This window comes from Parasteatoda tepidariorum, chromosome 6, assembly GCF_982258835.1.
Source record: "Parasteatoda tepidariorum strain Cologne lab strain chromosome 6, Ptep-v5.0, whole genome shotgun sequence".
Classification (NCBI taxonomy): domain Eukaryota; kingdom Metazoa; phylum Arthropoda; class Arachnida; order Araneae; family Theridiidae; genus Parasteatoda; species Parasteatoda tepidariorum.
In genome coordinates, this window is record NC_141760.1 from 34867840 (window position 1) to 34939928 (window position 72089).

At 28.6% G+C, this 72089-nt stretch overlaps 1 protein-coding gene and 1 non-coding gene across 2 annotated transcripts; one reads left to right on the plus strand and one right to left on the minus strand.

The window, feature by feature from the left end:
• The first annotated feature begins 20699 nt into the window (after window positions 1–20699).
• LOC107440671 (tRNA-splicing ligase complex subunit FAM98B) lies at window positions 20700–49264 on the plus strand. The gene is made up of 12 exons (XM_087165632.1): window positions 20700–20885; window positions 20976–21049; window positions 24086–24234; window positions 26141–26197; window positions 27665–27742; window positions 27840–27919; window positions 30157–30264; window positions 30878–31060; window positions 34069–34168; window positions 35634–35716; window positions 41706–41805; window positions 48658–49264. Exons 2-12 carry the CDS (start codon window positions 21012–21014, stop codon window positions 48756–48758), a joined length of 1077 nt encoding a protein of 358 aa, XP_087021758.1. The 5' UTR covers window positions 20700–20885; window positions 20976–21011; the 3' UTR covers window positions 48759–49264.
• Window positions 49265–53714: 4450 nt separating this feature from the next.
• TRNAI-AAU (transfer RNA isoleucine (anticodon AAU)) lies at window positions 53715–53788 on the minus strand. The gene has a single exon. It is a non-coding gene; the product is annotated as a tRNA-Ile (tRNA).
• Between the last annotated feature and the right edge of the window lie 18301 nt (window positions 53789–72089).

Genomic DNA, 72089 nt, shown 5'->3' on the forward strand with positions numbered 1-72089 from the left:
TCACATAAATCACCATAAATCAAGCATAAATCGCCATGTCTGATAATTACAGTCCTCCATGTCGAGTCTCAAAGTCCTCCATGTTCCCATAACAAATCAATACCTCTGGGGGTACTGATCCAGGAGTTTCCTTGTCTTCTGGATTGGTTTAAAATTACAAGGCTGCGGAGTTGAACGTAAGTAGTCGTAAACCCATGAAATTGGGTCGGCTGTTCAACGACGGTTATAAAATATAGTAAAACTTTAATATGTGTTGTCAAATAATATAGACATTTATGTGCTTGCTTAAAATACCATCAACCATTTTCACAGAAACCACGACGTGGAAGACTCCATGTAAATAAAAATGTTTGCAAATGAACTACGCCACAATTTTTTTTCAATCATGCTCCCTAAAAAATTCATTTCAACATTTTTCTTATAAACATTTGTTCTTGTGTCCATTAAACATGCACAGGTTACCAAATGAAACGATTTGGTGTCAATTTGGCGAAATTTGCGCGAATCAGGGGTTTCCTGACACTTAAGGAAGATCAAAGATTCCCACAGATGTGGGAGACGTATGACGTCAGCTCCAGCTGATCATTAATAAGAAAATTGCATACAAAGTTTCACCAAATAAGTTAGAGTGTTAATTAACGTGAAGTTAATTAAAAGCAGCGCCGTATCAAACATCGAATTTGTTGAAATATAATTAATTTTCCTCTACGTCTTTTATTTAACTTAGATTTATTATTTGCTAATGTATTTTATTGTGTAACCATGATATATTTCCGCGTTGTGTACCTGGCAACTTCGATGCATAATTTGTTTGTTTTTGTTCCACCTGTGTCTGTCTTACCGGCTTCGTGCCTGACTGTTAAGTAAGAAAAATATAGTTAAAGAATTGAAATCTTGGTAAAAGAATTTTTGTGGAAGGATATGAAATGTGTCACTTAAGAAAATTGATACTTGACGGGCTTGGCTTACTCGAAATAGAATGTCAGAACAGCTGTCAACGTATAGAAATGCCACGTCTCAACAACCAATCAGATCAGGATTGAGATACTCACACTACATAATTGGTACGTTTCCCATAGCCATTATATCGTCATATTTTTCTATTTTAGATAAATTATATTATTTTGACATTGGTCAATATTCTCGTTGCTAACATTGGTCAATATTCTCGTTGCCCAAATAATATTTAACTGCGATCTAAATAAAACGTATTATCAGTAATTGATGACTTGTGTAAAAATTTTATATATTGACCCAAACAAGAATCGATATTTTTTAATAAATCACACTACAACATTTGTACGTTTCCCATATCCATTATATCGTCATATTTTTCTATTTTAGATAACTTATATTATTTTGACATTGGTCAATATTCTCGTTGCTAACATTGGTCAATATTCTCGTTGCCCAAATAATATTTAGCTGTGATCTAAATAAAACGTATTATCAGTAATTGATGACTTGTGTAAAAAATTTATATATTGACCCAAACAAGAATCGAAATTTTTTAATAAAATGTGGTAGATCAAATTAATCAAAAAGTATAAGAGAACGGGTAATGAAAAAAGGACAAAGAAAAAACTTGAGAATCCTTACGCCAAGTAGAAAATATTAATTGGATTCTTTTAAACTCTCATTCCTTCACTAATATCTTTTCCAGGAAACTTTGAAACAGTTATTATTATTTTCTTTTCCTTTTTTTCGAAAATCAATTTTATTGTCACAAATTGTACGAAAAAGTTTTTTTTCAAAAGAAATGCATAAGGTTTACAACTACAAAGACAGATTAAAAAAAGACAAGTAATACAATACTTTTTTCTTATTTCTTGACATTATTTATTGTCCCTACCCTAGGTAAGTTAAACGCACATTTTTGGGAAATTGGTAAAATTAATACGCATTTGGTAAAAAGATTTGGTATATTTTACTTAATATTAACGGAATGAATTTTACCAACAACTCCTCGGTAAGGTTGCTTTCGTATGTTTTAAAGAAGATCGGCGAAAGAATATTTACTATTTAGACTTAATAAAAATGATAAATGATTATGTGCATTTTAAGCATTATTGACGAAGCAAATTTACCATTTAAATTTCGGTAAATTTTCGCTCGAATTTATTTGCGCAAATTTTCTGCTTTTCGGATAACCACTTTTTTCTATAATTTGACGTATCAATTTGCGTACATTTTCACGTACTGTTGGCCTAAATAATATGTAAAAAAAATTGCGTATTCATTCTTACCTAGTAAAAAGTAGTGGGTAAAATATTCTTAAAATAAGCAAACTTGTTTACGTAAATTTCCCATTTTTTGCATAACCGTTTTTTGCTATAATTTGATGCTTCAGCTCTTTTGTAAATTTTACGAATGCGTGTTTTACGTATTTTATTACGCAATTAAATTACGTATGTAAATTAAATGGTAAGGCTCTTCTCTCCGTGACTAAATTGGTTGCAAATCATAACAACTGTTTCAATTCAAAACAAATTACAATTTTTTTTTAATCAGTAACATATTTTGGTTGTTAAGAATGTTCAGCTCTACGTACTAAGCAAGTAAATATTTGAGTTAACAGTCTTCAACATTTTTAAAAAGGAAACATGTTTCGAAAATGTATCACAAGCTTTTCAATGGTAGAACATTTTTTGAAAAAGCCGGAAATTGTGATGCCTCAGGATTTAATGAAATTTTTACTTCTGAGAACCTGAAAGGGGACATAAACCTGATGTCAAAGGTTTCTTATTTTTGTAGAGACTCATCGTTAACTAAAATACAACTGATTTAATTTTTTTTCACTCCAATTTGTCTTCCAGTTACCAGAAAGTACCATCTTGAAGTGAAAATTTCAAGATTGATGGGAAAAGAGCCGTAAATAGCCTCAGGCACCCGGATAAATTTTGATGATGGCGTCAGGGGTGAAATTGTGGCGGAAAAGAGGAAAGGCTGGTAGTGAAACCATTTCTGTTATAGTAGTTAGTTTCCGGGAGAAGTTTACTTACTCCTTTTTTCGAACTGTTCAACAATATCTCCTTTATCTTGGAAAACTTACTCACTTTATTTAACAAAAGTTGGGCAGCGCAGAAGACCCATATCCCATTGATCGTGAAATTACAGAAAAATTAAAAAATATAAACAGTTTGTATACAAAGTCTCTGGGGTGACTAATATTGTAGAGAAAGCACCTTGCTTGTTTAACTGAAAAGAAAGTGAAAATAATTCTAAGCAACTTGCTATAGTAAAGATGGCTGTGTATTTATTGTCCACATGAGGTTGCAGGTTCGGATTTCAAGGCTATGGTAAAGATGACTGTGAATTTATTGTCAACATGAGGTAGCAGGTTCAGATTTTAAGTCAGGTATTGTAGTTCAGGTCGTAATCTATTGATGTTTTGAACTATTGATGTTAGAGTTGGAGATTTTTAATTATGTTGATAGTTTCGGTATGAGGCGTCAGAAGTGAAGTCTGTAGCTATCGGTCTAAAGTTTTTTTTTTTAAAAGTTTTCAAATTTAAATATTTTATTGAAGTTAGCTGTATTGCAGTTGATTGCTTCGTCATAAAAATCTGCATTTTATCTTGGAAAAGAAGCAGTTTCTATATATATATATATATATATATATATATATATATGATACAATTATAAAAGAAATCTTGATAGTTACAGACATTTTATTTTCATCGATAAAATGCTAGAATGAAATGTCTTTCGTACCAGTTTTTGCTCTTTTTCGTTTTGCTATATAAGGACTCTCAACCGTTGGTGTCGTTTAGACGGTTAAATAAATTGGATTTCAAATGGTAAATTGTGTTTCATACAATTTTCAGGTATGCCTCTGGGTGATATCAGTTTAGACAAATCATACCACGTTAATTTAAGAGCATTAATTGATATTCCCATGAATATTCAAAATGATTTTAACTTCTCTGAAGAAGAAATTAAGCTTGCTATTGCTAGTATGAACCCGAGGAAGACTCCAGGCAAAGATGGGATTTCTAGTAGAATTATGTCTGAAGTCTTAAGGCACTATCCTAAATTTATTTCAGCAATTTATAATGAATGCTTATCTAGAGGAGAGTTTCCGCACCAGTGGAAACATTCTTGCCTTCGATACTTCACAAAGCCTGGTAAGGAAACATCCTTCTACCCATCAAAATTTAGACCAATTAGTTTGCTTCCTGTCAGTGGAAAAATGCTCGAAAAATTTTTTATTGAAAGAATTATGCACTTTTTGTACTCAAATGATAAATTAAGCTCAAATCAGTTTGGATTCACACCGGGAAAGTCAACTACTGATGCTGTTTTGAATGTTACCAATTTTGTAAAAGATTTACGGAAAAATTTCCAGGTTTTAGCTGTTTCTTTGGATGTAAAAGGGGCATTTGATGCTGCTTGGTGGCCGGCGATATTGAATCAATTGAGAGATTTTAAATGTCCCAATAATCTTTACTTGGTTGCTAGAAGCTATTTTTCCGAACATTCTACTTGTTTACGTTCTTCGACGAATAGCATCAGAAGAAAAGTCACAATGGGCTGCCCGCAGGGGTCTTGCTGTGCCCCTGGCTTTTCGACTACCTTCTATTACTCCTCATTGAAGCTGGATTTCCCACTAAATGTTCACATTGTTGTTCATCCGTTTCATGATTTGGAAATTCTCTACGAGGAGCATCAGTATTACTATTAATTGGGTCAGGGGCCATTCTGGAGTTATCGGAAATGATAAGACTGATGAGCTTGCAAAAGCTGCGGCCGAATCAGATCTCACCATTAGATTCAGTAAATTGGCTAAATCTTTCATCAAAAATGATATTCTTCGAAAGACCGGGGATTTGAGGCAAGGTGAGTGGGACTCCACACAAAACGGCTATGTAACAAAGAAGTTTTTTCCATCAGTGCAAGAAAGAATGACCCAAAAATTCATTCCTAATTTTAAATTCACACAAATCTTATCCGGACCTGTTCGTTGTAAAGAATACCTACATAGATTCAAGCACGTAGAATCTCCACTCTGCAGCTGTGACCAAAATAAAATTCGAAATATTGAACATTTCTTATTCTTCTGCCCTGAATTAGACTCTCATTGTAGTGAACTTCTCAAACATGTAATCACTAGTGGATTATAATGGCCACCAAGCTATCATACTCTGATCAATACTGACTGTCTACCAAATTTTCAAAAGTTTGTTCATAATATTCCTTTTCTTTCTTTTTGATTTTGCTTGTCTGCTTTTATATTTTATATTTGTACTTCATTTTGCATTTTTGATCTAAATTTGTTATTCTTATTCTTCAATACATGTATTATAACTCTTGTTATGGAGCATGCTGGAAATAAATATTTTAAAAATTTAAAAAATACACACACATACATGACAGACAGAGAGACACGCTAGAATAATGCAGATGTTAAGAAAATTTGGAAAACTATTTTTTTTAAAGTAATAAAAACAATAAATATAAATTTTCTAATTCATTTCATTGATGTATTCTATATTTATCAGATAAAAAAAATTCTCTTGAAATATGTAGTATACTTTATTATGTTTGAACATTTTTCAGAAAATAGCTTTGAAGCTAAGCATGATGTAGGAATTTCGGTTTAAATTGATTTTTCAAATTTTTCAAAACGAAATTAGTGTCATTCTTTGCTTTTATATAAGTCATAAATCTAATAAAGTGACCAGAAGTTGAATAAACGAAGGCTATAAAATTGCTTTTCTGGAGATACAAACTTTTTTTCCCTTGATATAAATTTTTTAAAAGGAAAAACTAGTTTCTTTTCTGTTTTCATTTGGTCACTTAGATTCAATTCTTCCTCTTCAAATTATCGATTGACCGCGCATAAAACGATTTTGTCTAGAATGTTTCTCTTAGTTTTTTTTTTCTTTTGCTGGATAAAACCCTGTTATTCCCAAGAAAATAATTTTCCCGATTTCAACAATTCTAGATATAAATAAACGTTTATTTAGAATTAACAAAATTAGGATTATAAATTAAATACCAAAAAATACATCAATGTTATTAAATATAACAAAACTTGAATTAAAGCAGAAGTAACCAGAGGTTAAAATATGTTCAGATAACTTCCAAATTGGTAAAAATATGTGCAGTTATACCATTATTTCAGAAACAACTATCAAAATACGTGGCCCAGTTATAGCATTATTTCAGAAACGAATGTTAAAATATATGCAGTTTTATTATTATTGGAGAAATAAGTACCACAATATGTACAGTTATGCTATTATTTCAAAAATAAATACCACAATACGTGAAGTTATACCATTATTTAAGAAACGTGGCCCAGTTATAGCATTATTTCAGAAACGAATGTTAAAATATATGCAGTTTTATTATTATTGGAGAAATAAGTACCACAATATGTACAGTTATGCTATTATTTCAAAAATAAATACCACAATACGTGAAGTTATATAATTATTTAAGAAACAAAGATCAAAATTGGTGCAGTTATACCATTATTTTAGAAATAAATTTCAAAATATGAACATTTATGCCAACATTTCAGAAACAAATGTCAAAATCAATGTTCTATTACCTCATTACTTAAAAATAAAAATTATTAAAATCTGATTTTTCTTGTATTTTAAAGCTAAAAGACTATTCTGTATGTTCCCTTGATGAAAACATTCGTTGAGAGAATATTGTTTTGTCATAAGTTAATTTCGAACTTAATTGTCAGTTACCTGTTTTTGTTTTCCTAAAAAATCTGAGTTCAATTAAAAAATATTTTTTATGGTTCACATATACCCAAATGAAATACTTTTGTTTTCAATTATTAATTTATATTGATTTTAATTTTAGAATTAAGTTTGTTATTTTGGAGAAAGCACTTCCAGAAAGCGCCGTTCCATGCTCACTAAGCTCTTCAACACTCACGATTTCTAAAAATGTGCAGTTATACCATTTTTTCAGAAACAAATGTCAAAATATGCGCAGTTATATCATTATTTTAGAAACAAATGTCAAAATATGTGCAGTTATACCATTTTGTCAGAAACAAATGTCTAAATATGCGCAGTTATACCATTTTTTCAGAAACAAATGTCAAAATGTGAGCAATTATACCATTATTGCAGAAACAAATGTCAAAATATGAGCAATTGTATCATTTTTTCAGAAACAAATACCAAATATGTACAGTTAAAATCTATATTTTCTGATTCAAATGTACCCGTATGAAATATATTTTTTATTCAATTTTTAAATACATATAAATTTTAGCTTCACAATTAAGTTTGGTATTCTGGTGAGAGCACTACTAGAAAGCTCCATCCCGTGCTCGCTAAGCTCTTTAATATCCACAATTTCCTTTCAATCATTTCTGTTTCTAGATGATATGAAGTATGCTGCATCAACATCAAAAATTAATTGATTAAAAGAACCTCAAATGAAAAGGGGTCTAATGAAAATTCAAAAGTTGAATCCAATTTACCTTAAACCAAGAAGTAAAAAGTCTTAAGTTTAAAGCTGACAAAACATTTAATTTTCAGATATCTCTACATTTTAAAAATAATGCTGCCTACAGTTATAAAACTCAGTCTCGATTATCCGAGTTAATGTGAACCACGACTAACTCGGATAACCGAAAAAACTCAGTTAAAGCGAAGAGTATAAAAAAGGAAAGAAAAAGAGTAGGCATGAATGTAATAAATTTAACAAATACAAAATGTATACGAGTACACCACATACAATTCATATTATAATTAAAAAGCTTACTTAAAAACGCTTTAAAAGCATACTTTACAAGCGTTAAGAAGTTTTTACTTAAAAAAGTACTTAATCGTATTTTGTTTTACATTATATTGGCGCTTTTCAGCAGCAATGTTTTGCCATTTTTTTAGGAATAACAGGAAGGCTGGTGTCGCCTCTTCTTGTTGTTCTTCATAAATAGCACTTTCGATAGCTTTTAATCCATCTGTAGCAGAGATTTTTCTATGTTGATTATCAACGCCACAGTCTTCATCATCTTCGCTATATTCATTTTCATTATTGACGATTATTAACGATCGGATCAAGTTGTTGGATTTCGTTTTCTTGAGTGATTGAAAATAAAAAATAAACTGGAACAAAAAAAAATCCTTGAAATATTTGATAGCTCGGTTAAAGCGAAACTTGGATAATAGGGGCTCGGATAATTAGGACTCTACTGTATTATTAAGGTTGTTAAAATGACGTGGTGGTAAAAGGATCCAGCTTCATCGAAAGATAAGTGAAAAATATCATCAGTTTCTTATTATTACTTTTTATTGTATAATTACTGTATAACCCCATAACTGAAAAACTTTTGTGGTTAAAATAATAAAGCAGCTTAAAGAAAGTAATATTTTAAAAAAAAATTATATTCGTTTTGTCTCGACAATGATTATTTAGTACAACTTGGTATTGAATAAAAAATAAGACGTTAAATTATTGTTAAAAGAAAATAAGTATATACAATCGCTTTTAATGAAATGGGATAAAAATTAAAGAATTGATTTAATTTAATTCAAACGGGATCAGTAATGATTAAAAAATAACTATAAATTTATGAAGAAAGGGAAATTTAAAAGTAATGTAATACCCATAATTGCATCACAATCGTCTAGACATCAAATAATAAATATGCTTGAATTTTTTTTCTGTTCGGGGTAAAAGATTAGTGTTAATTAATTTATTTGCCAAAGGTATCTATATTTTTATTTTATCTTTTCCTTATTTTAGTTATCAAACTTATGGATCAAGCATTTAATTAATGTAAGAAATGTATATTAATAATTAAAATATTTTCGACAAAAAGTCTGTTTTATTTTAAAAATAATTGTAGATATTTGTTTTATACCCAATTAATTAAAGACTTTAAAAAATAAATGTAATTAAATAAACTCAAGATTAATATTATTCCGAATGGTTTATATTTAAGTTTTATAATACACTTAAAAAAATTGTCCACAATCGATCAATTTTTAATATTAATAAATTTTTTAATACTCATTTTTACTGAATTCTCTATTTTCTAACAATCAAGAGGGAGCCATAGGGAGGTGAGTACGTGAGAGAGGTTTAATTACTCAGAGCAATTATGCTAACAACAGCAAGGTCAACGTGGAGCCTATCTCAACAGTGAGCTCATAAGACAGGAGGAAGCCATGGTGACTCAGGAAATAGAGCTTTCGCTTCCCAATAAAGTGCCGTTGGTTTGAATCCAAGCGATGGCAGGTCAATATAAATTCTGCACCCAGCTCGCACTGATCACAGTGTTGGCGTAAAATATCCTCGAATCATGGGTTCTCTCTGTTGGGCTAACTGTGGGAGGTCTTCATCCCCGTGGTAGCGCAAATACATGTTAGTTCTGCCCAAAAAGTCCTCTGAATATGCTAGTTTTTCCAAATGCTTGATCCATGCCATGATGGCTTAGGGGATAGAGCGTTCACCTTCCAATAAAGTGAACCAGGTTCGAATCACAGTGATGGTATGGTTGGTCGACACGAATTCCGTCTCGCATGATTGCACAGAACACAGTGCTGACGTAAAATATCCTCAGTGGTTGACGGATCATAGGTTAGAGTCCCCTTGCCGGCAGGTGACTCGTGGTAGGTTTCTATGGTTTTCCTCAACGCAAATGAGGGTTAGTTCCATCAAAAAATCCTTTACGAAAGCAAATTTCTCCCAATGCTTGATCCAGGAGTTCCCTTGTTTTCTGAAATGAGTTCAAAATTGCAAGGCTACGGAGTTGAACATTGGTAGTCGTCAACTCAGAGTTGGGTCGACTGCTCAACTCGGATTGTAAAATAAAATAAAAACAGAACGTCAATGAGGACGAGTGAAATGATAAGTCATCGTTGAGCCCAGAAATGGAAAGTTCTTAAATGCAAATTAACTGGATGCCAAAGACGACTAGTACAATATGAATTAGTTTTCTATACGAACGAAACATAATTGCAGGATTTCCGCAGCAAGAAAAAAAAATGATTAAAATAAGAAATTCCCTCAATGAATCTTCATTTATTTACCTGGACCCAACCTTCTAAATTCTTATAAAACTGTTTAGGATTTCCTGGAGTAATTTATTTCGTTTTTGCTCGGAAATAAACGTCGAAAAACTGTTATTGATCAAAATGATTTATTTTCACATCGTGTATCATGTAATAAATCAGGATAACTGACTCGAAATTTTTCCCTTAAAGTGGCATCTAATAGAAGAATATATATCCGGTAATTTTTTTTTAACTAGGCAGCTTAACGATGCTTTGATGCCATAATGACAACTTTTTACTCGTGTTGTAGAACAGCTTTATTGCTTGGTAAAAAGAAAAAAAAACTAACTTTTGTCAGTATAAAAACTAATTTTATATGCAGCATACCGCCATTTTTCCGATGTTATTTTATGATTATTAGTCACCGAATAGTACAGTGGTTTGGAAGGATTTTACGAAGTGGCAGTAAAAGGAAAATTGAAATAAGAAGAATTTTTGTAAAAATTAATTTACTCCGCCAAGACGTAAAAATACATCGATTTGTCTGTCACATACATCTATCTCATATGTTTTTTAACACTAGGTCCACGAACGTTTCTATATACCTATCTCTACGAACACGCGTCAGTTTGGCACGTGAACGATACAGAGATGCTAACTTGCTCCGGAAAGTAAATATATATTTTAAAGTGGTAGTTTATCAATTGGGTATAATATAAAAAAAACACAACTACTTCCACTTAGTAGGAATAACATTTACCATGACGCAATGCTAAATTCTATGCCACTATCCACATAAATCAATTATTAATCAAAAATCGAATATCAATTACTTTTCTTTATAATGCAATAAAATCTGGCGAGCAGCTATTTAAACGATCAAACACTTCGTTTGTTTATTTGTGGCTTGAAGTTAGGCTCGCAGAAAATGCCGTTCATGGGTTAAATTTAGTAGGAATAACACAACCTATGACGTAGGCTATAGTATACCCAATTGCGATTCTTGGTTTAATAAATTCAATTTAGTAGATTTTTATCCACCACTATTTCTAAGTAATTCGTAGGCTTGTATAATTCAACACTTTATATTTTCAAAATTTACTTAGTTGTTATTTACCGTTTTTTTAAATTATTTTGGCGTGTCCGGAGCAGTTGGCCTCTCTGCACTTCGAAAGCAATTTAATTATATACTATAAGAAAAAAAATGAAAATATGTATATATTTATGAAATATTCTATCATTTTATTTTTCAATACCCGTACTAAGCAACTGAAACCTTCAAAATCTGTCACTCTGACATCAATTGACATTCTGCGTTTGTTCTTTCTATTATTGGTTATCGGCAACAGTTGTTTATCGCTTGTTTCCTTTGATATAACGATATCGGATAACGGATCGAAGTATTGTTGGTACAATCCTTTTACTATTGATGGATGTTTGCATGTTTACTCAAAATTTTGTCTAAATTACGATCGCGACAAATTGACGCATATCCGTAGAGATGGGTACACCATAAAGAGAATTTCAGTATTTCAACGCTTTTGAAGGAAATAAACTTCAATATATATTTACCTCGATCAATAGATAAAAGTCATTACAAGAGATAAAATAAAATTTCAAACGGGTTTTGTAATTTTCCTTATAAAATTCGAAATGCTTCAAAATGACGCTTCCCGTAAACCTAGTGTTAAATCAATGAATTGTTATAGTGGAAAAACATCAGATGTGTAATTAAATGCCACTATTATCGCCTATCTCTGATAAGCCTTTTATAGTGTTGCAGAGTAGGACTAAATTCCGCAAGCTTTAATCTTTATTTCTCTATTATTTTATGAATACTTTTGCTGAAAGTAGAGCTGTAACTATCCTTAAATTTTTAAAAACGGTTACAGTTTATAGATTAAAACAAGGACGTTGCTACCACTAAGAAAGTGTTTCCTTTAGGGTCGTTTTTGGTTGAAAAACAATACCTCAAATGTTATGTTGTTATTATAATAATGTCATTATATTATTAATGTTGTTAATGTTACGTAAGATTATATTCTATATTTCAAATTTGTTAGTGCTTACATTTGTTTAATTTGCGTTTTTAAAATACTCGGAATGCAAAACTAGTCTAAATTTCAGCGTGTGTTACAACTTAGTGATAAGTCTTAATCTTTTTGAAAATTAATATCTTCCCGAAATACAGCATGCCTATTATAACGCGTTTATAACTCAATTTTACAGAAGATAGAAAAGTGAAAAAAGTGGTAGTGAAGTTTTAATTGAAGTCTTAATATTTTTGAAAAAAATAACATATTTCCAAAATACAGCATACCTATTATAACGAATTAACCCCTTGGAGACGGGTGATTTATTAAAGCATTCGTACAAAATCAGAATCAAGTTGTAATTAAATAATAAACGGTAACTTAAATGTAGCCGTTGCTATTTTGGAAGACTTATTTTGCTTTTACTTTAATTATTGTTAGTTTAATCATATATGAAATCAATGTTATTTCAAAGTATAACTAAATTATTTATTTTTGAACTAAGTATTGGTGAATTAAATAAATCAAACAATTATAACCCCGCCCACAAATAAACTGCTAAAGAAATGCTTTAATTACCAGTTTTATCTTTTTACTCTGATTGATACAGTTTTATGCTGTCACGTATTTGTGACAGTCGGCGCGAAAGGGTTAATTATTGTTAGTTTAATCATATATGAAATCAATGTTATTTCAAAGTATAACTAAATTATTTTTTTTGAACTAAGTATTGGTGAATTAAATAAATCAAACAATTATAACCCCGCCCACAAATAAACTGCTAAAGATTTACTTTGATTGCCAGTTTTATCTTTTCACCCTGGTTGATACGGTTTTATGCTGTCACGTATTTGTGACAGTCGGCGCGAAAGGGTTAATAACTCAATTTTACAGAAGATACAAAAATGTAAAAAGTGGTATCGACGTTTTAATTGAAGTCTTAATCATTTGGAAAAATTAATATATTCCTGAAATACAGCATGCTTATCACAATGCGTTAACAACTCAATTTCAGAGAAGATACAAAAACGCAAAAAGTGGTAGCGACGTTTTAATTGAAATTTTAATCATTTTGAAAAAATTAATATATTCCTGAAATTCAACATGCTTATCACAATGCGTTAATAACTCAATTTCACAGAAGATACAAAAACGTAAAAAGTGGTAGCGACGTTTATTTGAAGTCTTAATCTTTTTAAAAAATTAATATATTTCCAAAAGTGAGAAGAGTTTATTCATTCAAATATAAAAGCGTGTTAATAATTGAAGTAAATATTAAATACATATGTGCCTATAAATTGCTGTAGAAAGTTCAAAAAATAATTGTCTACTATATTAAAAAAAATTTTTTTCCGGAAAAGCTATGGTTGAAAGGTGTTAAAGTACAAGGAACTAACCAATATGGTTATCGACATTTTTATTCCTTCATCACTAATTCATATAATTGTGAATGTGAAACCTCTAACGACGTCTTCATCTCGTTCGGGAAGCGATAAATTACAGACCATTATTATTATAGGGTGTGACATGAAGCTGAATCATATTTCACATTCGTATAGAAGAAATAACTAATTCACTCCCACTGATAATAAATCTATACTTTTCTCGTTTTAATGAGGTTTTTTTATTAAATTTTGTCTGATTTAACTTCATAGCCCACTGCCTCACTATTTGAGAACACAACATTGTCCAAATAAGATAATAATTTTTAATATGATTTTGTTTTCTTTTCATGTTCGTAATGAAGCAAAGCATTCGTGTTTGTCTTGAAGAAATTGCCTAAAACACTTAATTTAGCATGAAATATTGAAAATGGGAATTTTTTTTAAAATTTTTTGTCTGAAGTAGAAAGTAAAAAAAATAGACCAAAGTATTTTAAACGTGTCGCCGCTATTTTTGATTGCTATGCCGTGTATATCAATATAAAAATGTAGTTTGTTGGTTTCGTATGCCTGTTTAGGCAAAGGGGTTGCGATTGTTCTTGTTTTCCAGTGGCGCCATCTATGGCCAAGAATTCCACTTCTGCCACATCCATTCGTATCACCCGTTTATAGGGCGGACCCATTCATACATCCATTCATTCATATATAGATCAGATTGCAATTTTGTCCTGAATCAGAGAACGATCGATCTCCAATCCAGTGCCCCCAGAGGTATGATTTGTTATGGGAACATGGAGGACTTTGCGACTCGACAGATTTAACGGGCATCAGTCACCACTGAATGTAGTCATTTTAGGATTAAAGCCATTACATGCTTTTTTTCTCTTAAAATATAGTAACACTATTTATAGTATAGAGTGACACTATTCATAGAAAACTTGAAATATACTTAAATACTGCATTATTGCATGATGCAACAGTATTCTACAATACTGTACAACTGCACTGTACATACAATACAATTTTGTGCAAAATACTTCAGTATCCTATAAACGAGATTCGGACATTCAACATTCATCCTGACATTCAAACGAAACAGAAAAGCTGGGATTGCTCTGATGCGCTGTTTGAAGAATAAATAAAACTGCTCTGAAACTTTAAAAGTAAAGATTGTGTTATTTTAAATTTCAAAATTTTAAATTTTATTAGCTTTAATGAAAATAAATTAGGTTTTTTAAATAACAAATATTGTTGAGCGAAGTAAATTTGATCAATTTAAATTAATATTAAATTTTATTGTTCGAACAAGGATTCAATGAAAAAAATATTTTCGACCACTTTTAATTCAAATCATGTGGTTAAAAGACTCAGCTATTTCTAAACCAATGGAGCAAATAAAAAATCTGTCCTGGTGTTCACAAGGCTTCTAAGAAAAGAATTGAAAGGGACTTATGTTAATTGTTTTTAAAAAATCTTAATAAAATTTGAAAACTTAATCCTTAAACTAAGCCGATTAATTTGTAAGCAGATGAAAAACTGTGTTAAGCTCTTTTAATTTTATTTTTTTATGTTTAATTCTTGCAATATGGGAAATATAAAACTTTAAAAATATAATTTAATTATTAAAATTTTATACTTACTTTGTTCAACTTTGATATTTTTACCATAAGATTTAGATTGCGCGTCATTTAATGAATTAAATTAAATGCTTAGCTACTAACTTATACGGTCATCAAGGCAAATTTCTCTTATTGAGAAGAACCGTGTTTAATTAAATTAATTATAATTAAGTTTTTAATTAATACATGAAAAAAAAATTTGCCGAGTTTTAATGAATTAACGCTTTTAAGTAAAAGATATAGATTTTTAAAATTAAATAAAAAATTACATACTTACGTCTATTAGTTATGCTTCTAAATGTATATATACTTTTAAATGTATTTATGTTCGTATAGTCCGCCAAAAAATTAACGTTCAACCCTGAATGACTTTTGATCTAAAGATCGGATCTTCACGTTCTAACACTCATTCTTAATAGTTTAAATGGGTGACCTTAACTATACCAATTAATTAGAGCAAAAGATATTTTAAGCCATAAAATCAGACACAAAAACGTGTCTCTTAATAAACAAACTTTTTTTTCAACGGATTCAGATTTCTGACCAGCAAAAAAGTCGTATGTTTAAAGTTCGATTTCTCAAGTAGTATTCTATCGATTTGGGTTGGGTTCAAAATTACGAAGCTACGGAGTTGAACATTGGTAGACGTGAACTCGGGTCGGCAGTTCAACGACGGTTATAAAATAAAATATAACTTCAAAATTATTAATTCTATGGTCTCGAACAGTCAATAAATAGTAATAATAATTGTAATATAACAGAAAGAAATATCCTGTTCTAGACCACAATATTGTAGTTCCTAGTTCGCTTACCCGTTTTTACAGCTCTCCCACAAAACCCAATAAGTAAAATTCAGCTCCACGACTTTTATACCACTTAGATAAAGGTAGGTACTTAATTTGTCGTCGCAGTGACGTAGACCACGCATGAATTTAGCTCATATAGCGAATATAAAATAATTAAATATTTAAATACTTGTGATAAACTATTTTTGATCAAATAGATATAAACTAGAAATTATCACTGATGTTATCTTTAAAATATGTGAAAAATTGAATCATTAAATTTAAAACAATGGCTAACGCTTAACCAATCAAAAACTTCCTTTTCGTTTTTCGCTCATCCCGCTCGTTCGGTTTGTCGTAGAATGTTGAAAAATCGACAGTGACCTTCCTCATGCTTTGAACTATCTGTATGCTAAGTTTCATAGCTTTCGGTCGGGTGGTTTAGGAGTCTACAAAGGACACACACGTGCACAGACATTCATTTTTATGTATATATAGACAAGCTGAATACCCATTCTTCGCACGGTGTGAATAAAAAATAGTAAAGAATCAGGACTGAGAAATACTACAGAATCACACTCATAACTGAAAGGCATTTACCGACGCAATTAAAGAGCTAGATGGAAGAACCAGGTAAGTGAAATTCTTAGGGGAATTAATGCACTGCTTTTGTCTTCTTTTAAATCTTAAGATAACTAATCACATATATTTTTAGTATGCTAGCCTGATTTTTATTTCAAATTAGACAATAAGGTTTAATTTGTTAGGTAACTTGGTTTTATTTAAAATTAGAAACAATAAAGCAAAGAATAATTCATCCCGCCTTCAACTAAATTGGCAATAAAATAGTTCGGATACATCTTTTTCTTCATTCTGAAAATGTCTCTTACCTGTTTCTTCCACTAAATTTTTCAATTAATATGGCTAAAATAATTTTAAAATTTCTTTTTATTTAATATTATTTGTTACCCTTTCCGATGGCTTTACGTTATTGAAGTAAGTAAAACTCGTTTATCGTAATTCACCCCATTAGAATAGGTAAAGTTGTCTTGGCGTGTTAAATTTCTGGAATTCGTAAAAAAAAATTTCATTAAATCCTACTCATTAAAAAAAAAAAACCGTAAAATTTTGTTCGCCCTAATAGAAATATACTTTTAAAGACGGAAATCAACACGATTGCTTCCACATCGGGCTGAGAATAGTTACAATTAAGCTCCTTCACTCAAAAAATAATTAAAGAAAGGAAGAAGAACTGCTATTTCAGGAATTATTTCAGGAATTGCTTTTACTCCGTCGAAACAAAATGTAAGTGACCACTACGGTAGATAAGCAATTTAAAATCGTTAATTTGTATTTGCATAGCTGCCAACTTGTACGGTGTTGAGAAATAATTTTCTTAGTGGTAGCAACATTAGCGTTTGGGCGTATTAAATCTTGTTTCATAAATTTTATTTGAACTACCACGACAAACCATGGTGGCAGGGCATCATTTATGTACGGTCCCAAAAATGTTCCACGTCCTTGTATTGTCTTACGCACAACTACTGACATTGTATAAAATATTTTAATGACAAACAACGTAGGAAAATTCTCGCAAGGAGCCCTAATGAAAGAAGCTGATAGTAAACCAACTATTTCATTTTTAGCTTACTTTCGGGTAGAGTAAAACATTCATGAGTCATATAAAAAAAATATTAAAGTGTTTCCTCCTATGAAAAAGAAGATTTCACTTAATTTGGGTGCAAGGATTTCATTTGGGTTCGCATAGTTCAGTCATTTTTGGTCATTGCTTCATTTCTTTGTCCTAATAAACTCTACAAAACTAACCAATCAATTCTAAAATTAGTTTTGTTTGGAAAGTTACAGATTTTTTTTAAAAAATGGTCTTCACAAATTATCTCAATACATAAGTTTATAAAGAACATATGATATAAAGAACATATGATAAGTTTATAAAGAACATCTTAACGAATCGCATCATAAATTGAAATGCATTATCACCTTCATACAACCACTCCCGGCGTAGCAGGGAAAGAAGGAGACACTTGATAATAACTCGTGTTACTTGTAAAAAATCCTAGTATCATTCCTGGCATTTACTTTGATTAGTAAACTGAGAAGAATATGCTATAAAAACTTGCTAATTTTAATCTCCTTTAGTAAGATTTTGAATTTTATCAGTCACCATTTTCTGCCTTTTTAGTCACCAGTGTCACCCTGTAAAGGCCTTCACTACTGTAAAACTAAAACAAATGGGTATTTTATGTAATATGTTTGATAGTATTAGACGTGATGAGCGAAGTCACATTATAAGTTTGCTTGAGAGATAAATATTTAACTAATTCTATCACTGCTAAAAAAAACAGGGGCAGACTGGTCATAGATCTAAAATTACAATCGCTTCTTGGGCCCCATCTCCTATAGTAGCCCCTCCTTAATGATAGAGCCCTAGGACCCAGTGTAAATTTAAAAGAAATAAAGAGCACTGAAAAACTTTTACATAGTTTGAAAACATATTTTATTGTAATTTATTCCATTTTTAGTATTATTCATAAAATATTTTTTTGAACTACGTTAGTTGAATAAATAATAGTGAAGCCATGATAATATGTCTCAGCCAGTGCAAACAACATCTCTGATTAATTAAAGTGCAGTGTCTGCACTAAAAAATTGGGGTCCCATTCACAAATTGTTTGAGACCAGAGGGTATCCTTAAAAATGAAGAGAAAAATACTTCAACAGAAAACAACACTTGAATATTTAGGCAATATTTCTTCAGCATTTAGAAGACAAATAATTTAATAGTACTTTTTTTTCAAGTTAATTAATTATAACAATTTTTTTTTCTTTTTTAAGACCAAACTTGTCGTAATAACAAAGCTATTTTATAAATGGCGAAAAATGCCTTTATATAAACAACAATGTTTTAATTGTAAATTTTTAAGATTTCTTGATTATTTAATTCAGTGGTGCCCAATCTTTTTGTTCTTTCGAATCCCCTCCCCCAAGGAAAAATCTATGAACTACTTTTGCAATCTGTTGTAACAGCAAGGAAAAACGTAGTTTGATAGAACAATTGTTTTGTTTTACTTGGAAATGATAGTCATCTATGCACAGACGTTCATAAAATTAAAATGATAGGTTGAGGAAAATGAATGTAAATTAATTCAACACCATAAATGGTTCTCAATCAAGCAAGCGTTTAATTAAAAAAATAAATAAATAAGAAACAAAAAAAACACATATTAGGCTGTCTGATGGAACAAAGAAATTCAAAGTTTAGCTCAAAGTCAAGCAACTTCAATCTTAAATTGTGTTTTTCTTGTAATTTTCAGCTAAGTTGATATTGAGTTCTCTGATGTTGTGCAAAGACGTAACAAAAATTGCAATATATTTTTCTGACAATGCAGTATATTTGTAATTTCAAGAGCTTTTCGCGTGATTTCTTTATTGTTAAATAAAGACTGCTTATTCATTGTTCCGAAAAATTTATTTATCTCCTTCCAGATTTTATTAATTCGCACTAGAGATAATGACGTCATGAGATTAAATAGTATTGAAACTTTTAAAAAACATAGAGAGCATAATTAGAGACAAAAAAAAGACAAATCTCTTTTCTTTTTGAACTTTTGCAATAACACAAGTCCCGCTTACATGCTTCTCATTTATTTTTTCTTGCTAATTCTTCATATATATATATATATATATATATATATATATATATATATATGTGTGTGTGTGTGTGTGTGTGTGTGTGTGTGTGTGTGTGTGTGTGTGTGTGTGTGTGTGTGTGTGTGTGTGTGTGTGTGTGTGTGTGTGTGTGTGCGTGTGTATGTATTTTTTTTTTTCCTTGGTCATTTAGAGCTTTTTTTTTTTCGAATCTGGATGATTTTTCATTTCGTTATATCTAGCAAGGTGTTTTTAAATAAAATCACTATAATTATAGATTTTATAAGCAAAATGTCCTTTGTTTTTGAGGATATCAATTTGTAAGAAACAACAATGATTAATGAGAAGCAGTTAAAGTTGTTGATACGAGGTGAGAGAAGGGGTCAGTGCTTCCTATATAAAACTTTTTAGTATAAAAAATATTTATATTTTTACAAAAATTTGAATTAAAAATATGTATTTAAACATAAACTAAATAAATAACTTTATAACTAAATAAATTTAAAGTATAAAAAATATAGATAAGTAAATTTTAAGTTAAAAAAAAAGCCTGACAAAATTAGGTATTTAGTGCATGAATTATAAGTTTAAAATATATTATAAAAAAAAGAACTGAATAAATGCCCCACCGTGACACAAGATTTCGAACCCCTGAACTCTAGGTGAGTTATCACGATTTGATATAACTTGGTTTTCCTTTTATTAACTGAAACAGAAATTCTTTTGGCTTAGTAAAATAAAGGTAAATTTTTGGAGAGATATATATTTAGTTCAAATTATTATTTACTTATTTTTTAAATGAAGAAACTAAGCAGATCCTTGTCTCTAATTATACATGTTAAAAATGCTGTGAAAACAAAACCTCTTCTTTTTATTAACACCACAATGAATGACCGAACTATTTTGGCAAGATTGATTTCCTTTGTATTTTATTTTTTTGATTCATTTGTTGCTCTTCCCTCGCAGGTCATCGGGCTACCAAAGCAGAGAAGCTGTCCCCTCTGCAAAGGGTCAAAATTGCGTTGTCATATCTTCGGATCATCCTCGGGGATGATCCGTCGCATTTACCATTGTGCAGCTCCAGTGCAACGCAAATAAAGTACCTACCTCGTTTGTAGCGCTACCGGTGTCTTTCTTAAAAGTATATATTAAATAAATTGAAAACAAATTCGACTTTACATGTACAAAAATAATAGATGGAAAACGTTCCCATTGCATAGTGCTTTAAATGTTTTAAACTGTTTCAAACTTTTGCGTTTCAGTCATGCAGCTCTAAATAAATGAAGTTTCCAATCTTCATGATCGAAAACGAGAAATACCAAATAAACCGTTTCAACTGGAAACTTGGAAAAAAACTGTTTTCTTTTTTCTGATGATGATGCAATGAAATATTTATTTACATTTTCTATATGCATTTGAAAGTGAAAATACTGCTTTTTATTTAAAATTTTGTATGTTTTTAGTTTTTTTTAAGAAAAAATTCGTAATAATTTTACCCACAATTTTTCCAGGAATTAAGGTGATATTTTGTTAAGAAGATAATAAAAATGGAGTTTGATATCTTAGATTCTTTAGATGATCTTCGGTAGATATTATATTCTATTTTGTTGTATTTGTTTGGTTATTATAATTTTGACAATTAAAATGTTTTATTATCTATGATAATAGCTGGCTTGAACTGGTAACGATACCGAAATTTAATCTGTAAACTTAATGACTGTGTTTGATTTTTAAAAGAAGATTTCCGTGTCGTGATCTGCCCTAAACAAACTCCAAGTCCATGTTTCCCGTGGGAAGCGACCCATGACTAACTAAAAAAAGTATTAACTTCACAGCAGGGTACCAACTGGATAAATATAACTTTAGTCCTTTAACGATTGGTTAATTTTCAAGAAAACGGTCATAAAAGTGCCTATTTTTTTTATACACGCATTTGATTAGTGCTGACATCTAGTTAAAAATGAATTAACTATCTACAATTATCTTTCAAATATCCTGGTACTGCCATCTGGTGTGTAGAATGAGAAATAAAATGTTTTCCTGGCAAAAGAAATTAATTAGATTTATTCTTATTGGCGCGTTGCTATTGAACACTCCAGCCCGGGAATATCACGGGAGCGAAAAATAGAGGGTGAAACCTCACCCAGTCATTTTCACACGCTCTTACCCTTGGCAAGCCTCTACATGTTTTCTTTAACACCAAACTTTTGCAAGTTTAAAATCCATTTGGCAACTTGGCTATTGTAGTTGGCGTGACAGATCATAATACTAAAATATCCTCTTTAAGAGCTTTACAGTTTGTTTATATATCAAAAATACTTATACTTAGGAGATATTTCTATATCGATACCTGTTCACATCAACTGAAATTGCGAATATACCAAACTGTTTTTTATTTAAGGAAAAAAAAATAATGTTGTGGTTTGAAATTGTGGTGAAAGTTTGTTGTGGTTGACTTCAAGTTGGCTGCCTTCTGTGATGTATTTCTCACATGTTGCCAAATCTTTCAGATTATTTTGGTGCAGGTACCAATGCGAGGGTATCAATGCCTAATATTTCAAGAAAATAAAAAAGTTCCGTTGGTGATTAAAAATATTTTTTAAAACCAAGGGTCAATCTATTCCGAATAAGGTTTTTGTATTACCTGTATAGGAAATCTGTCGGGAATTCTGATGTTTTCATGATATCAAAAAAGAAAGCAATATTTGTGATTTTGAGGTTCGACTATATTTCTGAAGTATTTTATTCTTTTGTTTTAATTATTTTCTTTAAGTTGATTAATTCGAAACATTATTTAATTTTTTGTCAAGAGCCATTAATATATGCATTTATTATGTAGAAAAATTTAAGAGAAGTTTTAAATCTTTGAACATTTCTCATGAAAAACTTTTCAAATTCAACACAAGCTTATGGAATACCTAAAGTATCCTAATTTATTTTCACCAAAATATTATTGACAATGGTGCTTAATTAGTTGTGGTAATGTGGTCCTTATTTAAAATAATATGAAAGTGGGTCTTTATTTAAAATAATGTAAATCAATTAGAACATTTTAAATATTTCAAAATTACAAAATTCTGCATTAAATAAGACAAATTTTGCACTTTAAAAGCTGTTGAATGTTTTTGGCTGTTATTGCTATTGATTTTTCCATAGTTCTTAAATCCAATATTTTTATACGATATTTATTACAACAACCTAATCTCGAAAGGAAACTCGCATTTGAGGAGTCCGATTCGCATGATTTAATCGTCGATCTTTTTTTTCAGCAATTACTACTATGGATTTCATGATTTTCAAATTTTTTTTTATTGTGCTGATTATTTACAAAATGCAAAGAAAAAAATAATTGGTGCTTTTTTACAAGCAACAAAATGTGAGAATATCACCCATAATATTAGAATAAAAAATTATTATTTGTTTAATTTAAAAAATTATAAATATTTTTTTTTATAAACACAGCACTTTTGTTATTTTAAATTAATAACATATATGATGGTTATTATTAAAAGTATCTTGCACAAAGATATTAGTTCTTGAGAATTGTGTTGCAGGTAGCTCGAAAAAATAGGTAAATCTGGCCAGAGGATAAATCTGATTCTACACTTATTTCTTTTTTTTTTACTAAAGAGTTACATGTACTAGAAAACACCAAAAAAAAAAAATTGCATCTACTCTACAGTTTTTGGTACATTTGACTTTCTCTATTTCTTAAGTCTAATTGTTATTTTAGTCTTAAAATGTCATTCTTTAATTTTTTTTTCCTGCAAATGATTAAGTAATAGTTCAGTAAATTTTTGTATCAGTTTTATTACTTGTGCTAAAATCAGTTGATAAATAAAGTATTTTGATGTTTGAGAATCAGGAAATGATTTAATTAGTTGTATACTTAGTTTCTTATTGGGTTATACTTTGGTTAACAATTCTTTATGTTTTCAGCTTAATGCAGCATAGTCTGTGCAAGATTCCATTGATTTCTTATACAGTCTTCCAAGGTTGTGCCAAATTTCACAATTCATAATTAAAAGAAGCACTCATGCTACTGATAGTTGTTGGCTGAATTAGTTATATATGTTCAGTGGTCTGTCCAGACCGAATTTACTACCGTTTAGCGGTACCTTCACAAATTCAACTTTAGGAAAAACGGTAGTTTCGCAAATTTAATTTTAGGAAAAACGGTAGTTTCACAAAATACTTTTTCTTAAAATTTTATTTTTGTATTCCTTAAGAAAGGATAAATCCATATTTTTGTGTTGGATTTTAAAATATAATTTTTAATTTTTCACAAATTATGTCTAAATTTTCACAAAATAGGTACCTCTCAGAAAAACCTAAACAGACCCCTGATGTTAAGACTCAACAGTTTTTTTAAGACCAACCACATAGTGGATAAGACTGATTAGTAATGCATATCAGACTATGCATTAAGCTAGCTGGTACTCATCATTTTGAAATTGTGTGATTTTCAAGCTGCAACCTGAGATACAATCTTCAGTTCTTCACAATAATAATTTTGGGCCTTGACCTCTGTGGTCTGATATTCAAAGTGCATGTATCAAAATCTGTAATGCTTTTTTCTTACCATTTTTATGGTAATTATATTGCTTTTATATATATGTAGGTATTCTAAAAAAGATTTGAAAGACTCCAAATTAAGTACAATCATAGAAGCAGGACCAAAATCAGTTGAGTTCACTCAGCTTGTGGAATGGTTTTCAAAAGAATTACAGACTCTTTTAGGTTTGGAATCCTGTGTCAATTCTATAACAGGTAATTTGCATCTTAATATTAATTATTTGGAAAACATGTTCTTTAATTCAAATTTTATGCAACAACACTTAAAATAATTGAATAAATTCTAACATTGTAAAAATCTGTTGCTAAAAAACTAAAGCTTTTAAAAATCAATGAAAAAAATTTTTTTTTTTTTTTTTTTTTAATTATTTTTTATTTTCTCTCTCTTTAAACTATTTCTTGTTTCAGATTTTTAAGTACATAGGCAGTTCTGAAAATTTGTAAGCTTTTTAAAATATATATGTACATATAGTTAAAATTATATTAAATTATACTTATCAAGCCAATATTTAAATAGAGAAACATAGACTTTGCTACCATTTTATATCTAAAAATAAAATCTTCCGAAAAAATCGGAAGAGTTGGCAACTATGTATATATGTGTATATAATCTGAGTAGAAGAGTAAGCTGCTGATGTGGTTGTAATATAGAGCACTACTGCTGTGCTAAAAAGTGTCTGCTATCAGCTTAATTAGGTGCACCTACTGCAGTGTGTTAAAAAGTTTTTTTCTTGAAACAAAAAAAAAAAAATTATTGGATATTATTGTAGAAAATTATAACATCTTAAGTACCTAGCTTCAGCTCGTAAAGTGCTTGTTAAAAGAATAGGTATAGGTGCTTAATAGGCAATCTCAGAATCGATAAATTTTTTGCATTCTTTATAACCCCGTCAATGGGCTACATCTCTCAGGATGATCCGAAGACATACCATCACAATTTAGATCCTCTGCAGAGGGGGTGGCACCCCTGCTTTGATAGCTCGATGACCTGTTAGTGAAGTCAAGTACTTTTCGGTAGAACCGTTTAAGGAGGACCAATGCTGAACACCGTCGATCCCAACGCAGGCTGATCAAAGTGTTCACCCATCCTTTTACTGACGGCAGTCAGTAATGCTCGACTTTGGTATTCTACTGGGAATCGGTCCACTGCGGGATTACCTCTGTAAGAGAGCTATTATTTTGAGAACGTTGTGTCATTTGACACAAATGAGATACTTGTTCTCACATATTTCTTTGTGTTTTATAGTTTAAAAATAGTAAATACAAGCTAAAAGTCAAGTTTTTTTGGGGGACAATATGTGATATTTGAAGTTTTGGTTTTGCATTTTAACCAATATTCTTTGTTTTCTTCAGGATTAGGTTAAAACATTAGTGGAAACATTTTAGAAATTACATAAAAACAGATTAGAGATGACATTAATTTCACATTGTTCTCCTGGATATGATACATTTACACTCAAATAAAGATGCTATGAGGCATTCTTTGAAAGCTGCATTAATAAATGCTTTGTGTGTGCTACTCTCAAAGACGTCACATGTCAAATGATAATGAACGTGAGGCAAAATGTGAATTCAAATAATATTTTAAAATCTTTAAAAAGTGTGGAATTTTGAATTCTTTGGTGGGATGCAGTAGACGAGGATGAAGTAGAATCCGTGTGATGACGCTGCTTGTCTTATTGATACCAACACAGATGATGTTTTGCAATCTTTATAAAAGTTTTCATTGTTTTATATTTTTTAAAACTATTCTTGAATGAATTATCTCAAATTCCCTTATTCATAATTTTTTCTAGGTGTAATTTAAAGTATTGTTTCAAAGAAACAAAAAAAAAAATTTACGCGAAGAAAATATGATGCAAGAAAATTAAAAAATAATAAAATAAATTGAATATAATATATTAAAAAAAATTTTTTTTAAAAGAGTAAATTGTTGCTCTTATCTATATAATTTTTTGTAATGCATCAATATTTTACGATCAGCAAATGTCCGTGTCTTGTACTGATTTTTGTAAAATTTTGGGGGTTAATTTATACACTTTTGATGTGAGGTATTTAATGTATATAACAACTAATAATTTATTTGCTTCAATTTTTTCAGATTTAGAAGATTGCAATTCATTTCTTTTGGAAGTTAGTTCATTCTTAAAAGAATTACGTAAGTGTAATTTTTATTTATTCTTCAGAAATTCTACTTAATCCTTTTTCTAATGAACTACTTTATATCTCTTTTTAATACTGCAAAACATTTGTCGAAGAGATTCAAATGCATTACATGTACTATTATTTCTATTCTTCATAGTACTTACATTTTTAAAATATTTTTTTATTGAAGCTGCTGACTTTGACAAGTTGTTTTTTTTAATGTTTGTAAAATTCCTAAAGTTGTAATCACCATACCAGTTAATAAATCGCCATATTTATATGATTCTTTTATCATTGAATTTTTTTATTCACAATGAGTTTATTTTTGTTAAGTCAACATAAGTGTAGTGAAGTTCTTGATCAAAAGTTTTGAAAAAAAAAAAAGAGAGAGAAATGAAAATCTTAAATAATAAATCAATATAGGAAACATTTTGCATTTTAATAATGTGATAATGCATAAGGAGCATGTTTTTATCACTCTAAATCTTTGCTCCAAAATAATTTTGTTAATCGAAATGTGATGCATGAAAGTATTATTATTTGAAATTAGAAACTAATTTAAAAAAAAAAAAACGGCCACATTTTCTAATAAACAGGGCTGATTGTGCTCCGGAAAATCCGGATTTCCGGACTTTTCGCTAACAGTGATTTAGAAGTTTCCCGAGATCGAAGGTTCAGACGTTTAAAAAAATCATTGAACACAGAAGTTTCCGGAAATCAAATTTTCAAAGGTGGAACTTAAAAACAGAGTTTATTTTATTTGTTTGTAAAGGAGAGCCAGAGATATACTTTATAAGCTTATATTCATGATTAATATTAATTTTTTATCAGTAAATAGTTGTTATAATCATAAACTCAAGAAAGAAATGCATATTTGTAAATCTTTATCTCAATCCAGATTATTATAGATGTGTGTAAAATTTTAAAAGTATTTTAAGTAAACTAAGAAATATCGAGAAAAAGGAAAAAAACCTTGTTTAAATTTCTTTCTAATTTTTAAATTTAAAATTTTTTTTTTTTAACCTAGGAAATTTTCCCCAATTTTGACTTGAGCTCACAATCACCCCTGAATAAAGTAAGACATAAGATGACACTGAGTTACAACAACAGAATATTTTACAGAACATTTGAAACAGAATAGTTAGAAAGGATATTAAAGCTAATTCTTTAAAATTTCGGCATTTAATTTGCTTATAACGTTGGAAAATGAATGATGTATGCAGAACCTTCATTATTTTTTTGCTATATTATGCGAAATTTCCAAACTTTTCATACCATTTCAAATTATATATTTTAAATTGATAAGAACTTTTCATATTTTTTTCTTACTGACTGGTTTGTTTTTTCTCTGTCATTCTAGTAAGTATATATTTTTTTAAATAGCTAAAAAGCTTGAATAGGAAGCTGATGACTCTTAATTCCATGACTTTGTGTTTACATTTTATTATTTAGGGCTTATTATACATCTTTTGTTTTTTAGAATGTCCTTATAAATCATTAATAAGTGGTAATATCACTGACCGACTACAAGATTCTGATAGCAGAAAAGTTTTATTAGGTATTCAATTTTTTTGACATCATTTAGTTGCCAGTCAAAGTAATTAATATGTATGAAGAATTTCTTAATTTTAATCACCCTATTGTATTGTTTACAGATTTCTTGTGCACTGAGCTACAAGCTGCTCATGTTATTCAAAGGAAAACAAAAAGTAATGAGACAGTTGAAAATGAAGTGGTAAAGTTGTTTTAATTATATGATATTTTAAAGTTTTATTCTATATCATTAAAATAGTTGTTTTGATATAATTTTAAATTTAATAGATTTTTTTTAATACAGTGTTTCTGTAAAATCTGGAATTTATTGATAAAACTTTATTGTTGAAAGTTAGTGTAATGAGTAATTTGTTTTTTATTGCAATAAGCAATTTACATTTAAGAAATTTCTTTCTGAAGATACGTAGAAATTTATTTGTTTCTTCCTAGAAGCTTATTCAAACTATTACGCATGAAAAAAAAAATTTTTTTTTCATCTATAAATTCTAAAGTAACTTAAAGGAACACAGTGTTTCTTTTTTATCCTGACTTGATTGTTAACAATATATTTTGAGTTCAAACTACTATGTTTGTATTGCTTATTCATTTTTTGCAATATATTGCAGTTGTTCTAACTTACGTTTGACATTTAAAAAAAAAAAAAGCCAAAAAAAAGCTTTTATTGAAAACTTAGAACTTAGCTATATAATATAGCTTTGGACATTTTTCATAATAATAATATTAATAATAATTAATATTAATAATAAATTATAATTAAAACTTAAGTAAATTAACTTTTCTCTATTTTTTTCAAGCTTTAATTGTTTTATTTTTTATCTTACTTTAAATTAAAGTATTTACCTCTTACCCTAACCCAGAGTTCATAGTTGTCCTGATATTGCCAATTTCTCTGATAAAAATATTTTGCCTTGAATTTTTAGCTTTTTGTCCTGATATTCCTAATTTTTTTGCATGTTTATAAAATCTCATCCTTTTTATAAATACAGATGCAGATTTTAGAACAATTAGATTAAAGTTTCAATCTACCATATTTTAATTTATAATGTTTGTAAAAATCACAAAGTTCGAAAGTTTAAAATTTAGGAAATGTATGCTAATTATAAACATGCATCAGGCATCAAGCCTTGCCTGCTGGGTTCATTTTTAAAAGCTTTTTAGAAATTCAGTCACTTCATGAATAAAATAAAACCCAATAATAATATCAAAATTTTATGGTGATAAATTCAAGGATGACATGCTTATTTATTATTTTCAGCAATTGCCAGAACGAATTTTGAAAGGTAGAGTTACATACTTTCACAATTATTGATTCTTTTCTTTCATTTGATTTTTAAAATAATTGATTCCAATCAGCAAAATTGTGATCATATCATGGAATTTTTAAATGAATTGAGGGAATCATTCACTAAATTAATTTTGTGCAAAAAGGATCGACAGCATATTCGCTGTGTTTCGTCTCAAAATCATTGAAATCCTACTTTGAAATTATCTAAGTACTATAGATTAGTAGATTAGTTTAGTACTTGATTACAAATTTATTTAAGAGATTGGTTTACTAACTGGTATTATTTATTTTTTAATGCAATAAAAATTTTACATATATTGGTCTCTAACTATTATGAGTTGTCCAATTCTCAATTAATGGAATTAAACTGGAAACTGTTAAATCTTGATGTTCTAAGAAAAAGGTATATTTTATCATTCTTTGGTGATAAAATTTTGCTTTATTTTTAAAGTATAGCAAATTATATTATTTTTGTTGTTTTCTTTTCTCAAATGTAGCCTAGTACAGTAGGGAACCGATTATCCGGAACGATCGGGACCATCGCTATTCCGGATAACTGATTTTTCCGGTTTTCTGAATCGCTACAAAAAGCCGTTTTTTTTATTGTTAAACCCAACTACAAAAAAATAAATATTTGGAAATAATCTTAAGAAGAAAAAATGATAAAGTAATACACTAATAATTATTTCCAAAATGATGGTAAGGTAAACATCTTTCAAAAAAGAAAGAAAAATCCTAAAATCTTAAGAGGAAAGAAAAAAAAAATTTTTAAAAATTGCGGAAAAATTTATCGAATTTTGTTCCGGTTTTCTGATTTCCGGATAACGGGTTCTGTACTGTACATGAATTCTAATCCAAAAAATGTCCTGATTTTTTTTCTTCTTTCCTAAATAAAGTTTTTCATTATATTGTTAACTTCTAATCATGTTTAAAAACATGTAAAAGATTTGCATAAACTATGTGTAATTATTTACCCCCTTCACAAATTCAAATCTTGTTTAAAACTGAACTTGTAATTAGAAGCTTGAAGGGGAAGGAAAAAAAACCCTTTTAATCTTACTGTTGTTTATCATTGTAACATGTTACTGAAATTAAAACATTTCTGCTTCATCTTTTGCATTGTTTTTTTTAAGGAAGAGAATGATATCATTTCATCTGTGAATGATGTCCTAGAAGTTTTAGACATCAAAGTTGACTGTGTTGAGGAACCATTAACATTGTTATCACAAATAGAAGAAAAGGTAAAGCATTTATGTGTGTGTCCTGTTGAATAGAATTTTCATGTTTTTCATTGCAAAATATTTTAATTTGATTATATGTCATTTGCAAATTTACAAAAGAAATAATATTTCAGATTGATGTTATTGTTTATTTATAAAACAATTTTTATTTTTATTTTGAGAGTTTTTTTTAAAAATAATTTTTCACTATTTTTAAGGAATTTTAAATCCTTTATACCCACCCAAGTTCTAATTATGAAGTATAAAATTTTCTAGAACTGTCACAATAAGAGAAAGTGCATTTTCTTAACAATGTTCACTATCCACCTGCTTATCTTTTTGTTTCACAACTTTCTAGTATAGAGCCCCACATTATATTTAAGGCTCTGCACCTTCATTGTGAAACAAAAGGGTTCAATCCCCGGTAAAGTCCAGCCTGCCTGAGAAATGGTGACAATGCAAAATGCTGACATTGATTTTGAAATTGTAGAGTCTTAACCTTTATAATCCCATTAGTAAACTACTACCTATTGCTTTACGTTACTTTCTAGAATTTAATTTAAAAAAAACTTTTTAACTATTTTGATAGTTAATTTACTTTATTAATGTATTTTGTTTCTATTTTATTTCTAAGATTTCTTCACAACTTGATGTAGTATTACCTCCAGCTTTAGCAGAACCTCTAACTGAGGATAATTGGTCAAACCTCACACAGCTTTATCAAGATATGTTTATAGAGTACAGTATCCGTCGTGAAATGATGTTAACTCGTTTAGATGTTACTCTTCAGTCATTTAAATGGGGTGATAGATGCAAGGTATACTTTTGACTGTCAGTCATTTGTAATTAAATTATTTATATTTAAAATGTAAAGGAAGTATTTCAATTTTATTATCAAAGTATTTGAGGGAAGTAAAATTCAAATTTTATTTCTTCCTATTTTATTTTTTTAGATATTACCTTTTTTTAAATTTTTTATTTTTTACTTTGGATCGTATTTTATCTGTTTATTACATTTACATTGAGATAATTGTGTATATTTTTAAAATTATAGAAGAATTCCCTCTGTGTTAAACTTTTGTGGCTTACTGCATTAATATTTTTTATGTAAAAAAAATTTCTGCATCCTGATATTCCCTACTTGCTTAGATTTTGTAATCTCTTTTGTATATTTGAATACTATGTAACTATGATCAACTATTTCAAAGTTGCAAGCATTCTGTTTGCTAGTCAAGAGTATGTATGTTGATTGTGTGTATAATCCGATTATTGTGCGTCATGTAGCATTTATAATTGAAACCATTCGATAATGTTTTTAAAGTTTTGCGATCTGTGTAATCATAGATAAATAAATAAACTTTTAATTTTTTTTATTTGAAATTCAAGAATGAAATATGTTTTGAAAAATACTGTTTTTTTCTTCTTCTTCGTATTAAAAAAAAAGAGAGAGAGAAAAAAAAAACAGTTTTGATAATGATTTTTAAATGTTACTAACTTTTCTGTTTCTAAAACTATTAAATTAAAGGCTATGGAATTTTTATCACCTTTAGAGAAAATTTTAAGGAACATTTTGATATGAAAATGTTATTTTTGGGTTCATTAATTTTTGAATTATTTTGTGTCAATCTTTTTTCATTGGCATTTAATTCAGTTTAAATAACTATTAGCAGGAGTTTTTTTCTTTTTTTGCAACTACATATGTTTTGTATGTCTTAAGATGAACTCTGTGTTTCAATTTGCTAAAAGTTCGGGAAAAAAATAGTTTTGAAGTAATTAACTAGTTTATCTTGAAAGTTTTTCAGACATTTAAATGCAAAAGAAAAACTAATTGCAGTAAATTACAATTTTTAGCAGTCACATAATCTTATGTCTAAAAATAAAAATCATCTTTATCTTCCTTTTTTTTAAAAATTCTAACTAATTTTTACATTATTGAATTAAGTTAGTTTTTGGTCATGTGATTCCAGGAGACAGTGAGCAAAGGACCCAGAACCCCCTTTGTGTTATTCAAAAATAGATTTCTTTTAATTTATTACCTACTTCGTTTTGGGCTTTAAAAATTACATATTACTTTTTATCCCTTTAAATTAACTGTATTTTCTTATATATTATTCATGCACCTATTTTTAGCTTTAAATAGGGGAAATTTTTATATTTAGGTCTCAATCAGTCAATACTTAATATAAGGTCAATCAATTAATATAATACTGCAATTGAAGTGCCTGAAACTGATACAAATGAGACATTTTAACTTTTACAAATAGTATTAACAAAGATTTTCGGTATGCTGTAAAATATTTTTAAACAAAAATTTTATTGTGCTTTAAATGTGCTATTTTTCATTTGTTTGCTTTATATATATATTTTACAGATGAGGTAAATTTTTTAAGTTGTGTAGTATTTGCTATGTTTGGAAAAAAAGAAAATTTAGTCTTAATGTAATCTTGATGGAGTCTAATTCCAAACTTTGGGGATCCTAGAAAAATACTGAAGATACAATAAATCTAATGTATGTAAATAAGTTTTATCGTGAATAATAATAAAAAAAAAATTTATAAAGGAAATTTCTTTATTATTTTAGTTTTGATTTTAAAAAAATTACTTTTCCTAAATACTTTTTATAAATATATATATATATATTCCATTTTTACTTTGTTTTGGGCTTTAAAAATTACAAATTACTTTTTATCCCTTTAATTTAACTGTATTTTCCTGTATATTATTCGTGCACCAATTTTTGGTATTAAAATGGTGGAATTTTAATGTATAAGTCTCAATTATTAATTAGTTACTATAATACTGCAACCTAAGTGCCTGAAACTGATACAAATTAGACATTTTAACTTTTACAAATAGTACAGTACAGAACCTGTTATCCGGAAATCGGAAAACCAAAAAACCGGAACGAAATTCGATAAATTTTCTCGCCATTTTTTAAAAAAAAATTTTTTTCCTCATAAGATTTTACGACTTTTCTTCCTTTTTTTAACGATGTTTACCTTACCATCATTTTGGAAATAATCATTAGTGTATTACTTCATCGTTTTTTCTTATTTTTAAGATTATTTCCAAATTTTTTTTTTTTTTTTTAGTTGGGTTTAACAATAAAAAAAACGGCTTTTTGTAGCGATTCAGAAAACCGGAAAAATCAGTTACCCGGGATAGCGATGGTCCCGACCGTTCCGGATAATCGGTTCCCTACTGTATTAACTTAAAAGATGTTCAGTATGCTGTAAAATATTTTATTTTTATTAAATAAAATTTTTATTTAATTTTATTGTGCTTTAAATGTGCTATTTTTCTATTGCGTGCTTTATATATGTATTTTTCAGATGAGGTATCTTTTTTAAGTTATGTACGATTTGCTATGTTCGAAAAGAAAGAAAATTGAGTCTTAATGTAATCTTGATGAAGTCAAATTCCAAACTTGAACGGTCCTAAAAAAATACTGAAAATACAATAAATCTAATGTGTGTAAATAAGTTTTATTGTGAATAATAATGAAAAATATTTTTATAAACAATTTTAATTTTTTTTTATTTATTATTTTAGTTTTGATTTAAAAAATTACATTGCTAAATACTTTTATATATATGTATGTAAAAGTAGGTTATATTTTGTGTAGACAAATTTTTTTTTAAATATCTGTCTTACTTCCTATTATTATATTAATTTAAAAATCATGCATTATTTATTGCAGTTTGATGTTTGTTTGTGCATTTTTTAAGTGTTTTGCAATCCCATTCAAAATATGTTTTGTGTTTAACTTCAATTTTTAATTTTCCTTCATCTGTCTTTCTTCATTCTTCGATATTTAATTTTCAGGGAAAAGAATCACAAATTTTGAGTGCTTATGTCCGTAAAAGGAATAAATTAAAGAGAGAACCTTCAGTTAAATTATCTGATTTAGCAGCAGCTAGAGAAGGTAAATAAAATTTCTAAATAGTAATTCAGATTTTGTGTTTACTGTAGGTATGCTTAATTAATGTTTCTCAATGTATGCCCAGGCTCCAAAAGAAGGCAATCAGTCCTATAAAAGGGTAATTCGAGAATGTTCAGTGTTCGTACAGTGACTCTCAGTTGCTACTCGAGCTGAGTGTACCTCCAGTATAAGTAGCTTCTGTTCACTGTGTCAGTAGCCTCGATTTCATTAGATAGACGCCAATTATAGGAAGCTGCACATTAATTGAGTTGTACAGTGAAAGGCTCTAATATTAGTTATGTAAACACAAGATAAGACAGCATACAGGAAATTAAAGGGAGCTTATATGTATATTTTTTATGCTTGCTTTCAAAAGGAGAAAAAAAGATAAGGAAACAATATTTGGGCTTTTCTTTTTTATTGAAGACTCTGGAATATGAAAGTATCTTAACTAATTGGTCAACTATATTAGAAAAGGAATATAAAAAAACTCCTTTTAACATGGGTTTTAGATTAGGATAAATTCTCATTGCTAACATCAGCTCTTGCGATTGCATATAACCCATATGTGTCACATTAACAGGTTAATAAAGTTACTCTTCTTGTTAATAAAGTTCTTTCTTAGTTAATAAAATTCTTTCTTGGATACTCGTTAAGCCTGATTTAATGTTTGAATAAGCATTTTAAAAAAGTGACTATAAATCATGCAATCAGTTTGTGCTAAAAATAACACAATTGTACTTGATTAAAACTCATAGATGATCATTAACAATAACAAAATAATTGATAAATAAATTTTTAATTTCATGGATGTGTGTAGTAATTATTTTTTTTAATTTTTTATTCTTAATTATTCAGCCTGATGCTTTAAATTTCAATAGAATTTGTGGTACGACCTTGTTGCTTTCTCCAATATATTTTGACAACAAAATTACAAAAGTAGCTCAACGATTTTTGGTCTTTATCAACGATCTTTATCAGATACAATGCTAGATTGCTGAGAGTTGAGTAAGATTTATCTTTGTTTTCACTATAATTAAAAAAAGGGATTTAAATAATGCACAGTATTCCGAAAAGCAAATATGAAAAAAGTATTACTCACTATTTTTCAAGTGTGATTTTTCTTATTTAACTAGCTTTCATTAAAGTATGCTGATTTTAATTTAAATATATATATTTTTTAAATAATAAAAATCAGTGTTTGATATTCAACTAAATGAGTCAAACTAAGAAGCTGCACTCTGTCTAGTTATAAAATTTATTAAGACATCAATGTGATTGAGAAGAGAATAAATAAAATTGGTGTATGAAGTTTACTTTAATAAGTAAAAAAAATTTTGCTACATGCTGCCTTATTAAAAAATTTAGACATATTTTCTTATCAAAACACCATTAATTGTATTGATGATGATTCAAACATAAAGCCTTTTTTCTATACATTTGATTTATTTACTTTTCATAAACCTAGATATATTCATCATTGAAAAAACAAGCAGCGCAAATCTTGTGAAAAATACTAAATCATCTGTTAATAGAGTTCTTATAAATGCTGTAAGTATACTTTTAGTTGAAATTTTTAATGTATGCATTTGTATTTGATGAGTGTAATTGTTATGATTTTTGTCCATAAATTGCTGCAAAATGTTTGTAAAACATTCTATTGAAATATTGTTCAAGATTCAACTAATAAAAATGCAAAATAAAAACAATTAAGAAAGAAGTCGGTTTTAATTCCATTGCTTCTAAAAGCCTGAAACTTGAATAAAAAGGAAGTAAAGTAAAAAAGTGTTTTTGTCTCTTATAAAAGTGAATTTAAAATCTTATCTATATTTTCTAAATCAAGTATGTAAATCAGTGTTAATTTGTAACTAATCATTTGTCTAATATCCTGGGAATTAAAAATAAGTATACATTTATATTACCCTTATTTATTTTTAACTATTTTTTTATTTCATCTACTTAAAAAAAATTCTATTATTTCAATTAAAAATAAGGTAAAAATTATGGTTTGTTTGCTCTCTTGGCAGATATTAAAAGTGTGCTCTCTACAATTATCCTTGTTGCTCTCCATAAATAGCCTTGTTTATATTTAGTCCTCATGCGTTTCTTAGATGTACAAATTCTGCATATGTTCTCTCCACTTTTAGTTGTGTACTCTATAGGCTTTTCAATATTCAAAATAAATTTATTTTGATGGAACTAACTATTTGACTGTTAGTTTATAATTATAGCAATGCTCAAAGAGTAACATGTGCACTGTTGTGTTTATTACCTTCGGATAACTAATTTTACTAGTTATGAAAGTATTATGAGTAAGGAAGTATAAGCACAACTGGAATATCATGAATTTACAAAAATGGTTAGGGTTATAGTCTATTAGATGAATATTTAGTTATCTTGAATTGAAATAATCCCTCAAAATTATCTTGCAAACTAATGTAATAATGGATGAATTTTCAGATAAAATTTTTGGTTATTTATTATTTCAATGTAAATTTACGTTAAAAAAAACCAGTAATACTTCAAATCAAATTCTGCCTCAATTTAAAAAAAGAAGAAAGCCAAAATGGAGTATTTTTTTCCTTCCACTTTTAATCTTTCTGATGAAGCAGTTTTTTTTTTGTTTTCTGCAAAAAGGAATAAATTTTTAAAAAATTTCCAAAATCCTTATTGAATTTTAAAATTATAGCTGAAAACTTTTTAGCCCCCTCAAATGCCTCAAAAACAGTAAATTTGCATAAAAATTGAGCTTGTGTTGTAGAAAAAATTACCACTACTGGTAAATAATAAAAATTATTAAACCATAAATTTAAACATCTTTATGAATATTTAAAGTAAATAGTTTAAGCAATGGTGTTATAAGTAGTAAATGGTTTAAGCAATGGTTTTATAAGTAGTAAATGGTTTATGAATAGTAAGTAAAGTTTGAGCATTTACCAGTTTTTGGAATATTCACCTTGAATGAGACATCTTTAAACTGTAATTCATTTTTGAATGTGCTTTTGAATGCTTTATAATTACAGATAATTTTTTTTTAGTTTCATTCACTAAGTTTTTTTTATGAAAAGCATTTAATTGCAATACTTTACAACAAATTTGTTTTGTTTTTTTACTTTTAATAATATAATTGGAAATAGAAGTTTTTTTTTAATCATTTGTATTAGTTTTAAAATAATTATTTACTTAGTAAAATTCAGATTAAAAAAGAATTTTTAATATTTTTAAGTTTCTTTTTTAGTGTTTTTTTAATATTTAAGCGAGTTTAATATTTATATATTTTTATCTCTAGCTACAAGTATTTGTTAGCATCAAAATTTTAAAGCTCATATTTTTTCGTTGGATCACTTACCTGGTTCTACTTGTAATAGCCAACAACTGAATTTGTATTATTTTTCAAGATAACAACTTTATTTTTAAGTCAATAAATTTTTTAAATTCGTATATTTTTAATGTGCATTTATGCTTTTAAGTGAGCTTTTTAAGTATGCAATATGAGCTACTTACAATTAATTGAATTTACGTTTATTTGGCCATTTCTGTATGTTTTATGTAGTGTAACAAATACAGCTATATTGAAGAAACAGTTTTCTATTTTTTAAATTTTTTTTTATTTTTTATAAAAACGCACTTATTTGACAACACGATCTCACATTAACAAAGCAAAAATAAATTGAAATACCCCTATTAGGTAAGTATAAACCTTAAATACAAACAAAAACTATTCTCAACCTAACAGATAACTCTCCAAATACTGATCAGCTAATTCTAAAAATTAGTCTTGTATTGCTCTCTGCTTATTGCTTATAGCTCTGCGTTAGTCTTGTTCTTTTATTTTTTCTTGATATGGTTATATGTTTTTTATTTCATACTTGTGTTAGCCAGATATTTTTAAGACATTATAGTAGCACCAATAAATGTATAATGTAATACAACAAATGTCTTGTGGTTTCTTTCTTTAATCTGCTGTTAATTAATTACAGAAAATAGGTTGTATTTTTATTTTTCCATTTTTAACTATTCACTGTTTTTAAAAGCCAATAGTTGTTTGAAATATTATTCCCTGAATATCTGAGAGTCCACATTTTTTAAAAATAAATATGAGTTCCACAACCTAAATAAGTTCTCGAGTCTACCTTCCCTTTTATCTCATTTTGTTTCTACAATTTGTTCCATTATCAAATATGAATTCTTCGGGATTTTTTGAACTTTTGTTTTGTTATCAAGTATAAGTTCTTACACAATTTGTTACTTTTGATTTCTTATCAAATATAAATTCTTGCATAGTTTTTTATCTTGAGTACAAATTTGTTTTATAAGTTCTGTATCTTCAGTTTTACATAGCATATTTGTGCTGATAAATCAAGCATTTGACCAAATTTGCTACTGATTATTTTTCATGATTTTGAATAAAATATAACGATGAAGTTGAAAGCAGTATTTTTATCGAAGACATAATATGCTACTTTTTTAACATTAAACTTTGTACAGTTAGCCACATCCGACTTTTGTACCTTTTTATAATTGCTCATAAAATACTTTACATTATCTGTCAAACAAGTTATAAGAGATTTATCTGTGCTTATGATTGTAAGATAGCTACAATTGTAGATTTTAAAAACACTAATAAATTAAATTATGCAAATTGAGTAATATTTGTTATTTGTATTACTATAATGTCTTTGTTTAAAAAGGAGTATAAGTGAGTGGTCAAGGCTAAGAATTTGGACAGTATGGTATATGGAATATCCTGCATAAAACTACCAAAGGTATAAGTGTCCTAAATCTGTAATTCTGAAAATAATTAGCTAATTATTAAAAAAAATATCTACTAATATTTAATTTTTTCTCTCTAATTAATACCTTCTAAGATTAAAGATTTAGATTTATCAGTTATTAATAAAATTATGAAATAAATAATTATATAGACAGTTCAAAAACTGAACATTTTACAATACATTATAAAAACTGAAATAATATCTGTAAAACTTTGTATTCTAAATTTATAATGGTTTAAATAATAAAAAAATGCAGCAATTATCTTTCTTAACTGGTTACCCTTTTTTCACAAGTGCCCTACAATATCTTGATTAGCACAGTTTAAGACAGAAAGATTAGTACCAGCTAATTTTAAATTGTTTTTTATTTTATTTTTTATTAAATATATTTTAAAGATATTGATCCACGTTTAACAGTTTAATTAAGTTCCTCTTATTGTACCATATTGTGTTGTTAATATTCTTATCTTTCAGCTTTGCTTAAATCAGAGGTCCTCAAACTTTTTCATTTTTGGAGAACCCTTAAAATTCTACATGGCATTGAATTCTATTTGGTCTCTATATACTGTAATTAATAAACTGAATTACAGAATGGCATTAATGATGTAGAATCAATCAACCACTTAAGAGGCTCTTCCTATCTCGCCCGAACTCAACTTTCAAAAGGGAGGGAAAATTCTAAATGTGCTTTTAATTCTTTTTATTTAATTTTCACAAATAAGCTGATGATGGATATTTTATCTATTTGGCACTATCTTTCAATGCACGTAAAATATAAAACTGTCACCAATCAGAATTTGAGATATAAAGCATGCAGTATTATAGATTCTCTGTTAATTTTTTCTCACAAAATTATTCCAATACAATTCTGCAATCCACAATTTTTGAAAGATATTTAAATAGTATACAGTTATTAGTTTTTAAAATTTTGATAAACATCTTTATTTTCATGCATTTAATGTTAAGTAAAATTTTTGTATTTTCCAAATTGCTTTTCTTCAATTTAAACTGCAATAAGATTAGATTTTAAGAAATCTGGAAACTGAGAAACGTGTAGTTCCTACTTACTCAAAACCGTAAATAGCAACTTTTCATTTCTTTTAAGCTTATTGCTTTAAAAAATTAATAGAAGCTCTAAAAATTATAAAGCGCTATTTCTCTTAATCTGATAAAGCGATTTTATTTATTTTATAATTTTTTATAGGTATTGTGCTGTCTAACAATACTATGTCATCAAAAGTTTGCTAAGTACAAAAAATATTCACACAAATTAAAAATTTAATCTAGAATTCAAGATGGCGAGAATAGAGAGCTCTTAACCCTTTTGCGGCGAGTTTTTTTTTTTTTTTTTTTTTTTTTACAATAGAACAATTTTGGTAGCATAAACTATGAGTAGAGCACACTAGAATGCTAAAATTAAGATGTTATATTTTTTAGGAAGATTTTGAACACTGATTTAGGACCTGGACATATATGCCCCATCAGTCCTGACAACTGGGACATATGTGTCCCTGTAGTCTTCAAAGAGTAATTTTGTAAAGAAAACCAATGATTACATAGGACTGTTGGGATAGTGTGTTCCCAATATCCAAGACGAGAGGGACACATATGTCCCTATAATAAAAACGGAAGTTAAACTTTGCCACTTATCAGTTTATTAGAGGTAATCCGCTTCGTGAGTAACTTTTCTGGCCTTAGATTTATAGATCAATCAAAATTTAATCGAAAATAGCCGGTATTTTCCAAAGTGAAACTATTTACGTTCGTACAGTATGGAATGAGCTGCTACAACGCTTCAAAAATGCAAGAATTGCATTATGTACGGTAGTGCCATCTATGTTCTGTGAATGAAAATACCTTCAAAAATATTGGCAGGACTGGTGGGAAAGTCTCCCATTAGACAGAGAAGCCTTCCTGTCCCAAAAGATTTTTTTGAAATTTGCTTGAGACGTATGTGTCCCGTTAGGCGCGAAAGGGTTAAGCTTGCAAGACATTGAATTTGACCATTTTAAGATTTTTATTTTTAGACTTGTTTCCCATTGCAGGAAGTAAAAGCAAATATTAAAAATAAATTTATGGCAGATATCTTTTTATTATTATTTTGAATGTATTACATATGTTAAAAAAATTTACATTGTTTTGTTGAACAGAAGTTTCATGAAAAGAGTGATTGTGCTCTTGTTTGTAACACTGGGTTATGTTTTGTTGAAATTCCGATCGTATTGTCTGGTATCGTCAATATTTCATTTGAATGGTGATAAACAGTCAATACTTATTTTTTCTTTTTCTTATACACATTTCTTATTAAAATATTTTATCTTATTTTGCTTCATTGTGTAATAATGCATGTTTCATTTTTTTTTTTTTTTTAATTTTAAGCAAATCCTACATTTTTTGCAGAGCACTAAGTGCTTTGTAGTGCATAGCTTGAGAACCTTTGGTGTAAAGGAAATTTCTACGCTATTAATTGAAGGATTCTGTACAAATAGGTTTTAAACAAAAGGGTAAACATCGTGATATTTATTGTCCAATTTACTATTGTGTCTGAAAGTTTGACAATCCTCTAAACTATTATTTTAGCTTTTCTAATTATTACCCATTTGTTAATTTTGAAAATTACCCATAACTAGATTGATTCATGTTACTTTAAACTTTTATTTATTTTTTTATTATTTAATATTTTAGATAGTATGAATTATTATGAATTATATTATTATTATGATCATATTAATTATTATTCAGATAATTCAAATATCATTGCATAGGTTCCTGATAGAGGAGGTCGTCCTAAGGAACAAACACCATATAAAGAAATGCCTAATTGGTCAAAAAGATCAGGTGGAGGAGGAGGAAGTGGGAGAGGAGGTATAGACTGTTTTGCATTTCACCTCTTTGTAATTTTTTAATAGCTTATGTTATCTCTATTCGTAGTTCCTACGTTTAGCATGTTGTTTGAAATGCAGAGTATTATTTTTTTCCCTTAAAAATGAGTTCCTGTAAGTTACAGTAATCCATTTGATATAAAACTTATTATAGTAGCAATATTTGATAAAATATAAAATAAGTTGTATAAATGCAATGTATGTTTTAGCCCATATTGTGATAATAATGCAAAAAAATTCATTTTATTCATGAAGGAGGAGAAAGTTTATTTCTATTTCTTTATTACAAGAATTTGTTTAGTTTTTTTGACATACAGTTTGATTATAAAATAAAGTAGGTACCGTTGGTTGTTTTTGTTGACAATTGAAATAATTGTGAACAAAACTCCTTTTGAAAACACTGAGATGGATTTTTTTGCTTCTTGTAATAAATTGAGTTGGATTTAAAATCAAACTGAGTTATATGAACTCCAATATCTTATGGTATGTATATAAGTTCCAAATGTAGAGAAAACATGGAAAAAATTACAGAGCATTGAAAAAAGAGGGGAAAGAATAATAAAAATAATACGAAGCCGGGGGAAAAAATCCAAAAAAAATTAAAACAAAATTAATAAAAATCCGGAAAATAAAAGATCTAATCTCTTCATCAGCTGACACGATTATATCTACAAAAAGGAGTGCTTTCTCATGTTGTATCAATATAACTAAAGCAAAATATATCAATACAATAGTGTGAGGAGCACTCAAAAAAAATTTACAACAAATAAAATGGAAGGCATTAAGTAAAAATATCACGTAAAAATAGAAAATGAAATGTAAAGAAAAAGCAGAATAAAACATGAAACGAAATCTATAAAGCAAGTAGTGAATTCAAATGAACTTACATGAGCAGGAAATTTTTGAAGAATGATTTAAAATATTTTCGTAACAAGATTGCCAGATTGAAAAATATGAAACCTAAAGCGCAAATTGAGGTAAAAGGGTAAATAGAGGGGTTTTGTATTAAAGTGCGTTCATACTGAAGTGCGTTTTATTTGTTAGGTACCAAGGATGGGCCCGAAAATGGATGTGCGCTAGGTAATATTTTGCTGGATAATTTAAAGAAGTTGACAATTAATAATTTTAGAAAATTAGTATTTATTAAAGTAAAAAAAATAAAATAGAAAAGAGAAAGAGACATAAATTGCCTGTTTTGCTCATAATTTTAGCCAGGGATTTGCCCGAAATGGATTTGCACTTGGTAAAAATTCTATAAATTACTAACAACGAGATTTTTTTATAATAATATGCAATTAATATACAATTAACTCAATGATTTTATATAGAATTATATATAGAGAGAGCTGACAATTTATTTTTTGCATTATGAGGTATTGCCATGTATTTTAAAAATGTAATCTGAAAATTTGTTGAAATTTCCCTGTAAAATCTAGATGAGTCAGGGAATTTTATTTCTGAAATGAAGCTTTTAATTCTAAATACGACTCTCATCATTGTACAAATACACTTAATACAGTACCATTTATTTCATTATTGTAGCTTAATAAAATATTTTCAATTTTATGTGAACTAATCAATTTTAATAATTAAGTTCAGCCTATCCCCTTGTGTTGCAGCTCTAGACTAGCATTTACGAACGGTAGTCACTGGCTACTAGAGTCATAAAATATGGTAGGCACTTTTAGATTAGTGTACCAACAGCACCAGGGTTGTTGATTTATATGTTCTTTTGGGAAAAAAATTGGTTTATTTGATTTCCTATTCACGTGTCATATAACTTATTAAAAGTATTGAAATTTTAAAAAAATATATGAAAATATGTAATAACAGTTTTCGAAAAGCGAGTGATAACATTATGCAAATTGACGATGGAATCTTTGCGAATAGTGTCCATCAAAAGTGATTACTTAAAGACGTGTTTCGATACTTGTGTGAAAGACGTGTTTCGATACTTGTGTGTAATCATATCATATTTAAAAAACGTATAACAATTTTAAAAACTACATAGAATTAAAATAATATGCATGAAAGTGATGGAATTTTGTGCAAATCGAGTATCAAGAAGTTGTACTTCAGAATCTGTATTCGATGTTCGCATCTCTAGTTATTATACTGTAAAAGGTGTGGACTATGAAAAATTTGCAAATAGCATCCATTTTATTCTTCTTTTTGTTGTTGCGTGCCCAGTGAAATGATCTCCAATTTCGGGGACAAAGGTTTTAATCTTTGGTAGCCATTTCCTATGTAATGATCGCCCTCTGGGGACTGGCGACCCCTAATCTAGAGTTCTACTTAATGTACAGTGCACAAAATAAAAAACATATCTTCCCAAATAACTTTCATCCTAATAATCAAATGTTCACTTACTAAGTGTTAATCTTAACGGCTCCTGGGGGGTGTATTTAAATATGCTAATTAATTATTACCAACTATTAATTAAATTACAAAATCAGACACAAAAATGTACATGAATGAACATATATTTTTGTACATATTTAGATTCTCGATCCTCAAAATAGAGAAGTAGTCAATATTTCGAAATGATTAGATCATAAATTGGGGATCTGGGAAGCTATATATATTTGGCGATAATCCCAAAAAATAACCAAGCAATGTCACCACTGCAAATGAGTAATTTGAGATAACCATACATTAATATAAGAGAGCAATCCCTAATTTTACTTTCGCCAAGTATTCAAGTTTAGACTATAAAAAAATAATGAAAAAAAGTTTTGTGATTGCTCAAAAATGCTTATGTATTAATAGTTAATCACAAAATATCTCAGACTTTCTAGGCAATCTTGCTGATTTCTTACCAAAAACCACAAATTGTTTTATTTTAATCTCCTTTGAAAAAACAATTTGAATCGATTTATAAATTATTTATGACTTTCAAAGCTTTTAGAATTTGAGCACATGAACATTTTATCTGACATTATTTGTATTTTTTGCATTGTTTCAACTTCATTTATATGAGGATTTCATTATAAAATCAGATTTACATGATTTATTATAATTATGTTCAGAATTTTACGGATAATCATTTTTACACCTTTGATCAAGTCTTCTAGGCAAAAAGTTTAAAAAAACAAAAAAATGTATAGGATATAGTAATTCTAATGCACATTCACTAAGTTTTTTATAGTCAGTAATATTTATTTTCTTTAAAACTGTATAAATTAGTGATTTAAGTTTCGTTTTAAAAACTTTGTAATATTTTTGTTTAAGAATAATATGTTGTGATAATATGTTGCATATCGTAGCATTCATTGTTTAAAAAATCGCTTCATTCTGCCAAATATTTAAGTTACATGGTTTTCTTTAGTTAAAGATGATTTGCTAATAGCATCCCGATGTTTAGATACATTCTGAAACTTATTTTCTTACATTCACCATTAAATGTCGCTCAACTTGTTTTTTAATTACAATCAGTTACATTTATCACCAAATATTGATTCTATGATTTTGTGGGGAGAGTAGATATCGACAATGTCAACCTTTATCTATGAAAAGGTACCCCCCATCATAGAATCGAGTTAACATGTCTTATATACTAGTGAATTGGAATTGTATTTTTGTAGTGGTAGATACACTACAGTACTCCCCCACCAGAATTATATCTGTGATAGAATACAATGAATGGATACCACTAGTTGAATCATTGCTGTTTTTGTGCGAAACCGGGAGAACTGTATTAAGATCACCGTACTTATTTGAATGCTGAATGTGAGAGGTGTATTAACTTCTCGGTCGTAGTCGCTCCTGTGTTGCCTTTAGCAGTCGAGTGTATGCGTTGTACGTTGTGTGTGATTGAAACTGAGCAGCAACAGCGCTGGGAGGTGGATGATGTTGCAGTCACAAGTAGCAAGTCAACTGTTCAATATGGACCATCCAACAAAGTGGGCATATTCAGATCGAAGTGGACGTTACTGTCAAGATAGGCGTGTTCACATCACGTTCGGGGGTGGTCTGGTCCACCAATGTGGGGATATTTGTTATCAACCATGTCAACCTTCATCTATGAAAAGGTATCCCGACATAGAGTCGAGTTAACATGTCTTATATACTAGTGAATTGGAATTGTATTTTTGTAGTGGTAGATACCCTACAGATTTCTTTGTTTTTTCTTTAATTTACAAACTTTTTTTATGATTCTCACCATCACTATACCTGATATGATACTCTACTCTTAAACAAAGCTCCTAAAATCCTTCAGATACTGAAATGACGGCAGCAAAACTAAGAAGATAAAATGAATTTTGTATTTTTGCTTACATTCACCGCAATGTTCAATTTCGATAACACCGCATATCTGATTTCAAGATCTTAATTTTAAAGCTAAAGAAGATTTAATCTTAATTACAATATTGATGCTATGGTTCTCTTACTTTTTTAAGGACTGCACGAACCCTGTTAAAATATATTAAAATACAGATGTTTATTTCTACAAGCATAATATTTTGATCAAAATAATGATCCAGACCCAAGTGTAGCATAGTATAATTGATGATAAGGATTTCATTAATTTAAAAAAAATATGAAGATGAAAATAAATGTCGACGTGTTTCAAGCGTTCAAAAATAAACACCCATTTTCAAGACTCCACAGGAGTGAATGGCTTCTGACGTAAATTTTTGAACACTCAAAACAAGTCTCCTTTTATTGTCGTCTTCATATTTTTTGAAGTCGGTGAAGTTTTTATCTTTTCGTCTTAGTTTCTTGAGATTATTCATTTAGTAACACAGTATATTAAATTTCTTTTCGCGATATAAAAATAATTTTTATGTAAAATGATTGCATAGGTTATTAGATTGAAAAAAATGATAATTAATCACTATTAAAAAATCAATGCAGTACAATTTGTTTTATTGCTAACCTCAAAACCATTTTATAAGGACGTCAAAAAATTCCCTTTACAATTGAAATTCAAAAAGCACAATGAGAAAATGGAATGTCCCTTAGCACCAGGATTCATAGTTAAATTGTTACAAGGACAGTTATTTCAAACAAGTTAATGTTTCCGTCCTACTCGAAATTGTATTTTATATTTATTGATTTTATTTATCTAAATGTATTTTATTTTAATCAAAATAAGTTCAAAAGAGTAACTTTTTTAAAGTTAACGGTTTAGTATATAGAAGTTTAAACATCAAAATAATTTTGCAGTTTAAATTTGTTCATTTAAAAAACAATGCTAACAGCTGTGGGTTTTTGAGTTGCACTAATATGTATTTACTTTTCAGAACTCAAACAAATAGGAAACAATAAAGTAACTAAATAAATAATTTATTTGGTCATTCTTTGGGAAAAGGGTGCTCTTATTTAATATGATCAGTCAGACGTTTTGAACCGAGTAATTTTAATATAGCATAATGTTCTTAAATTCTTATCAGCCAACTGGCTATAGTTCAGAAACTGAAAAAAAATTTTGGCAATTATTTAGAATGAGTGTTAATTTAAAGAAAAACTTTAAGTACTAATAAAAACTAAGCAAAATAATTTAGTATATTAGCAGGAAAAAATTACGTGGTAGCATAAAAAAAGAAAATTTTAAAAAAAGCAAAAATATAATGAAAGAATTGGTTGAATAGTTTTGGAAATCACAAGTGGCCAGATAATTAATAATTTAATTTTAAAATCAAGATGCTAGGACGATATATAAGAAACTGAGATATTTTAAGACACTTAAAATTTTTAGCTACGTGTTCGACAGGTCTTTATGTTCGGCACCTTTATGCTCTTTGTAGTGACTTTAAAAACATCAATAATATTTCAAATAATTGTAGTTGATGTCAAAAGAGTTTAGTTCGAGATGATATAAAGATACCATTTACATAACTAGTATCTTCGTTTATATTTTTATTTGTTCAGCTATTAAAAAATATATTAAACAATTGATAAATATATTATTCCTAATAAATGCATACTTATGCACATTACTGAAACTGAATCAATTCTGGAATGAATCAATAAAAAACTAAAATTAAAAAAAAGTAGATGCATAACCACATTTAATCAAAGACATTTTTATAAAATTTGACGCTTGTTAAACGTAATATTTTATTCAAATCTATTTACTAAATTAAGTATAAATTAGCAGACCACTTAAAATAAAACATAATTTATAATTAGAAAAAAGAAAAAAACATTGAATCTAAACAACAAAAATTCATGAATGAAATTTATGCTAGACTTGTGAGTTTACTAAATTTAGGCATTAATCACTCCTTTTAAATATTTTTTTCATTTTTGCCAAATTATTTCTTTAAAAACAATTGAAACTTTAGATTTCACTGTAGGAAAATATGTAGATTATTATGGTATAAAGAAAATTTATGGCTCATAATTCAAAATTTTTTCATCCAGTGTTATACGGAATAATAATAAAGAATTCCTAAAAATTATTTTTTGCATGAAATTGTCTTAGGGTAAGCGAGTTTCATGAGTGGGTGCAATTTTTTTAAAAACGGAGCAGTTACTTTTTAGGATATAACCAAAAATGCGCAAAGTGAAATTAAAATTAAAGGGACCGAACTTTCAATCGCTCTCCTGACTAAGCTATTAGGACCACAATTTCCAGATTGCGGCAACTCCTCCAATTTTGAAGGGTAGAAATCCAATTATGTAAACACAAATATATGCTTATTCAGAGAATGTGCGTGTTTGGGTCTGATTTATGTCCACTTGGAACCATTAAGATTGACCTTCAGTCTGTAAAAATCCAACCTTTCGAACGAAAGTTATTCAGAGTGATATCTTTTTTATTTTTTTCGCACTGTACATAAGTACCCACAAAGTTTTATTTCATTTTACTTTTGTTATTTATTTTTAGGTCCAAGGGGTGGTGGTAGTAGCCACTCTGGCAAAAGGTTCAAAGAACATAAAGGAGGTGGCAAGAATCGAGGTGCTTTTGATGCTGCCGGCTCTTATTAAAATTATGTGCTTGAAATGTTCCTTTATTTCTGCCATAACATTATTTTCCTGTTTGCTCTTAAATGTAGTTTGAAATTTAAGTAATATTATAATATTTTTTAAATAATGAAAATTGACCTTATTAAGTAAATTCAACAGTTTTCAAATTTCTTTTTGGAAGAAAATAAGATTAATAAATAGTCTTTTATGTTTTTTTAAACAGTTAATATTTTTCTTTTTAAAAATACTTTTCTAAGTCAGAATTTGAAATTTATTGTGTTGCATTATAAATAATATTAACTAATGCTTCTTCTAAAATGAAATATTTCATTTCTCTCAACAGAAAAAAAATTGCTGGCATGCATCTATCTCTTTTTTTTTTTTTTTTTTTTTTTTTTTTTTTTTTTTTTAAATAATAATGTGCATTTGAATAGTGTCTGACTGTATATTGTTTTTACACCCATTAATGTGAAATATTTTTATCATTTATTAATACCATGTAAAGAAATAAACTTTTTTTAAAAAAATATTTTATTCTATTTTATTTGCTTATTTAATTTTCAGGGGATCCCCAAATGACCTACGGTTTGCAAAATCATTTAAATAAAAACAGAAGGAGGCAGTTCAGTTTGCTATATCTCACTAAGAAAACAACGATATTTATTTTCACAAAGTTTAAAAATTAGTGACCAACGTGAACAGATGACGTTGCCGACCAGAAAAATACTATAAAATAATATTTCACTTTGCATATGTGGATAAATTGTTTAAAAAAAAAAAAAAGCAATGGAATTCTTTTTTTACTTTGGTAACAAAGAATTGAGATATCAATAGAGTCGGCAGTCCTAAGCATGAACGCTTTAATATACATGTATACAATTTTTTAAATAAAATTTTACTTCTATTCAATTCACAATTCATTCAATCACAATCTATTTCGGCTTACCGTTGGTCAGCAGTGTATGAAAGCTCCAATCATTTTACATATATGATGAAATTCTTGCAGGTCCGCTTGTGCATACAATGAGCTGGATTTGGTGGGAAGGACTCTTGCACTCTTGTGTACAAGTCTGCTGTATTTTGCAAGAGTTTCTCAATTGTAGATTTCATTTTCCACCCTCTGAAATCAAGCTGAGAAATCTCATTGTCAATTTCATAAACTTTGTAAATTTTTTACCATATTAAAATAAGAAAATTTTGTTTCTGTTATTAATTTAATCGTTGATTTAGTGCCATCGTCTTCATTATTGACAAGCTAATGGCTTTCTCGCACTGTTCTATTTATAAATAGATATAAAAGGGTTGTTTATGCAAGCTTAGTGCTAACCTTATAGCTCTTAAGCATAGTTAAATTTAACATTGTATAGATCAGTACCGTAATCCTTAAACGACTTGGGGATCATTCACTAATTACGTTTTTTCATGTGGGTCCCCAGAGTAATAAAGAATTACTAAGCTTCATCTCCTCAAAATTTCCCATCTCCCTTTTATTCATATAATTTAATGAAGATAAGAGATGATTGAAAATTTTTAATCGTAAGAATTTTTACTCGGAGAACTATCCACCAATTCCATAAAACTTTTGTAAATGTTTATTGTACTTTATTACTTTTTAATTTTACTAATTACTTTATATTATTTTATAATGACTTTTTACTGTATTATTACTTTTAAAATTTTTAGTTCTTTTAAGTTGTTTTATGGAAAAACTCAATAATATTTAGATGCAAAATTTTAAAAAAAGAATCGCTAACTTTCATCTCAAAATTTCCATCTCCCTTTAATTCATTTAATTTAATGAAGATAAGAGATGATTGAAATTTTTAAACGTAAGAATTTTTACTCGAGGGACTATCCACCAATTTCATAAAATTTTTGTAAATGTTTAGTGTAATTTATTACTTTTTTATTTTACTAATTGCATATTATTTTATAATTACTTTTTATTGTATTATTACTTTTAAAATTTTTAGTTCTCTTAAATTGTTTTATGGAAAAACTCAATAATATTTAGACACAAAATTTTAAAAAAAAGTGAAGTGAGGGGCTTTCACTATTTTAAATGGAGCAAAAAATCTTATTTTATTCATATTTATAATTCCAAAGAGTTCTCTTAATGATTTCTATTCATCTCTTAATGATTTCATTTAAGAACAATTAAAATAAAAAAATTCAACCTTCTTAGATTTTTTAAATATTAGACCATATAATAATTTAGTACAAAAATGTTTAGCTTCAATACTCATTATATTTACATTCAAAATTATTATTAAAATTTTTTTTCATATCATTAAAAAAATACTGAACCAAGTAAATTTTGATAAAAATTCATTTGGGACCATTCACTAATGTAATTTTTTTAAAAATATAATTACGATATGTGAAAAAATTTTGCACATATCTTAATTATGATATATTTTTTAAAGTGTTAAAAAATATTTTTTGAGTGCTTAAAAAGTTCTTATTTTTTGTTGTAAAATGTCTACGCACTCTGTAATAGTTTAGAATTATATTTCTGTTTAAACGATGCTGAAACTTTATAAAACTCCTTAACATATAATCAAATTTTCGTAATTATTATGTTATACAGGCTTAATGATAATTTAGAGCTATAATTTAATTATAATGATGCTTTGTAATTGCCATGGGAGAAAGATGCATTGGATCGACAAAGACCGAAATTTTACTTTGATTTTTCATCATTTTAAGCGTAAGCTATATATATCTTAGAATGAAGATTATGTTGCTTCAAATACACAAGTTTATAGTTTTGTATTTATAAAATCGTACTGTATATAAATTGAACGAAATGCTTATAATTCAGAATTTTAACAGATTGAATATCTTACATATTTTAAAAAGAGCACCCATCATATCAACAGAGCTAGACTAAAACACTTCCCAATCAATAATTTCATCTTGGCCCCAGTTGGTTTCAAAATTGGCACGATATGGTCCTATAAGGACTTGCACCGAGGGAACAATATTGGGATGTCTAGATTTTTTAACATTGGTTCTAGAATGGTCTATATAGGGCCTACATTGGCTGAATAATGGATACAAAATATCACGTGAATCGGAAAATTCTATTTAGAGCAGGGATGTGATTCTTTCGCGGATTTCCGATTTTTTTTTTTCTTTCAGATTTTTCCCACTGATTTCCGCTGAAATTTCTTTTTTTGCACACGTTAAAATATTTTATAAGGGATTTAATTTTTCTCGGAGCGAAAGTGTTGAAATCCTCATTCCTTCCTCTGAAGTTTCTCTAAAAATCATTTCCTTGGGATAAAACTGGTTGACCTTTATGAGATTTTTTCGCTTTTGTCCCTTGAATTTTAGCCTTTTTATCAAAAACTCCGATTCTCTAATAGTTTTTTTTTTTTATTTTAAATATCCCTCTTTTTTGTGAAAATTCATTATTGAAATAAAATAATTATATTTATTTACGATTTTCAAAGATAAACAGAAAATTCAAACTGCATCCTAGCTGCTAACCCTTCTGCCTTTACTTATTTTAGCTATTTTCTCCGATTTTAAGCACAGAAAATAAGATTTTTCGTATTTTTATCCGTCCGCCGGATAGCTCGTATTTTCGTAATTCAGACGTCGCTGCTTCCTGTTTTTTGGTGTGAAAGCAAACGAAAAAAAATAGAGGTGGATTTGCTGTGAAAATATTCATTTGCTCATTCAATTAATCTTGTAAATTTTATTTATTATGTCTAAACAAAAACAATGTAAACAAGCCTTTCAGAAATCCCAAGTCCTAACTGCGAATATCTCGATTCTTATTCAAGCGATTTTAATATCGATTTTCGTATTTACCTGATTTAAAAGTTGCGCATTGTGATTCTTATTTACGCTATTTAAATATCGTACATTATGATTCTTATTTACGAGATTTAAAAATCCAATATCGCATTTTGTATTTATGCATTTTTTAAATCGCGATTTTATTATCAAACATCTATTTTCGTATTTATCTAATTTAAAAATTGAACGTTGCGATTCTTATTCAGGCGATTTAAATATCGACCATTGCAATTCTTATTTACGAGATTTAGAAATCCAATATCGCGATTTGTATTTACGCACTTTTAAAACCCTATGTAGCGATTCGTATTCACGCGAGCTTAAAATCCAATGTCGTGATTCGTTTTTGCGTTTGATCAAACATCGATTTTCGTATTTATACGTGCTTTAAAAATTAGACATTGGGATTCGTATTCACGCGATTTAAAAATTATGCATCGTGATTCGTATTTACATGATCTAAAAATTTTGCATCATGATTTGTATTTTCGCATTTTTTAAATTCGATATAGAGGTCGGGTAATATATCGGGTTTCATATTTTCTCAATTTAAATTGTGATTCTTATTCATATAATTTTAAAATTAACCATCGGGATTTATAATCACATGGTTTACAAGTTGAAAATTCACACTTTTTTTGTCAAATTTTTGGATACAAGTATATATATATATATTGGATTTCCTCTTTTTTACTTTTTGACTGCTCTCATCCCTGCTAGAGCCAATATCAGAAAAATAAAGGCCCTTTAAACCATTACTGAGCCAAGACTCATGAATATTGGCACAATGAGCGCCGAAGTTATTTTGCTGCTAGAGTCACACTAATTTTAAAACAATAAGAAAAAATTTTTCTATTGTTTCACAGGAAAAAGTAAGAAATAAAAATATTGACTGTACATACAAGAATCGAATTGGTATGGTCTCAGAAAATTTCCTGATAATTTGCTCATTTTATATAATAAAATTTATCGTAAAATGTTTTTAAAAAAAACTAAAGGAAAAGTCGATGGTTTATTTATTGACTTTACCATAGAAAGATTATTCGGTCAGATGTATTTCTTTCAACTAGCGAGTAAAGCCTTTATAAATCAGTTTATTTCAATAATTATTGACACTAAATATGAATGTTATTAATAATAATATGAGCCATTATCAAAAAGTTACGCTGGCCCATGGGGGGATCGAACCCACGACCTTCGCGTTATTAGCACGACGCTCTAACCAACTGAGCTAATGGGCCTTGTTAGTCTGGGGTTAATATAAATCAAAAATAATATTTGAGTAAAAATTTCATTCTGATGATGAATTATTCACTAGATAAAAGTTCAATAAATAATAGGGATGTAACGAGTATCCTGCCACTGTTCGGTTCTGCCCTTTTGGCCAAGTCTCGTTTGGAAAATTATTTTCGACAAAGTTTTTTTGGGGGGGAATTTTAATAGATTTAATAAAGAATAATCTAAAATCCTATTTTTACTATACGTTATTAGAAATAGTATTTCAAATCTTTTATTTTTCAAATAATTTATGTTATGTTACGTTTTTATTATGACGCGGCAACTAAAAGAGTGTCTATTAAACTTCAATCTTCATTTTTTTTCTTGAAATTAAGGTAATTGGTAAATTGAAATGTTTAGCTTTACGATTTTCTTTCAAGAATTAAGATCGTTTTTTAATTGCTCTGTTTTGCTTTTGTATATATCCTTTATTTTTTTTTTATCGGCGTTTATATGGTAGCGCTACATTTTTAAAAGTGTCTCTGATAGACAAGATCTCTTTTATGGTTTTATGGATAATTTTTATTTTTCCGGAAAATATTATTTTTATCATTAAAGTTTTGTTTAAAGAATTAAGAGGATATTTTTTTTTCAACTTTATTTTTTTTTTTTTTAAAAGAAGCTATGAGTAAGTTTTTTTTTTTTCATCTTATCATCCTAAATATTTTTAAGTATCTTAATATCTAATTAACTTTATCATCCTAAACATTTCTATGAAAGTTTTTTTCCCTAAATTTTTATTAGTTTTCAATAATGACGAAACTTATTTCTATGCATAAAACGTAATATTTATTAGTAAAAATAATTTTTAAAAAAAATTTGCTATTCGCTCGCCAATTATTCGGTATTCAGCTGATTTTTATTTATTTATTTATTTTGGATCGAATATTCGGTATTTGATCAAATCATTATTAGTTACATCACTAATAAGTATCCAATAAGTGTTGTTGAGCCACCTAGTTCTTTTTTTTTCTTTTCTTTTTCTTAAAATTATTACTTCAGTTACGTTAATTTTAAATTACATAATTTTAAAGAAACACTCTTCAAAAACGTGACTCTATTAATTAATAGGAAAAGAAAAACACTTCTTTTCAGATAACATAAGAATACTAATTCCGTGACGTAACGTAGCTGCTTTCTACGTTGATCATTAAGCTTAGCTGACGTAATGAATGAAAAATAATTAATGTTTAAAAATAATTTTTTTATTTATTAAATACTGATATTATCTTTTAAATATTTGGGAAAAAAAATAAATAAATTGAAAACAGAATCGTTTATAGTTTAATTTGTTGTGGTTGATATTAAACCAATCGGAAAAATTCATGTTTTAAACGACTTTACCGAACGAAATAATTGAAATTGCCCTTTGCTACCGCTATCCAAATTACAGGACACTTGCAAATGTGATTTTGGATACACTACTAATCATACACTAATTCTTCCCATTTATTATTATTGTGAATTAGATCACAAACTCTTTTAATTCTTACAAAACTTTTTTTTTTTTTTTTTTTTTTTTTTTTTTTTTTTTTTGCATTGATAATTTACGCTTTTTTATAATTAGCATAAAATAAAAAGGTCTCGAGTATTGGATAAAAGTAGTGATAACTTAACAATAATGAATAACTATTTACAAACTCACAGCAATTTTTCTTAATGTTATTAGTTATAAATTATTTGAACTTTTTTCTAGGAAATTTAAATTTCTGCAAAAGCACTAAGAAATGCACAACTATGAAAATTATGCAAAAATATTTTATTGAATCAAAATTGTTTGAAAATAGTTCACAGGTTCTAAAGTTAAAAAATAAAGATATATTTATTTCTAAAAGCTAACCTCAATAGTATTTAGTATTATCTAAATAAAATGTCACTAAATTTAAAGTAATATTTAGATTAGTTTAATTGAATGGGATTTTCTTTAGGTGTATGTCTGTCAAAAAATATCTTAGCTGTGTGCTGTGTGTGAGTGCGTAAATATCTTCCTCTCCCCAACTTCCATTTTTGACAATGTCGAAAGTTTAAAGAGTATGTAACTTTTATTTTAAACCCTAGATGGCGATACTTGTTCATATTTTATTAGAGGATTCTACTTCTATTCCTAATCATATTATTCACTATTATTCTACCAAAAAATTATTACTACCAAAAAAGATATTTTCAAAGAAAATTTTTTTATATAATGGCTTTCTTTTTTTGAAAACTAAACCCTTTTTCTTTGCGCAGTTAACAATAACCCTTTATTTACCAAATTATTCAGAAAAAATATCAATAATATTCAAAAATTAATATTTCATTCTAATTTTTTTCATAAAATATTTTAACTTAGGGCTTAGATGTCTCAACGAAATTTTATATATGACTGATGATACTTTGAGAGCAGAAATTATACCATAAAAACAAAAAGAATAACAAAATACTTTATATTTTTATTTCTAAAGATCAATTAGAAATGTTAAAATGTAAATTACATGTATAAGGAAATTAATTAAAATTTTTCATTATAATTCGCAATAACAATATTTTTATATTTGCAATTCTTTATTTTTGTATTAAGACAGGTTGGAATTTCAGCCCTCAGAATTTTAGTTTCCTCCGCTATCAGGCATTTTATCCTGTACACATCTGTGAAATAATTAAAATAATGAGCTTACGTAAAAAGGAGCTACTATAATTTAGAAGAGAAAGCAAATCATGCATAAATATTATAACAAATGTAGAAAAACAACATAAAATAAGTCAACATTATTTTCAATACTATCTAGAGAAAATTAATTCCGAGTAAAACCTGTCGAAACTTTTAAGTCCCAATAAAAGATCGAACACTTTATAAAATTTTATTTGAAATTTAAACATTTAATACTAACAAAAATAAATAAATAAAAAAAAAAAAACCTTCTGAGAAGATTACTGAATCAAGAAACAAAAATGATAGACTTAGTTGCGAAACATATCGAGACAGAAAGCTGAGAACTGAAGAACAAAGATTGATCACAAAATGGCGTCATGGAACGAAATATCAACTAAATAATTCTATAGCATCGGTGTTCAACTTCAAATAATTTTGTGCTGGCAATTAGTTATGATAATTGAAAAGTCAAATTACAGGGACAAACAGGTCCCGATTTTATATTTTGTTCTTTTAATGCTATACAGAACAATTAAAGGCCCTTATAAGTCCCTGTATAAAGGGTTTAGGTAATGAATATTGCAGCATCTTCCAAATCAGTTATCGTCAGGCAAAAATAATCAAATATACAGTATTAAATAACATACTAAAAACTTCTATCCACATAACGTTATTAGTTTTAATCTCTTACATAAAAATCAGTAGTTTTAAATATTTTCTATTCTGCAGTATAATTTGAAATGCGAAAAATAAAAAGCTATAGCCTTATTAGAACTTGTGAAATATAGCATGCGTTATAAGACTCTATTAATTTTTGTTGTTGGCATTTGCTTGTTTTGGATTTTTGATAAATAACTTGGTTTTTACATTCTTTACGTCAAGGTGTTTTTTTTTTTTTTTTTTTTTTTTTTGGAGGCGTCAAAATCAGTTTTCTTCAGTTTAAAGAATAATAAAAAGTATATTATAAAAAATCTAAATACTGATATTTATTTTAGAATTAAATATACTATCTACATTTCCATCTTTCATTTAAAGATGATTGTTTATCATTAAAAAGCTTTGAATCATTGTCTATTATCAAATTTTACTAAAAATCCCAAATATTGAGGGAAAAAAGCTTCTTAAGGCTGTTTTTCGATGACACAGTAGGCATATGAAATGATGCTCTTTGCGAATATTATGCTACTGTGCTATTATAGCTGCTGTGAGTTTGCAACTGTTACTTATAACTGTTAAGTCAAGTTTAGCATATCTAAAGCCAGCGTTGTCTACGCTTATTTTGAAAATGGAGCAAAACGTCAATATGGAGAAAAGTCACAGTTTCGTGAAAATGAAAAGTGGTTTGTGGTCTGATTTCTTAATTTTTAAAAAACTTACTCCAATGCTGCATAGCCTGGGCTCATAAAAAGTTGCAAAAAATAAGAATAAGGCAGTGATTTTGATAATTTTCATCTGAGTGGAAAAATGCCGCTAAATCGGTGATTTTTTAAAAAAAAGTTTAATAATTTTTAAAATATTTAAGTTATTTGTTTGTTCTAATGCCTATAAAATTCTTCAAGGCAAGATTATATAGATAGTTTAAAATCATCGCATTGCTTCGAGGGTAAGGCTGTTTTATTTTCCATGGCGATATTCTTCTCCTGGTCGAACTCAACTGTCGAAGGAGTGAAGACGGGTAGGGAAAATTCTAAATATGATTTTAATTCTTTTAATATAATTTTAAAAAGAGATAAACTGATGAAGGATATTAACTCTATTTGTCACTATCTTTTCGATACATGTAAATTATAACGCCTTCACTTAATCAGAATTTTAAATATAAAGCTTGCGGTATTTTAGATTCTGTATTAGTTTCTTTTCACAAAATTATACCGAAACAATTCGGAAAACTTTAGTTTTTGAAAGATATTTAGATAGTTAACAGTTATTAGTTTATACATTTTTTAAAACTATCTTTATTTTCATACAATTAACGTTAAAGGAAATTTTTAGCGCCATCATACTTTTTATCAATTTGAACAGCAATAAGATTAGATTTTAGAAAATATAAAAACGTGTAGTTTTAAATTGCTTTCTCGCATCCTTTTATTGCTTTAAAGTTTTGAGGCAAAATCATAGAAGTTCGAAAAATTAACAAGCACTATTTCTCCTAATCAAGTAAAGCAACCCCTTTTTTATTTTCTTTATTTTTATAATTTTTTGAAAGGTATTGTGCTGTCTAATAATGCAAAATCATCAAGAGTTTGTTAGGTACAAAAAAAAATATCGAGAAAACACAAATAATATATTTAACCTAGTATCTAAGATGGCGAGGGTAGCCTTAATTAAGACTTATGCAGACTGACAAAATTAATTTCTGAGCAGATAATTACAAAATATAATAACGGTTTAATACCGTTTTTAGTATTGTTGATGCGTTTTTATTGGACAAAAAGATATCATGTATTATATAGTGGAATCCTTAATTAACAAAACAAAAAAATCATGAAATTTTTGTCGGTCTTCATAAAATTATTGAAAGTTATAAAATCAATTTCTTTCATTTAATTTAATGGTATTTCTATTCTGTTCTTTTTATATTTTAGAGATATTTACTATGCATTTATTGAGGTTATTTTCAATTTTTTTTAAAATTATTATAATGTTTTTATCTAACTAATTTTGTCATTTCAGCTTTTCTATTATTATTATTATATTTATTATTATTATATTTTTTATATTTATTATTATTATATTTATCATATTTATTATTATTATATTTATCATTATTATATTTATTATTATTATATTAAAATGATACATAACAATCGTGACAATTATTTAAAATTTAAATTCGTTCGTGTTAAAGTGTTATTACTATGTGTCTGTATGTTCGTGTCTATGTTATTACTATACGCAACATTTATGGTTAACATGTTGAGTTATCGTTTCATAATCATCTATGCATTTATTCCTCTTACGTAGCACCAAAAATGTGGTTGTTTCTCTATCTAAATTGGTAACACTAGTGTCTTCTTTTAAAATTCATTTTATTCCGTCGTCTTATAATAAGTTACGAGGTTTTAAATACTTAGCTATATGCGTCAAGTATTTGTTTAGATTCATTCTGTTAAATTGTCTTAAATGATCATTTATATAGTTGTTGAGTAATTATCTATACGTTTAGTATTTATTTAGAATATAATTGTGCATTTTTATAGAAAAAAATTTAGTTACGAAGTAATTTAGATTTATTTTTGATCATTTCTAAAATGGCTGTAGAATTTTCAAGCATGGACAATGCTATGGGGTCTCATATTGTCATACCAATTAATGATGGAGTTTGTCTTTTTTCGAGCAATAGCATACATATGAGCCGTGGTGACTCTGGGGATAAAGCGCTAGCCTTCTATGGAGTAAACCGGGTTCGAATCCCAGCGATGGCTGCTCTATACGAGTTCCGCACCCGGCTTGCACTGACCTTAGTGCTGACGTTATAATATCCTTAGGATATCCTCAGTGGTAGAAGGATGATGGAGGAGGTACCCCGTGCCACCAGGCTAACCGTGGGAGATTTTCGTGGTTTTCCTCTCCATGTAACACATCTATGTCCTCTCTATGTTAGCTTCATCAAAAAGTCCTCCACGATGGCAAATTTCTCCCTTGGTCCAGGAGTTCCCTTATCTTCTGGATTGGATTTTAAATTATAAGGCTACGGAGTTATTGCTGGTCGTAAACCCAGAATTGGGTCGGCTGTTCAAAGACGGTTATAAAATAAAATAGCATACATATATTATACGATACTCAAGTTATGTCTCGAGGGGTGAGGTAGTTGTACATCACATAATGGAGCATTGGAATGAGTTTATTGTGAGCGAGCAAAGCCGCGGGCAACAGCTAGTAGAATGTTAAATAAGTTAAATGCAGGGTTATTCATAATTCCCTCCGCCTGTAAACGCCATTTTACTGCCATCTACCGGCAACTGCTTAAATTAAAACTTGAATACCTTCGGAATAATTTCATATGTTCTTTTTTGCCATATTCGTCTTCGTTTTTTTACTATAACGCTTCGAAACCCCGGAGGTAATTATGAATAACCCTGTATAGTTTTTGTTAAGTTATGTGTTTTGATATATTTTATGTAAAACTGGGTTCACTCAACATAGGAAATCAAAATAATATTCATGGGGCAGTTTTTACTATATAATTGTTTAAAATAGCCAAAAGATACTAAGAATAGACTTTTTTCTCTGTTGTTAATTAATCTCAAGCGCAAAATATTTAGAAAGTTTAATCGAAAATTAAATAAGAATTTAAAAAATAAATACATCAAATTGCAACGTTACCTGTGAGAAATTATTTAAATCAAATTCAATATCAATAGAATCTGGAACTATATCTAAGGAACCATTTCTGAGTTAATATATTGTTGGCCTGTAACGAGTTAACTCGCCTTTTCATACTCAAACGCTGCTGGCCAATGACGAATTAACTCGTCCTTGCACTTGCAATGTCGAGTTAACTCGTCATCAGTCTACAAAGTTTGGGCTTGAAATCAATATTTAGAATGCTTTACTTTATTTCCATATTCAATAGCAAAATAACAGTCGGCTACTTGATAAAATTTCTGTACAAAATCGCGGGTCAACAAAGTTTTAATAGAGTAAAACGTTTCACGATCTTTTAATTGAATGATTTTTTTTATATAAATCTAATTTGAGAAGCAAAATTGATTGCGAACCACTTGTGGTGGTTGGTAAGCGACACACGGAGGGGGAAAATTTTTAAAATTACCGTATTTTATGGTAATAACATTTCAGGTAAAAAAAATAACAACATAATTTCGGTTGATAAAATCAAAATATTAAACTATTTTCAGCATATTTAAATAATTTATTTTACGATTTTTCCATCCACATGGTAAAGGTTACCTGAAAATCCGGTTTTCAAAATTATAATTCTTATTGCCTCGCATTTTAAAAATACAAAACTGAAAAGTAAATTTAACCCAATAAATGATTTTTATCCCGTACTCTAAGGTATCATAATAAAATTACCAAGTTTTACCATGCTAACCAAATTTTATATTATATCATAAAACCAGGTTTTATTGTTAATTTCACCAAAATCATCATCACAGCGCTTCAATAAAGATTACCGATCACGATTAAAGAAACACAGTAAGTTTCACCATATCCTGGTAGTTTTGACCATTTTTTTTCTCAACGCAGATATAATGCAAATTTGAAGGATAAAATTAATTATTTAAAAAAATTATTTCATATCCAAAAAAGTTGTTTTTACTGAATTTTATCCAAAATTGTGATGCATAACAAGGAAAAAGGGCGAAAAAACAATACTGTAATTTTTCTACTTATAGTAACTACTAGAGGATGTTGGGAGAAATATATAGCTTAATATTGTTTTTACAAATCATTTGCAAATTTTTTAAAAATAATGTAAAGGAAAGATAGGCAAAAGTAAACTTCTTTTATAAACATCGAATTTAATATTAATTGACCTGACAAAACTCCAGATATATTTATTCAAACAAAAATTCGTTATTAGATGAAGAAATTCTCTTTAAAAAAATAATAATCTGTTGAGTTAGTCATTCAATATTTATCTTAGATTAGGTTAAAGCTTATAATAACACATAATGGTTAGTTGCGCACGGTTTTGTATATCATTGGCGTGAACAGATACTTTAGGAAAAAGGGATTTCGTTTCAATTTTCTCACGCTTAAACTGCATACCTGATTGGGCAGACGTCGATTGAAAAAACGAGATTTTCGCACAAAAATAATACAATACTTCCGAAAAAGGAACACATTTTATGGTCGGGGCACAAGAAATATAAATAGACTTGTTCTTTAAATATGCCATTACAAAATAAATAAAATAAGGAGAAAAAAACAACTAAAACTAATCTCTTAACATTTTTCCACTTGCAATTTCTAAACGCAATTTTTTTCACTTTTACTTATATATATATATATATATATATATATATATATATATATATATATATATATATATATATATATATATATATATATATATATATATATATATATATATATATATATATATATATATATATATATATATATATATATATATACTGTATGTATGCATCCTAAGTTAATAATTATTACTTATATTGTCTCTTAATAAATTTACTGTCTCTCATGTTTATCTTATGTAACTGCAATTTTTTTATATTTTATAACCGATGCTGAACAGCTGATTCAATTGTGAGTTTACGGTTACCAATGTTCAATTCCGTAGCCTTGTAATTTTGAACCTAATCCAGAAGACAAGTTTTAAAAATCTAAAAATTTTTAAAATAGCTCTTGGAAACAGAAGATACTCAAACTATAAATCTACAGTAAGAGAGATTACAGAAAAAAATCTAGATAATACAGTGTTGTATGACCTTCTCGATTTGCACCAAGACTATTTTCTAGAAAAATTAGGTATAGTTAGTGACAAGATGGTGACATCCACCAAGATATAAAGGAAATGGAGAAACAATATCAAGATAAACTGAATGTCATCATGTTTACCGACTATAGCTGGATGCTATAAAAGATAATCCCTGCAAAGTTAAGAAGAAGGGTTAAAAAGTACTTTTGGGATAAAGAAAAAGATCTTGTTAATTTCTGAAAAGGCTTGAAAAGGTATGGTGTTATTTTTAAATAGATTTACGAATTAATGAACATCAATATTATAAAACATCATAAGAGTGCGATTTCTCGGGCTTCTTTCGAGATATGTAATTACTTTTCAGAAAATTCTAAAGTGATGAGAGAAAAATGGATTTCATTTTCAGAATCAGTGGAAAAATACTACAAATATCACTCCTCAAAATTAAAACGATTTTCAAAAAGCATTTATTCTATTTAAAAAAAAAAATATCTGATCATGTTTTTCTACCAAATTCAGCCACAAAAAAAAAAAAAAACTATATTATTTTACAATTTAGAGAAAAATTGCAACTCGAATGCAAAGTTTGTTGCACTAATTTGAAGAAACTTTTATGTCGGAAAGTTAAGGTGTTTACATTTGTCTAATAAAATACATTGTCATAAATACATAAATAAACATACATTGTCATAAATACATTTGGTAATACATTTGTCTGCAATGAATTTCTAAAATACCGTATGAACCGTATCAATCTTATTCATATTGACAACTAAAAAAGGTCTATTTTCGATTGTTTTTTTTTTTTTTTTTTTTTTTTCGTAAAACGTTGCAACTTAAATCCTAAGTGTAAGCACCATTTTGAAGTATGAATACGTTGAAACTAATTAAGTTATTAATTTCGTACTAATTAAGTAATTAATATTTATAATAAACTATTAATTTCAATTTCCTGATGCATAATTGAGAAATGAGTTTGTAAAAAACTTTTGTACCGTATCAATTTCAATCGCGTTTTCCAAAAAATTCGATATTCTATTGCCATTTTTGTAAAACGTTACAACTTGAGGGCAAAGTATATAGTAATACTTTAAAGGATGACAGATGAAAAAATATTTCTGCCCGAACAACTTACTTTCCGTGGTGCAAAATTCGAAAAATTAATTTTTAACACTACATTAATTGCCTAGGGAAGTCATTTTGACTGCTTTCTAATTTTAATTAGAAAAACAATGATGTATATAATGACACAATTTCTTAGAATTTTGTGACTTTTATAGTTATTTTTATTGTTGATATTTACTAATAACTTGTTATATAACTGAAAATAATATCAAAAATATTAAAAATCATTTTTGAACAAATTTCTTTATACATTAGTTATTCTTTCGCATTGCAGTCATTTTGACTGCTTTTGGGCAATATGTGTATTCCAGTCTTTCTAGTGTTAAGTACCGTTAGAATTTCAGTCACTTCGAAAAAAAATTCTACTTTGGTTATCATAATTGGAAAAGAATTTTTAAAATTCGAACGCAAACTGTATGGCACCATTTTGTTGAAAGACTCTCATATAATTTATTAATGATCTAAAAATTAATGTTCCGAAGTGCGAATCTGTGATATTTTATTTTATTTTATCTCCGTCGTTGAACAGTCGACCTAATTTTGAGTTTACTACTACCAATATTCAACTCCATGGCCTTGCAATTTTGAACCTGATCCAGAAGACAAGGCAACTACTCCTGAATCAAGCATGGGGACAAATTTGCATTCGTGGACGAATTTTCTGACGGAACTAATCCTCATTTGCGTTACATTAAGAGGAAAACCACGAAAAATTTCGCGGGTAACCTGATGGTAAGAGGATTCTAACCCATGAACCGTTTTTCAGTGCGGATATTTTATGTCAGCACTGTGGTCGGTGGGAGCTGGGTGTGGAATTCATATCGAGCAGCCATCACTCGGAATCAAATCCGGATTACCTCAAAATTTGTGATATTGAGGAAATAAATTTTAATGTTTTCTTTTTCTTTTTCGTTAGGATACTTTTTTTGGTATTTTCCAAAATGTAAATTCAGGTATTAATTCGATAACTAACATTTTGTAATTTCATTACATTTCGTAAATTTGCCTTACATTCGTTAGCTGTACGTTGTATCTCAGAAGATCCGATTAGAATGTCTGTGAACACAGACGTTGTCATAAAAAGAATTGTGCATAATACATTATTAGAAAATAAGCATAACTGACAAATAATTAGGTTTCATGATGCGAAATTTGGAAAAATTAATTTTTAATCGTTTTTTGAACCGTTACAATTTCCGTCACATTTTTAAGGAAAGAAAAAAAATTTTCGAAATTTCATCTTTGGAAAAAAGTGGTAAATCGAAACTGCAAAATGTATGGCCCTATTTTGTAAAAAGACTCACGGGAAAATTATTAATTTCCTAAAAATTAATATTCCGAAGCAACAAAATAAATTCTAATGCTTCATTTTCATAAATATGCTTTTTTTTTTAACGTATTTTTCGAAATGTAAATTCAGGAATTAATTCCTTAGCTAACATATCTGTGCCATGTCTGTGAACAGACGTTGTCATAAATATAAAAAATTGCGCTTAATACATAATTAGGAAATAAGCATGGCTAACAAATAATTAAATAAGTTTTTCAGTCTTGTTTGATTTGCTCTTCAACACGCTCAATTTAACATGTCTCAATACTCAAAGCACCTTTACAGAAATTATTTCACTAATCTTGCCCTTTCTATTACACGCGAGAGGGGGGAATCGAACTTAATGAGCTTCCTTGGCCGGATGCCGCGAAAATGTTGGCCGCACGCGCTGGGGCCAAATGTCATTGATGTGAGACTAGTTCAAAAAGCCCACTTGGGCCTGTGTGGCCCGCGAGCACCTTTTTTGGTGACGTCACAGATCGACGTCCTTGATTCACGCAACAGTGAATTTGTGTGTTTCCTGCAAAAAAGTTTTTCTTCTTTTTTTTTATTATTGTAGAAGATAGTGTTCATTTTCTCACGGTTACGAGTGAGCTTAAAGTAGAGAATTTTACACGCACCTTGTGTGGGGGTGGAGATGTAAGAAATCGAATGAATGAGTAAGCATAAAAAACTGTTTGGAGTGATGTGCTTGTTCTATTACTGTAGAAAATTCTTTTTTATTTCTCGGATATCTTGCTTTTTAAGAGGTAGGAGAAACATGGGAGGTTTGACCAACCCTATCTTTTCATTTTTTAAACATTTATTTAACTCTCGAGTACCAGATCGCAACATTGTATGAAGCAGAATCTCATGCAGCTCTATTTATCTGCCATTTGCAAGTGAAACTAAGGAAAAATTACAGCTGATATTATTTTCACACAGAAAAATAATATTTTGTTGTTACAAGTTCTTCTCTCCTGCATAAAGTCCCTAACAAAGATAATAAACAAATTCAATTATTTATGAACTTAGATTAAAATATTAAAAGCCAGTACACCTACTGTTTACATTTACTTCTTTTTAATGTGTTTTAATTTATTTCATTATTATTATTTTTTTTTTTACAAAATGGCTATTAAAGGTATATTTATATATATATATATATATATATATATATATATATATACAACAAAATAAATAAATACAAGAAAACACGAAGAAAGTTAAGAAAAACAATAAGTTTAATTTATAGCGCATAAGCTGCAAGTAAACAGAACTCATTAGATAAGTTCAAAAAGAAGACAAAACAAAGGAAAATTATAGACGTATGCAAAGGGGGGGAGGAAATAATAATTAATGAAAAAAATAACAAACAACTGCTTTAAAAAAGAAAAAAAAAAGGATTAAACTTTTAAAAATTTCACCCCCTTTTTTTTTCTTTTTTTTTGTTGACAAAATGACAATTAAAGGAGATTATACCGATTGTATCAAAACAAGGTTTTGAAAGATGTCCCTCCAACTTAAGGAGAAAATTTAGAAGAAAGAAGAAAAAAAAATCACAAAAGTAGCTGATAGTAGAATCGCCCTAGAGCTGAGTTTATTGATGGAAACTAAATTTACTGAACGATTTTAGTTGAAATTTGTTATTTTTATCTGTAAATGAAACATTTAATATTTCTTGAGACACAATTATTTGTATAGCTCTTAGAAACTCTTTATGAGTCAAGCCATCCTCAAGTAGGGAAAAAAAAAAATTTTTTTTTTGACTCTCTTGAAAAAACTTTAACTGAAAACGAAGTTTATAGTTAAAATAAAAATTAATAATATTGTAAGTATATTTCAAACATTTTAAGCTGTAAAATAATGTTGACATGAATATTTTATTATGTTAAAAACATTAGGAAAACGTTACTGTCAAAAATTGATCAAACCTCCTTTACTTCTTTTTTTTATTATTTTTTTCAAGTGTTTTAAATTAGTTGCAATGTCAATATGGGGCTAAATTAAACCACATTATAGCACAACTCAAACTTCATTGGACGATACTATGGTTCAACTTGAACAGTAACGTGATTCAATTCAATGTTTATTTACTATTGTTTAAGTTAGTACCAATATTATTGTAAAACGTTGAATCAATTTTTCTTTTCCGCTGAATCATGATATTATTAGTATTATTTAAATCTGTAAATTTGTGCAAATAAAGTTATTATGTTTTTGCTGTTTCTGTTCAAGCATTAACGTTCAATAAAGTGTAATATTTTAACTATTTATTTGCTTACAGTACTTTAAGGCAACATCTACATACTCATAAAAATTAATAAATGGAAGCGAAAATTTTGGAATAAGTGGGTAGAGGTTTTAAGTTACATTTTAGTAAAAATGAATATGTTAGCTTAAAATGTTCATAAGTTTCATTTTCTGTATTTCTTCACTGAATTTTTGTGTTTTTCGTATATGTGTGAAAATATAACACCATTTTTAAAAAAAAAACAATAATGTAATGCAAGGAAAATATTTTTTGCATAATAAAAAGTAAAAAAAAAAAAGGGGGGGAGGGAGAAAAATTTATAAGGTTAATAGGTCTAAATGCGATGCTCCCTAAACACTACAATGTTGATTTGCTCTAAATCTTAATTCAGGATTCATCTTTAAATAAGATATAAAGAAATATTTTTTTTTTCTTAGTAGAAATATACGAATGCTTCAAAAATATTTTTCTCTGTCATTCAAATCATTGTTTCTCAATTCTCACCCACTGGTCCGTGCATTGACATTTAAATTAGAATTTATATAAATTTTATTTATATTTGAATAGGAAGCTCAGAATAATTTTCGTGTATTTCTACGCGTTCTATTCGTTGTAGAAAATATAAGAATGTTCAGAAGCAATTTTATCAAAAATTTGGTTGAGTATCACAATTTTTTAAGTGTCAAAATCGTACCAATTATCCAATTTACTGACTTTCGAGCCACAGTCCTTTGAATAAATCGGGATGAAAAACACTGACTTTAATCTTTTTTTGAAAATATTGATTGGAGGTTATGCCTTTTTTTTAATTCACAACAAGCGATTATTAAATTAGTGGCATTTATTAACAGTGTAATTTTAAATAATTGATCGATCCCAAGAACTTATTTTTCAATCCTTTTGCATTAGTAAAAAGAATGGAATGAGGTTCGCCGAACTTTTTTCATCTGCACCTCCTGCAGTTTTTTCATCCTGCCTTTTGTTGTCCCCTCTACCTTAGTGTAAGTTTTCTTTGCTCTCGAATGTTTTCTTCTTTCTCCACCCCATCTTTATTAATTCTTTTCTCTTTGCAATTTTTTAGTTAGGTAATGGGGTTTGTGATGGCTGTTTGCAAATAGAACCAGTGAAAAATAATTTGGCAGAAAGCATTCCATCACCTTCGACCGGAAACTGATTTGAATTCAAGCAAACAATCTAACGAGTGTTATTGTCTGTTCAATTGTAAGTAAACACTGAAAAGTTTGACCTTTAATTACCAGTGTTGATAAATGGAGTAAGGAATTCTTCCTAAGTTGTTTAGTACAAACAGAACGTTTAAATATTCGTCCCCAACTCCGCGAATAATTTTTTAAGTGACTAATTCCGACTTTATAGAAATTCTCACTCGAATACAAGTAAGGAATTAATTTTAATGGCTATTAGTTAGCAGGATTTCCACCTAAAAGCTAAACTCAGCGGCGCGACAACCCATAGAGGGCCAAGGCCTACTGTGCCCATCTCAGTTTTCTTGACCTTTGGGCTCTGGGTAGCAGGAGTAGATGTTCCGGTTAGGTGGTCAGCCGAACGCGAAACCCCCAGTGTTTAGTCCCCAAGCATGCTTGGTACTCATTTATCGACCCACTGAAGGGATGAAAGACTGAGTCAACCTTGCCCGGCCCGAGGATCGAACCAGGGACCTCTGGCACGACAGCGCGAAGCGCTACCGCACAGCCACCGGTCGTAACTGCCACTAGGAATTAAATTACTTAGCATATTTTATGTCAGCACTGTTGTAATACTCATTGAATTTAAACTTAAATATCAACAGACTTAAACAGGATTTCCACCATCTCCATCTTTAATTTCTTCTCAGATGGAAACCTTACAGCAAACAATGTATTTTCATTTTTATTTGGTTGGCATAGAAAGGTTGACTGGTAAATCTTTTTTGAAACTTGGTAGATATATTACCATAAAAAGCTTGTTTCTTTGAAGATTGACTAGATGCATTCAAAAACCTTTTTTTTAAAAAATCTCAAAATTTTCATTGAAAGTCGTGACTAAATTTTTATGTTATCGCTATGAAACTGCTTCAAGAGGTTTAATATTTAAATTTATTTTGATGTATTACATATTACAATATATCGAACAGTTTTTGGAATTCTCCATTATGATAACCATCAAGTGCTATTAAGATACTTGCGGACGGGATAGCCTGGTCGGTAGGGCGCTGTGCCCATGTCCGAGAGCACGTGGGTTCGAATCCGGCCGGCCAAAGTGGTGACTGATGCGCGTTAAAATTCTGTCGAGTCGCAAAGTCCTCCATATTCCCATAACAAATCAATACCTCTCGGGGTACTGGATTGGAGATCGATCGTTCTCTGATTCAGGTCAAAATTACGATTAGTGGATGAATGAATGGATGTAGGAATGGGTCTGCCTTATAAACAGATGTGACGTATGATGTGGCAGAAGCCGAATTCTTGGTCACAGATGGCCCATAGAAGGCGCCACTGAAAAACAAGAATCGCACACTCTGCCTTAAATTTGCTCGGTTTCAGCAAGCAGGCTTGCCCGTGTGGCAAGTGGCATTAGAACCAACCAACCAAGATACTTGCGTACCTGCACATTTTTCCGGTTTTTTTGGAAGATTTCATTTTTATATTTAATGTGGAAACAAAATATATATAATTAAATTTTATTTTCCTTTAATATAGTAATTAAAGTAAGTGTGGTTTAAAATGATTTTGACTACCAAGCATTGGCTAAGTTTAACAAAACACCAGTATACAATCTTAAATTAATTGGCTTTTCTCAACCACTAAAAAGCACCTTTTTTAAAAACGTAAAAGTTGGCGAGTATGTACTTGGCAGAAAAGGGAGACAGCTTGTGGCACAAAATAAGAATGATAATATATAAAATGAATCAATTGAATACAACAACCAAAAATATTTCTTACCTTCTTTTAAAATATTTTTTCCCCTTCTGAGGAGGCTAACAAGGAATTCTTCAGTTTCTGAACTTCTTGGTCTAATTTTAAATTTTTATAGTTACATAAAATCATTGGCGTTTTTTAAGATCTCACTCGAAAATATTTTATAGTGTCGCAGGATTTGGTAAATAGAACAAAGAGTTTTATAGTTTATTAAATTACTAATGTTTTCACCCGATCTTTCTCCAAAATATTTTGTAGGCTCACAGGATTTGGTTAATAGTACTGAAATTTTATAGCTCATAAAATATTAAGAGTTTTTTTAATGATTTATCACCAAAATATTTAATATTCTCACCGGATTTGGCGAACATTACTATAAGCTTTATAGTTTATTGAATATTTAATATTTTTTTCACAAACTTTCGACTAAATAATTTATATAGTCGCTCAATTCGGTCAATAGCATAATAATTATTATTGTTCATGAAATCTGTAGTGTTTTCTTATTTTTTTTTTTTTTTTTGATTCTTCATCAAAATATTTTATATAGTCGCACAATTTAGTCAATAGAATTTCATAGTTCATAAAATATGTAGTGTTTTTTTAATTAATTTTTCATCAAAATATTTTATGTAGTCGCTCAGTTGTACTAATAGACCTACATATTTTATAGTTATTTAAAATGCTACTGTTTACTAGTACCACACTTTGTGAACATTTTGTTGATTTATTGAAAATCCTGAAAGGAACATCCCTGGCAGAAGGGTATTGTCCTTCCACCAAGCGCTTAGAGATATAAAGGCAACGGGTTCGGATCCCGTCCAAACCCTTGATGCATCGTTGCGGCATCATTCCATTACTCGTGTTATTTTGTTTTAAATTTGGCAATACTTCATAAGCTGTTTGATTACAAATACCTGAAGATTCATGTAAAAGTAAAGCATAATATGAAAATATTGCAGAAATTTTAGATCTAAAAATTTCTAACTATTATTATTGTGTTGTGGTGGCTCAGGGGATAGAGCGTGAAGAGGTGAACTGGGTTCGAATTCCAGCGGTGGTTTGTTCATTCGAATTCCGCAACCGGCTCGCACTGACGTAAAAATATCCTCAGTGGTAGACGGAACATGGGTGAAAGTCCGCTTGCCGTCAGGCTATCCGTGGGAGGTTTTGTGGTTTTCCTCTCCGTGTAACGCAAATGCGGGTTAGTTCTTTCAAAAAATCCTCAACGAGAGCGAATTTCTCCCAATACTTGATCCTTTGTCTTCTGGATTGGGTTCACAATTACAAGCCTACTGAGTTGAACATTAGTAGTCGTAAACCCAAAATTGGGTCGGCTGTTCAACGACGGTTATAAAATAAAAATAGAACTATTATTATTGTTCTTTGGAAAAGTGATAAGGGATAGTATATTTTCCGCATCAAAACCACTCTACGCCGAAAACCAATCAACTTTGTAGAGCCGAAATTTTTCTTTCTTTAATTTGAAGATGTCCCCTCTAACAAGTTTTACGCACTGCAGATATTTTTGTGAATGAACGGGAGTCGCATCGCATTGTTTCACGATCTTTTGTTTCCTCTCCTTCATTAATGAAGGCCACTTATGGAAGGAGTACTATC

Excerpts from the sequence above, each read along its gene's own strand:
- LOC107440671 (XM_087165632.1), top strand. The coding sequence starts at position 21,012 with ATGGAGTTTGATATCTTAGATTCTTTAGATGATCTTCG. Across the intron at positions 26,198-27,664 it reads TTCATTCTTAAAAGAATTAC|AATGTCCTTATAAATCATTA; the intron begins GTAAGTGTAATT and ends TTTGTTTTTTAG. Across the intron at positions 34,169-35,633 it reads TTTAGCAGCAGCTAGAGAAG|ATATATTCATCATTGAAAAA; the intron begins GTAAATAAAATT and ends TCATAAACCTAG.